Source organism: Nicotiana tabacum, chromosome 12 (genome assembly GCF_000715075.1).
Source record: "Nicotiana tabacum cultivar K326 chromosome 12, ASM71507v2, whole genome shotgun sequence".
In the NCBI taxonomy this organism is placed as follows: Eukaryota; Viridiplantae; Streptophyta; class Magnoliopsida; order Solanales; family Solanaceae; genus Nicotiana; species Nicotiana tabacum.
Window position 1 is genome coordinate 90,493,137 of NC_134091.1, and position 72,089 is coordinate 90,565,225.

General features: G+C 38.6%; 1 protein-coding gene across 2 annotated transcripts; it reads left to right on the plus strand.

Annotated features, from left to right (window-relative positions):
• The first annotated feature begins 18,073 nt into the window (after nt 1–18,073).
• Nucleotides 18,074–42,519, plus strand: LOC107808228 (AP-1 complex subunit gamma-2). Of its 2 annotated transcripts, none has more exons than XM_016632732.2 (18): nt 18,074–18,473; nt 21,394–21,696; nt 22,003–22,144; nt 23,617–23,790; nt 25,883–26,062; nt 26,826–26,980; nt 29,686–29,776; nt 30,051–30,214; nt 30,543–30,597; nt 32,359–32,481; nt 32,603–32,698; nt 35,809–35,936; nt 38,352–38,456; nt 38,551–38,810; nt 39,005–39,253; nt 39,337–39,512; nt 41,069–41,173; nt 41,903–42,519. In XM_016632732.2, exons 1-18 carry the CDS (start codon nt 18,442–18,444, stop codon nt 41,996–41,998), a joined length of 2,634 nt encoding a protein of 877 aa, XP_016488218.2. In that variant the 5' UTR covers nt 18,074–18,441; the 3' UTR covers nt 41,999–42,519. The 2 variants fall into 2 exon arrangements, with proteins under 2 accessions (XP_016488218.2, XP_016488217.2); XM_016632731.2 differs by having other exon boundaries at nt 18,092–18,473; nt 39,331–39,512.
• Nucleotides 42,520–72,089: the final 29,570 nt, after the last annotated feature.

Here is a 72,089-nt window from a genome sequence, read left to right on the forward strand (position 1 = left end):
GATTGCGTGGGTGTTGTCTGTGATCGCGAAGAAAGGCCAGGCAGAGCATCTCGGTCGCGTGAGAAGTAGACGCGATCATGTAGAAGAGATTTTGGCCCGAGCCATTATATGCATCGCGATAGCATGGTGTGGGCACGATCGAAAAGAGTAATCTCTTGTCATGGGTATAAGTTATCCAGAACTTCAGAACTTGCTCATTTTTTACTATTTTGAGTTTTGGAAAACGAGAGGAGGAGATTTTGAAGATGAATTTTACTATAATCTAGAGGGTAAATAATTTTTACTTGATTCTGATCATATATCTTTATTCTCATTGGATTTCTACACCTAACATGAAATTTTAAAGTGAAATTTGGGATTTTTGTTCATAACTAAATAGAGTATATTTTGGGGTTTTGAACACTAATTTGGACTTGGATTTGGAATCTAACTATATATTTGGACTCGTGGAGTTATGCGTCATCGAGATTTTTTATTCTACTTGGATTTTGACAATGTGGGTCCAAGTTAACTTTTATTGACTTTTTGGAATTTCTTCAAAGATCAAAGCTTTTTTGGTTGGAATTACTTCCTTTATTATTGTTTGACTTCCATGAATGATATTTGGCTAGGTTTTGGGAAATTGGAGTTCAAGAACAAAGGAAAGACGTGATTTGTGATCAAGACTAGCCTAGATATGGTAAATATCTTGCTTAACCTCGACTTGAGGAAACACTTTACTAAAATTGGAATTGTTTGCTACGCGATATATGCTTTGTCACAACCCAACTCAACTAATCGGCCGTGATGGCACCTAACCCACTTGCTGGGCAAGCCAAGCATAACAAAGACGAATCATTATAACAGATTTGACAAAAATAATTCAAGTCTAAAGCCTTCAACGTAACGTAGTAACGTCAATACATGATAAATCTCCCAGAACTGGTAAGTACAGAGTCATGAGCTCTAAAAAATAAATATAAGTCTGAAAAGCTAAATAGCAATACTGTCTGAAATAAAGACAACGGTATAAAAGAAATGAGACGCCAAGATTGCGATAGAAATGCTCCTTTGCTTCGTCTCTCGGATAGCTCAGCAAGCAAAACTCCGCTACTGGAGGCTCGGTCCAACACCTGGATCTGCACAATTAAGTGCAGAGTATAGTATGAGTGCAACCAATCCCATGACTCAACTAGTATCATAAATAACTCAGGCAACTAGTGCCTCAATCAAGTTTAGGTAAGATACTTAACTCAAGCAAGCCAAATCAGTACTATAAGAAGCCCTTCCCGCGTGAATCAACCTCCGGATGGCTCGAATCTAGCCAAAATAACTTAACATCATCAATAAAAGCCATAGGAAACTACTCAAAATGATAAAGCCAAGATCCTTAACCAAAATAAAAAGGTCAACCCTGGGTTCATACCCTAGAACCTGACCAAACTCACAAATTTCAAACACTCATTCCGATACGAGTCCAAATATATGTGTTACATCCAATTTCAATCTCAAATCATCAAATCTCACTCTCCAAAATCATAGTCAATATCACCAAATTTTACCTTAAATTCACATAAACTAGATAAAATAATTCATGGGTAATCAATATCTAACATCAAAATTGAATAAACTTCCCTTACCTCTTCAATTGTAGTAAAAAATCTCTTAAACATCGCCTCTAGCCGAACTCCACAACTCCCAAAATGAGAAAAAACAATCAAACCCTTCGACATATACCATTGCTAGTGATTCTGCATCTGCGGTCACTTAACTACATCTGCGGTGCCACTTTTGCGGTCAAACCATCGCATTTGCAACTTCCCTCCATTTATCGTCCTACTGCATCTGTGGTCAGTATTGCGCATCCGCATCTGCGGTCCTTCACTGCAGAAGCGCTTTCTCTTCTACACCCAACTAACCGCATTTGTGGTCCCTGCCTTCTCCAATCAAATCCGCACCTGCGCTCATGTGGCCGCAGCAGATGCGAAAACATCAGACTCAGCAAAACCAGCACTGCCAGCAGCTCCACCAATGATCCGAAATCCATCCAATACACACCCAAGGCCCCCAGGACCTCGTCTAATAACTCCAACCAATCCCAAAATATAACACGGACCTACTCCAGACCTCAAATCACACCAAACAATATCAAAACCATGAAAGCACCTCAATTTAAGACTAAGGAAACTAATGAACTTTCAACTTCCAAACCTCGTGCAGAACCATTTCAAATCAACTCGGAATGACCCCAAATGTTGCATGCAAGTCCTAAATGACATAATGGACCTATCCAACTCCTGGAACAAAAATTCGAACTCGATATCCATAATATTAACTCGCAGTCAAACTTATCAACCTTCAAAATCTTTAACTTTCCAACTTTCGCCAAAAAGCACCAAACCAACCTACGGACCTCCAAATCATAGTCCGAACATACGCTTAAGTCCAAAATCAACCTACAAAGCTATTGGAACCATCAAAACACTATTCTGAAGTTTTCTGCACAAAAGTTAATCTTGTCAACTCTTACAACTTAAGCATTCAACCTTGGGACTAAGTGTTCCCATTCACTCCGAAACTTCCCCAAAACCAAAGCAACCACCTCGGCACATGTAAAGCATCAAACAGGGGGAACGGGGCTAAAATACTCAAAATGACTGGTCGAGTCGTTACATTCTCCCCCTCTTAAATAAATGTTCATCCTCGGACGAGTCTACAATCATACCTGGAGTCTCAAAAAGGTGAGGATATCCGCTCCGCATCTGCTACTGGGCCTCCCAAGTTGCCTCCTTGGCTGGTTGACCTCTCCAGTGAACCTTAACCGATGCTATATTCTTCGACCTCAACTTTCAGACATACCAATCCAAAATGGCCATCGGTTCCACATCATAAATCAAGTCCCCATCTAAATGTACCGTGCTGAAGTCCCAAACATGTGACAGATCACCATAATACTTCTGGAGCATGGAAACATGAAATACTGGTGAACTCCCGATAAACTAGGTGGTAAGGCAAGTCTGTAGGCCACCTCTCTAACTCTCTTAAGTACCTCAAAAGGGCCAATATGCCTAGGGCTAAACTTTCCCTTCTTCCCGAACCTCATCACACCCTTCATGGGCGAAACTCTAAGTAGAACCTTCTCACCCACCATATATGCAACATCACGAGACTTCTTGTCAGCATAACTCTTCTGCTTGTACTATGCTATACGAAGTCACTCTTGAATCAACTTCACTTTCTCCAAAGCATCACAAACCAAATCAGTGCGCAATGACCTAGCCTGCCTAGGATCCAACCAACCAACCGGAGAACGATGTTGCCTCTTGTATAAGGCCTCATAAGGAGCCATCTGGATACTCGACTGATAGTTGTTATTATAAGCGAACTCTACTAACAGAAGAAACTGATCCCATGAACCTCCGACATCAATGACGCAGGAACTTAACATGTCCTCCAAAATTTGAATAGTGCGCTCGGACTGCCCGTCCGCCTGGGGATGAAATGTCGTGCTCAGCTCGACCTGTGTGCTCAGCTCTCGATGCACTGCTATCCAAAAATATGATGTGAAATGAGTGCTTCGATCCGAGATAATAGACACGGGCATACCATGAAGGCGAACAATCTCTCGAATATAAATCTGAGCCAGCTGCTCTGAAGAATAGGTAGTCAAGACTGGAATGAAGTTTGCAGACTTGGTCAGTTTGTCCATAATGACCCATACTACATCGAATCTCCTCAAGGTCCATGGAATCCCAACTACAAAATCCATAGTGATTCGCTCCCACTTCCACTCTGAAATATCAAACCTTTGATGGAAACCATCGGGTCATTGATGCTCGTACTTCACCTGCTGACAATTCAAACACCAAGCAACATACTCAATATCCTTCTTCATCCTCTGCCACCAATAGTGCTGCCTCAAATCATAGTACATCTTTGCACCCACCGGATGAATGGAATACCGCAAACTATGGGCCTCATCAAAAATCAACTCATGCAACCCGTCCACATTAGGCACACAAATACGGCCCTGAAGCCTCAATACCCCATCATCACCAATCATAACCTCCTTAGCATCACCATGCTACAACATGTCCTTAGGACAAGTAAGTGGGGATCATCATATTGACATGCCTTAATGCGCTCAACCAAAGATGATTGTGATAAAACACACGCAAGAACTCTGCTGGACTCCGAAATATCCAACCTCACAAACTGATTGGCCAAAGCCTATACATCCAATGCTAACAGTCTCTCCCTAACTGGTATATAAAAAAGACTCCCCATGCTCTCAGCCTTCCTACTCAAAGCATCGGCTACCACATTGGCTTTCCCGAGATGATAAACAATTATGATATCATAGTCCTTTAGTAGCTCTAACCACCTCCGTTGCCTCAAGTTCAAATCATTTTTCTTGCATAAATGTTGTAGACTCCTATGATCGGTGAACACCTCACAAGACATGTCGTAAAGATAATGCCTCCAAATCTTAAGCGCATGAATAATGGTTGCTAACTCCAAATCATGTACTGGGTAGTTCTTCTCATGGGGCTTCAATTGACGCGAAGCATAAGCAATCACTCTAACCTCAAGCATCAACACACATCCAATGCCAATCTTTGAAGCATCACAATAGACTGTATAAGAACTTGATCCCGAAGGTAAAACCAAAACTGGAGTTTTAGTCAAGGCAGTCTTGAGCTTTGGAAAGCTCTCCTCACACTCATCAGACCACCTGAACGGGGCACCCTTCTGCGTCAATCTAGTCAATGGGGTTGCAATAGATAAAAACTCCTCCATAAAACGGTGATAATACCCAGCTAAACCAAGGAAACTCCGGATCTTAGTAGCAGAAGATGGTCTGGGCTAACTCTGAACTGCCTCAATCGTCTTCGAATCCACCGTACTCCCCTCACTGGACACCACGTGGCCCAAGAATTCCACTGAATCAATCCAAACCCCGCACTTGGAGAATTTAGCATATAGCTTCTTCTCCCTCAATGTCTGGAGTACGATCCTCCGATGCTGCTCATGATCCTCCCGGTTACGAGAATACACCAATAAATCATCAATGAAAACTATGTCAAAGGAATCAAGATAGGGCTGGAATACGTTGTTCATCAAGTGCATAAAAGTTACTGGGGAATTGGTCAGCCTAAAAGACATCACCAGAAACTCAAAGTGACCATATTGGGTCTTGAAAGCCATCTTCGAAAAATTTGAAGCTCGGATCTTCAGCTAATGGTATCCCGATCTCAAACAAATCTTCAAGAATACCCTAGCACCCTAAAGTTGATCAAACAAATCATCAATACACGGTAGTGGGTACTTGTTCTTGACCGTAACCTTGTTCAACTGCCTGTAGTCAATACACATCCTCATAAATCTGTTTTTCTTCTTCAATAATAAAATTGGAGCACCCCAAGGCGAGACACTCGATATGCTGAAACCCTTATCAAGCAACTCATGAAGTTAATCCTTCAATTCCTTCAACTCCGTTGGTGCCATACGATATGGTGGAATAGAGATAGGCTGAGTGCCCGCACCAAGTAAATACCAAAATCAATATCCCTATCGGGTGGCATGCCCGATAGGTCTACTGGAAGTACATCTGGAAATTCTCTCACTACCGAAAATGACTCAACGGTAGGAGTATTAGCACTGACATCTCTCACAAAAGTTAAATATGCCAAAACCCCTTCTCAACCATCCGTTGTGCCTTCAGAAAGGACATTGCCCTACTAGGAACATGATCCAGGGAGCCTCTCTACTCCAACCTCGGCAACCCCACCATAGCCAACGTCATGGTCTTAGCGTAACAATCAAAAATAGTGTGCTATGGCGACAACCAATCCATGCTCAAAATCACGTCAAAATCTACCATACTGAGCAATAAGAGAACAACTCTCATCTCATATCCCCCAATGGTCACCACACACAACCGATATCACGGTCTAGCATAATAGAATCACCAATAGGTATAGATACACGGCCAGACATAACTAAAGAATCATGAGGCATATCTAAAAAATGAGAAAAGTATGATGAAACATATGAATAAGTGGACCCAGGGTCAAAAAACCTTCGAACCATCCATGTGGTACACTGAAACAATACTTGTGATCACGACGTCAGAAGCAACTGCTTCTGGCCTTGCGGGAAATGCATAACAACGAGCCTAACCACCGCTTGACCGACCTCCCCCTCTAAGGCAACCTCAAACTGACCGATCCCCACCTTTAGCTGGTTGTGCGGGTGGTGTAGTTGCTACTGCTTAAATCATGGGTTGTGAACTCTACTATGGAATCCTACTCAAAAGTCTGGTGCAATCCCTCTTGAGATGACTCAAGTCTCCACACTCAAAATAGCCCCTCCTCTGACGAAGCTGCTGACCCTGATAATTCGAATAACTGTTTGTGGAGCCCTGAGAAGATTGAGTACGGTAAGAACTTTGTGCCGTCAGCGCACTGAATGATGATTGAACTGGGCAAGCACTGTATGAACTATGGCTAACTGAGGAACGATGAGGAACATGATGAGCTACCGGTGCAGGCCTAAAACGAAGACATCTGATGTAATGTGACTGGCCTCCAGATGAGGCATTGCTAAAACCACTCAAACTACGAGGCCTCTTGGCCTCCCGCTCCTCATGCTCAAGCCTGCGAACCTGCTCCAAAGTCTAGCAATCTCAACCACTTGGTCAAACCTAGCATCTGTCTCGACCTCTCGAGCCAAATTGTAATATAAACCATAGTTGAGGCCATCAATGAACCTCCTGATCTTCTCCCTCTTTGTGGGAACCAACTATACTGCATGACGGGCTAAATAAGCAAATCTCATCTCGTACCAGGTCGCAGTCATATCCCCCTAGTGCAGCTGCTCAAACTCGCTACGCAACTTCTCTCTACGAGTCTATGGGACAAACTTATCTAAAAAAGAGAACCGAGAACTCATGCCATGTAAGTGGTGTTGTGCCAGCTAGCCTGGCTGGCTATAGGCTGCCCCTGTCAGTTGAAAAGTAATAAAAGCAACTCTAGTGATGTCCAAAATACCCACTGCATGAAGAATCTGATGGCATCGATCCAAAAAACCCCGAGTATCCTCTGACTCTCCTCTGCTGAACTCCGGAGGGTCAATCCTCTTAAATCGCTCCAACCTGTTCTGCTCCTCATCAATCATATGGGGACCAACCTCGGCCCAAGCAACAATAATTGGGTAAACTGGTAACACTCATGGTAACTAATAGCCTTGAGCTAGCTGCTTCGTCTGTATGGCGGCGAGAGTCTGGGCTCCTTCACCAGCCTGTGAGGTAGCTGGTGCAACTAGGTACCATACCTGCCTGAGCCAAGCTCGTGCATACGCTCAAGATCTGAGCCAAAGCCTCCTGAAGTCCAGGTATCGCAATAGGTACCACCGGTGTCTGAGTTGGTCCCACCGACTTAATAGTATCCGGAACCTGCTCCTCTACTAGAGCGGCTAGTGGCTCCACATGTGCTGCTCTAGCTATAGTGCGATACTAACCTCAGCCTCTACCTCAGGCACGACCTCTCGCGGCCCTGGCTGGTGGTACTTTTACATGTCTGCCTGAACGTGTCCTCACCATCTCTGAGAGAATAGAAGAGTAAATGTTCAAATTTCAGAAATAACAAATCCACACGACAAGAATGCAAGAAAGTGAAGTTTCCTAACAATTCGGTAGCTTCTCGAAGATAAGTACAGATGACTTTGTACCGATCTACAAGACTCTACTAAACTTGCTCATGGCCCGTAGAACCTATGAACTTAAGGCTCTGATACCAACTTGTCATGACCCAACTCTACTAACCGGCCGTGATGGCACCTAACCCACTTGCTAGGCAAGCCAAGCATAACAAAGACGAAGCGTAATAACAGATTTGACAAAAATAATACAAGTTTAAAGCCTTCAACGTAACATAGCAATGTCAATACATGATAAATCCCCTAGAACTGGTAAATATAGAGTCATAAGCTCTAAAATGAAAATACAAGTCTGAAGATCTAAATAGCAATATTGTCTGAAATAAAGACAACAGTACAAAAGAAAAAAGACGCCAAGACTGCAGTCGAAATGCAGCTCTACCGCGTCTCTAGGATAACTCAGCAAGCAAAACTTTGCTACTAGTGGCTCGGTCCAACACCTGGATCTGCACAATTAAGTGCAATGTGTAGTATGAGTACAACCGATCCCATGTATTCCGCAAGTATCATAACTAACCTCGATGAGATATTAGAAGCAAAAATTATAAAAGATACTTGCCAATCACCTGTACAGTTCATGGAGTTAACAAGTACAAAACAATAATACGATCAAGTCATAAATCTCAGCAAAAACCACCTTGGTGCACATAATCTCTTAACATACTTTGCTCAGTCAACAATCCAGCATATAAAGGAGATATGCAAATAAATCAGGTAAATAACCAAGGAAGTTGCAAGTAAAGATAAAATGCAATAACCAAATCAAACACTGGCCAACTTTTCAGCATATAATCTCTTAACATACTCTGCTCAGTCAACAATCTAGCATATAAAGGAGATATGCAAATAAATCAGATAAATAACCAAGGAAGTTGCAAGTAAAGATGAAATGCAATAACCAAATCAAATACTAGCCAACTTTTCCTTAGAATTTCCATAACCGTACCAAACCACTACTGATCAGTTTTCCTCAATAATCGCATGTACACTATCAAGAAGGAACATAACAGGGTGACCCTAGGGGGATGGATCCATATCTACACGCTGCAAGGACAACTCACGTGTTAATAATATCAATCGCATGGAAAACTCATGTGTTGCATGGACAACTCACGTGCCAATAATATCAATTTCTCGGATCTGCACGGACAACTAATGTGTTGCACGAACAACTCACATGCCAGTATCATAATCCGCCCCGCGTGGTCACAGGCTCAATATCACAATCTGCCCAGCATCTTCACAGGCTGCCAGTCCAATCCATATCACACCGAAAGCAGATATACAATAATACGTGTACATGATCAATGAACATCAAGTTCCATACTACTAGACTGGTATAAGTGACATGTTATGATGTAGGCATGTGCAAAGGGTTGCTATCATAGCTCAATCTGACAATTACATCACGAAAATAGTAATTTATCGGGTTCAATCAGGAGATTAACCTCTATGTAACCTCAAACATGGTGCAAATAACTCATAAAAAGGGGTACAAATAGGAGAAACATCACAGTATGAAGCTTAACAATCAACTCAAGTCATATCATAGCCTAAGCACTAGCCCGAGCATGAATAAATACCCCGCTGCATGCACATGGACTCAAATCCACACATGTGCGCCACCCATAGCACGTATCTATCACAAATAGCTCAGACAACTAGTGCCTCAACAAAGTTTAAGTAAGATACTTATCTCAAGCAAGCCAAATCAGTACTCTAATAAAACCTTCCAACGTGAATCAACCTCTGGATGGCTCGAATCTAGCCAAAATAACTTAACATCATCAATAAAAGCCATGGGAAACTATTTCAAATGATAAAGCTAAGATTTTTAATAAAAATCAAAAAGTCAACCTCGGGCCTACACCCTGGAATCCTACCAAACATACACATTCCGAACACCTATTCCAATACGGGTCCAAATATATGTGTTTCATCCAATTCCAACCTCAAATTGACCCTCAAATCATCAAATCTCACTTTCCAAAATCATAGTTAAAATCCCCAAATTTTACCTTAAATTCACATAAACTAGATAAAATAATCCATGAATAATCAATATCTAACATCAAAATTGAATAAACTTCACTTACCACTTCAATTGTAGTGAAAAGTCTCCCAAACATTGCCCCTAGCGGAGCTCCACAACTTCCAAAATGAGAAAAAAACAATCAAACCCTTCAACATATAACACTACAGTGATTCTGCATCTACGGTCACTTAATCGCATCTGTGGTGCCACTTCTGCAGTCAAACCATCACATCTGCAACTTCCCTCCAATTGCCGTCCTATTGCATCTATGGTCAACACTGTGCATCTGTGCATCCGCATCTGCGGTCCTTCACTGCAGATACGCTTCCGCTTCTGCGCCCAACAAACCACATCTGTGGTCCCTGCCTTCTCCAATCAAATCTGCACCTGCGCTCACCTGGCCGCTTCTACAACTCTGCATCTGCGGCCCTTTATCCGCAGATGCAAAAATATCAGACTCAGCAAAACCAGCACTGCTAACAAGTCCACCAATGATCCGAATTCTATCCGAAACACACCCGAGGCCCCCGGGACCCCATATAATCACTCCAACCAAACCCAAAATATAACACAAACCTATTCAAGGCCTTAAATCATACCAAACAACATCAAACCAGAATTGCACCTCAATTCAAGCTTAAGGAAACTAATGAACTTTCAACTTCCAAAACTCGTGTCGAACCATATTAAATCAACTCGGAATGACCCCAAATTTTGCATGCATGTCCCAAATGACACAACGGACCTATCCAAACTCCTGAAACCAAAATTTGAACCCGATATCGGCATAGTCAACTCCTGGTCAAATCTATCAACCTTCCAAACCTTCAACTTTCTAACTTTCGCCAAAAAGTACCAAACCATCCTACGGACCTCCAAATCTTAGTCTTGACATACGCCTAAGTAAAAAATCACCATATGAAGCTATTGGAACCATCAAAATACTATTCCGGAGTTGTCTACACAAAAGTCAAACTGCGATCAAATCTTACAACTTAAGCATCCAACCTTGGGACTAAGTGTCCCAATTCACTGCGAAACTTTTTCGAAACCAAAACAATCACCCCGGCAAGTGTCATAATCAGAAATGCACATATATAAAGCATCAAATAGGGGGAACGGGGCTAAAATACTCAAAATTACTGGCTTGGTCGTTAAAGCTTTGGGGTGATGTATATGCAAGGTGACGAGCGTGTAAGCGGATACTGATGTTATACCATATTTTGGATAGATTCTAGGCTTTTTTACTCCTTGATGGAATGTGTGTTCTTTGACTTATGCTCTCTTTGATTATTATGACTGCGTGGTATATTTATTCTTGCTAATGATAATGTTTGCACTTATGATATCTTATTTGAGCCTGATGGGATATTTTTTATATTTGTTAATATACTTGATCTGGTCATAGTCACACGTTATATTATGAACACATATCCATACTTGTTATTCTTGTGATTGTAACAATCCGGCCGGTCATTTTGAGTATTAGAGCCCCGTTCTACTATTTGATATTTCTCGTATGTTTGTTTGATATTTTGTGACTTTTGGGTATGGTTGGTTTGGTTTTGGAAAGGTTTGAGAGTTAATTGGAACACTTAGTTCCATTCTGGAAGTTTGAGTTATAAAAATTGACCAAGGTTTGACTTTTGAATAAACGACATCGGATTGGTAATTTGATGGTCCCAATAGTTTCGTATGGTTATTTTGGACTTTGACGTATGTTCGAATTTGGAGACGGAGGTTCCTAGAAAGTTTTGGCTATTGTTGAAAGTTGGCAATTTGAAGAATTGGAAGTTCATAAGTTTGACCGGTTGTTGACTTTCGGGCTATTAAGATTTGATCGTAGCTTTGAGACCTTGGATAGGTCCTAATGGTTGATATATATTTGTGTGCAAAGTTTGGTTATAATCCAGAATGTCTAAGTGTAATTCAGACGCATTCAGTAAAGTTGAAATATTTGAAAGTTAAGAGAGGAATTTGATCTTTGATTCTTAGTTTTGTTGTTATTTTTGATGTTTCAAGTTGTGGAAAAAGTTTTTAAAAGTATATGAACTTGTTGGAATGATAAGTCGGGGTCCCAGGGGCTCAGGTGTGTTTCGGGATGGTTTCAGACCATTTTAGTTGAGTTTTGCATTATTGGTTTTCTAGTGTAGGGCAATGCTTCGCAATCGCGGAGCTGCGTCTCGCGATCGTGAAGAAGAAGGCTGGCTGGCGAGGTTTTGCACTTTATGATCGAGGAAGGTTCTATGCGATTGCAAAGAAGGTTTTCTGGGCGCGACCAGTTGTGCATCACGTTCGCGAGCCAGATGACACGATCAGGTAGATGTGTGATGCATGTATCATGTTCGCGTGGGTGAGACTGCGTTTGCAAAGAGGAGGAGCCTGAAAGGGGAATTTGGCCTTCGCGTTGGCAAGGGAGGTCTACATTCGCGTAGGTTTACAGCAGGATTTAACGATCACGTGGGTGATGTCGTGATCGTATAAAAGGCTTTCGTGATCACAGAGCAGTGTCTCGCGATCGCGAAAGGCATAACTGAGTAGTATATCTAAGAGCTAAATTCAAGATTTTGCCTATTCTCTCATATTTTGAACTTTAGACTTAGATAAGGACTATTTTTTAAGGAGATTTTCGTACAAGGCAAGACGGTAAGTAGTTTCTACTCTTTGACATGGATTTTTAAACCCAGAATCAAGGATTTAAAATGTAAAATTTGGGGGTTTTGTTATGAACTTAAGATAGTGATTTTTGGGGTTTTGAACATGAACCTGATTTGAAATTTACTTATATATTTGGACTTGTGGGATTATGAATAGTCAAGATCTACCCCTAGACTCGGTTTTGACCACGTGGATCTATGTTGATTTTTGTTGACTTTTTGAGAATTGGTTAAAGATTAAAACATTATTATTTGGGATTGATTTCTATAGCATTACTTAACTCATTTGAGTAATATTTGACTAGATTCAAGTCGTTTGGAGATGGATTTGAAAGGAAAACCAATTTTGGAAGGTTAAAGTTATTACTGGGTGGAGGTAAATCTCTTGTCTATCCTTGTAGGAGAAAATTCTCCCCATAGATGATCTATTTGCTATTTGTTGCTTGATTTAGGAGGCACATATATGCGAGGTGACAAGCGTACATGCGTAGCTAGGTTATGACCATATCCGGTAGAGTTTGGCTTATGATTATGCCGTGTTTGGACTATGTGAATTTATTTTCCATGTTACATTGATTGTACGACTGTGTGATGTCTCATAAATTATAGATTAGAAGTATGCTTAAGGTTATCACTTGTTAAATTGAACATAAAGGATTATTTTGCCATGTTGAGATTTCTTATAAGCTGTAGTCATGCACTTAAATTATTTTGATACATGATTTTGGTGGTCACATGGCTTAATTTATTCATGTTAAATATTATGATTAGACCGGTAAATACTGAAATTACTTATTGAATTGTTATGATAAATTAACTTACATGATTAGCCATAGTCATCTTTTAGCCAAGTGAACTTTTATCTGCAATTCTATTGTTATGTTCCAGTGCCTCTTCTTCTATATCATTTCATATACATATGCATGAGATGGATAGTTGGACATTATGAAAAGTTTGAGGATTTTGGCACTAAGGGCACTCTGAATGTTATTTATTGGTAGTTGATCATTGATTATGAAATGAAATTATCAGCACTGGATATGGATCCGTCCCTCCGAAGTCATATAATTAACCATATTACTTTGGGCCCTTTAAGCGTAGGCACTCGAATTTTGTGCTTGGTTTGGACATGTGTCCTATGTCATGCGCATAGATTTGGGTTGTGAGGTATTGAGAAGGGATCCTGAGCATGCATATTTATGCATTTTAGACTCATGCAATGACTATTATATAAAGAATTTATGTATGCTATGATACATTTGTATGCTCTAAACTTTACTAAGTGAACAATGTATTCTCTATAAATGTCTTTGCTCATCCACTCACTTGGTCTCTTGTGTGAAAACATTAAAGTTGTCATCTGCTCGGGTTTAACCTTCCCCACTCTCCCTCCCTCCCCGTAAAAAAAGGAGTATAGTAAAGGGGTTAAAATTCCCCTAAACTATTGAAATTTGAATAAAATACCTTAAACTATTAGAATTCTGACAAAAATATCCTTTAGCAAATTAGCCCAACCTCTATTCTGTTAACGAACATTCAAGTCTATACATCCCCTTTAAAACTTTTTTTTTTTTTTTAGATGGACTCCATCTTAAAAAAAGGCTACCCCACTTATTTGGGCATTATGTATTGTGTTTTCTCCTTCAATAGAAAGATGTACCTTTTTTATTCTTAAACTTTCTTTTTTTATAGAAAGTCAAAGCATATATATGTGTCTCATAATTGTTACTTCTAATAAAGTGGGATAAAAATTCATAAAAAATTCGGATTTAAATCTCAACAGAGTAAGCAAAAAGGATGATTGCCTTCCATTGTTTTGTCTAATTTTTGCAGTACATAGTTATTTAATATCTGTACTAGTGGAAGATAGCACGTACTCATAAAATAATTGAGTTGCGTGTAAATCAGCACAAGCGCATACCAGTTCTATGAATTAATACGTCTGTTACTTGTGCAATTTTCATCTAGGCTATTCCAAAATGAAAACAAAATTGCTCGGAATATTTAATATGTTATAATGAGTAGAGTCCCAATTTCATTGATTCCAATTTTTTTTGAACGACATTGGCTAAGTTGTAGGGAATGAAGGACCAAAGTTTTCTATTTCAAATAGTTCAGGAACAAAAATAACCATATTTCAAACGGATATTACTGAGAGAGACATTTTTTTGGATAATAACAAGGATATTTTTAAGCTATTTGATAACAACAAGAATATTTTTGTGCAGAAAATAAAATGGAGGGCAAGGTTATCCCATCTCGAATAAGTTCAGAGGTTAAATTGGCCTTTTCCTTTTTTAAACTAGTTAATTGATCCGCGCTTCACGCGGTAAGATAATTCATTTTTTAAATTTAGTTGATATAAAATAGATAAAGAATTTATAGCACAAAAAATTTTCAAAAAAAAAAAAAAAGTTTAACCTTAGAAATAGAGCAAGAAAGTTGCTTGGCATTCTGGTAAAAAAACATTAGAACATGGAATTAAAAGATGAATATAAATAAACTCAACAATAACCGACCAAAACACCGTAAAAAAACTACAACATCGATAAATTATTCATGGAGACAGGCACAATTGCCGTGAATAAATTAAAATACCAATGAAATATATTGTATGATCTAGCTCTAAAAACAAAGCAAACTATAATAAAACTACTAACAAACAATCAAATTCTCATAGAGTATTTCTCCATCACAATATTTTATATATATCCCAAAACTAAGACAACTATCAAAGATAATGAAAACTTCAAAATTAGTAAATTAAAGCACTAAAATCTATAATATAAATTTCAACTTCATAAAGAAAATTACTAACCTCAAAGGAAAAATGGATTGTTGAAGAACTTTTAAAATCCTTTTTAGTAATCCGGGTTATTATTCACGCCAACTGGCATAAGAAAGCGGAATTATAAGCTAAAATGGATAACAAAGAGAGATGAAAATGACAAATCAATAACATATGGCTGGTCACCATGGCCGAAGAAGAAATTTGAAAGAAAGACTTGGTCAGTAAAGGATTTAACACGAGATGAGCAAAAAAGGAAGATGGGTCAAGGGTAAAAAGAAAATTCGGTAAGATGATAACTTATTTTATAACTGAAAATTTATGTATGGAATTTGAATAGAAAAACAAAATTAAATGGATTATGGAATTATAACTGAAATTTGTGCAAAAATTGCAAGAGAATTCAAGTTTAATCATAACATTGTATAATTGCAAATTGTAACCGAATTGTATGTCTGAAGTGTTGGAACGGTTACACATAAGGAAAAAATAGATGTTTAAAGTAGATAAATGAGAGAAAAAAGCAAAAAATTAACAAAAAGGATAAATGTCTTTCCAAGCCTAAAAGATGTGCCACATAGATATTCCTATTCCCTCTTATATATATATATATATATGAGAGAGAGATAGAACTTGATCACTACCACACATCAAAGATAGAACTTGATCACTACCACACATCAAAATTAAAATCGAAACTTAAAATACATAAAAGAGGGAGACACACATTGCCTAACTTCGAGGAAAGTTAATTGACCCAAAGGAGATACTACAGTGATTCTTCCTTCATCAAATTCTAAGATTTCTAAAAGTCAATCTTTGTAACCTTTTCTATTCGAGCTAATTAATTGAATGCCTTCACATTCAACAAATCAATGTTGGATGTTAATTATAATATTTACTCGAATGTAACTTTTCATCTGGTGATATTCTACTGCACGTCCATCTTTCCCTAATGGGTTCTCTTCTTTTCATTCCTCTTTTGCACCTTTCAGTTTGTTGCTTTGATTGGCATTTAGAATAATTTCCTGGAAAATTTACACCTAATAAGTTCAAAGTGAATAGTTATCAAATAGCTAACATTATGTTAGATGTCCGGAGGACCCGAGCAAACAGATCCATTTATCATATTTAGCTCCCGAATTGCGTCATCAAAAGTCTGCAAGGCGAGAATGGTCAGGATAAAATACCGACAGTTTTGTATCCATAATTCCTATAAAAACTAACAAAATAAACAATCTATTTGAATGACTAACCATACATATACAAAGAGGGGGAGAACAAACAAAAGATTGTGAACCTTTAATATAATCTCGACTTTGGTCGTCAGATGAGAATGCAAATTTAAATCCATTGCAACAATTTATTTTTTTGATTCTTATCATCATATCATAATTCATTTTATCGAATTCTGAAAAGTAAAAATTTAAATTAAAAAAAAGACCCAATCTCGGCCATATCGTCAGTGAATGAATGAAATTTGCTATCTCCTGCAAATTGTCATTTTCTTTCCTTCTCTTGATTTCCTTCGTTTCCTTATTTCTTTTCTCCTTATTTTTTTTTCCTCATTCCATTTCTTTCTCCTCTTTGCTTCTTTCCCTCCTTATAATTTGTAAGCAAAAGCTGAGAGCTTAATAATCTGCCTTCCTTCTTGCTGGCGATGTGATGCGAATATCGAGTGTTTGATCATGGTTTCACTTTTCCGTATGAATGAACATAAAATTTACATGTTGAGTAGAAAAAATAAACTTACAAATCGAAAAGGAAGTAATAGTGATGAAGAGATTTTCGAATGCGGAAAGCAGCCTTCAAATGGCAATATCTTGAAATTATTTCCCGACTTCCCTAAGAATTTGTGATTGTCACTTAATCTCCATAGCACATGAGTAATGTATGTTGCTAAAGATGAATGATTCACACAGAGGAAAGGCTGAGAGATCATGAGGATATGTAGGTTTTTCGTTCTTAAATAAAGTCATATTGAAAGATTGCAACGGTAGTATTAGGCATGAATGATTACCTGAATAGTTTTTCTCCATAAATAAAAAATTTGAAAGGTTGCAATGGTTATCGTAATTAAACATTAAAGTAAATTACCTTTTTAGCAGGAAAAATAAGGAAAAAATCTAAGAAAAAAAGATAAATAAGAATCCTAGTTTTCAAGAGGTGCCAACGCACATTTGCCCTCTCCCATATGTGAGTTAAAATCTAAAAAAAATAGATATAATTGTTCAAAAAGTCTGCTAATAAATGTAATTTATAATTCATTAAACAATTGGGGGTTATGAAGTTGAAAAGTTACAACCCTCAAGGAAGAGGTACGAGTTATTGATGTGAATTTTAAAATAAGATAAATGCTTTAAATGAAAGAAAAAAGTCAAAAAATTGAGGACAAAGATAAATAAGATTCTTACAGTATGTGAGGCACCACATCATCTTGTCAAGTCCCTCTTTTATATATTTATATAGATATAGATAGTATAAACCGGACAGTTATGGAATAATATGACTAGTTTATTAGATTAGATTTTCTAGTAACTATCCAAAATTAAAGTTGTCATTTACTTTGGTTAACCCCCAAATAAATACTTCATCTATTTTAATTTATTTAAACCTTTTCGGAATAGAGGATCAGATAATTTTTGGTATGAATTCAGATACAAAATCTTTATATTTTTTGAAATAAATTTAATATAAACAAGTAGAATAAGTTACAATATTTAATAACTCAAAATATTTAAAAATTATTTATAAAAAATATAATCAAAGAAAACCTTGTTTGACTTTCTAAATGGTAATAATAATAATTGGTTCTTTCGTTTTTGTGAGGGAGGGAGTAGAAGAAAAAGAAAAAAGGAAAACAAAAAGAAAAAAGAAAAAAGAAAAACTAAGACAGGAAGAGGCTTTGCATTTTGTTTGTACAGTATGTTTTTTTCTCTTCCTTTTTTTTCCATGTGATAAACAGGTTGTTCATTCATTTCAATTTGCAAAAGAGATCATCATCGACACTGCTTTTTCTCTTTACACACACACACGCACACACACACACACACTCTCCTTCTTCTTCATTTCCAGATCCAACGGACGAATCAGCAACTGATTCATTCCCAGATCGTTCAATTGCAACTTCCCCAGATCTCCAAATTCTCAGCTTCAGCTCTCATTTGTGGAGCGGACCACTAATCACACTTGCAAACAGTTAAAAGAAGTCAGCACTCCTGGATCTGATCGAGCTTTCCCATAGTTTCAAAACGGACCCAATCATGAATCCCTTCTCCTCCGGCACGCGTCTCAGGTTAGTACAATCCAAGCTCGTCAATTTTCTGCTATGTTTTTGTCATTGTGCTTTAATTTCATAACTTTGTCGAAATCACTAACGGCATTTCTGTCCTATTGTCGACAATGGTTTGGTCCGCATCCTTGGGCTAATGTGCTTAATGTCTCATTTGTTTAAGGGCTATATTCAAGTAATGTGTTTACTTGGTTGCAAGGGATATAAGCTTAATTCCGAATTATTTTATCACTTTTGGAAGTGAATGTAAACCTTTGTTTATTTGTTGAATTTCTTCTCTATTAAATTGTCCATGGGGTTTCTTGGTTTAGTGCTGTGCCGAAACCCAGAATCATTTCAAAAATGGTTGGAGTTGCATAGTTTAAGCTATGGAACTGTGTTGGTTCTTGAACTCAATTAAGTGGAAGAGGAGACGGTTGGAACTATGATCAAGCAGAATGAAAATACTCGTGGTTATTACCATAGTATTGTGCAAGTGTTATGTGATAGGATCCCTTGAATGCAGTATTTTAGTGATTAGTACCATTAGTGGCCCTTAATTCTTCTGATTGGATAGTTAGAATCTTAGTTTTATGTCTTTTACCACCACAAAGACTAACCCTTAAACTAAAGTTAATTGCTTCTTTTTCTCGGTCCTTTCTTTAATTCTCTTCATTGGATAGTTATAGTCTTAACACTTTGCAGTTTGGACTAATACACAAGAAATGAAGATCAGCAGCCTGTTTCTATTTTTGTATTTATATCAAGATATATATCAAATTCCCTTTGTTATTTTGTTAGCACAGGAAGCTTCTTAGTAATCCTAGATTGCCGAAAAATAAAGGCAGCCTGGTGTACAAAGCAGCCCGTGTTCATGCTAGATCCGGGGAAGGGCCTTTGGGGCCGTGATGTAGGTAGCCTAACCTTGCAAGTATCAGTGGCTGATTCCACGGCTCGAACAGAGACAACTTTACTATTGCTCCAAGGCTTCCCTTCACATTGCTTAAAAAATGAAACTTATAAATGGATCCCCTGATTTCCAGATTGTCCTGTAATGCCAGTCAGAGGGGAAAGACCAAATTGAAGGATATTCCCAATGTGCTATGTTGTCTGTTTCTTTTGAGCTTGTTGCTCCATATCATGTTTATATAGTAATCAAACCCTTTAGTGGTGGCTTCTGTAAGAGCTGGTTTCTGCTTTTCCTCGATGACAAGGCTTTAGAAGTGAGAATGTAGACATGGGCGTTTGTTAAGATGTTGGATTTGCCATTATCTTTGTATTTAGTATTTGGTGTTTTGAAGAAATTTTTGGTCGCTACTCTCTCATATGAGATACAACTAAGAAATATGAAAATAAGGTTCTCTGTATATGATATTTGAATCTAAGGTTATCCATCTATGATATTTGAAAATTAAGGTTATCTGTATATGCTATCTGCATATGATATTTGACTAGCTAGTATCTTTTTAATGTAACGGCCGAATGATCTTTCAGATGTAAGGATTTGCTTAATGTGATCTAGAGTTCCGACATTATGAAAAAATGTGTTTCTTCATGGGTCTATGATTGGTCCAAAATATTCTTCTTCTACACCAAAGCATGCTGCTAGTTCTTGGCTTCACGAGCTTGGCAGTGGTTGGAGTATCCAAACTAGCTTGAATGAATTGAGCAGTTGGGCATGAGCGCTTAATTCTTCTTTCAACTTCATTTTTATGCTTTTATATGCTCAATTTGGAATTTATTTTTTGTTGAGAACAGTAAAAATTTCAGCGAAATTACATTTTCACACTCCGTCTGAGATCTGATGCATTGTTGATTGAATGATTCATTGCATTTTCTGATTTCCCCTCCCCTTCTATATCATACTACCATAATATTTATATGAAATCTCTGAACTATTTCGTGCAATTGGAGGCTTGTACATTTTCAGAAACACCAGACCTTTTTTTTGTTTGTAATTTTTTGAGACCACATTGTACAGGTTGTTGGTTCATTTCTATTAGATCTGCCGTTGCCAGGAGTTCTTTTGGTTGGATAGAAAATGTATATAACCTCGGCTGTTAGAGAACCCCTAATTTGTCTTGGAAGAAAAATTATTGAGTACTGGAATAATGGAGCATAATGGATATTGATGATTCATTTAGCTGACTCGAGCTAGTTTGGGATTAAGTCGTAGTTGTTGTGATCTTTTTGTTGTCTACACATTACTCGGAAACTTATGGTTTCAGTTTTGTCCAAATTGGCAGTTGATAGCTTCTTTTTTGGACTCCCACTAGTTTACACAAGGGGTCAGCAATTGGCAGGTTACTTGTTTTAAATTAAACCAAACTAAACCAAAAGTGTTATGTTTCTACATATTCCAGATCACATGTAACACTTATATATATGGTTTCAGTTTTGTCTGAGTTGATGGTTTTACAGCTTTTTGACACCAACGTTATATAGTGCTGAGGATGAAGAAGATTATAAAATATTTATGGAAGAACTCTTAAAATAAAACCTAATTAGAGAAAGCAAAAGCCCTTATAATTGTGCGAGTTTTTGTAAGAAATTGGAGTGAAGACAAAAGAGGAGAAACAAGAATAGTCATAAATTATTAACCTCTTAATAAAAAGGTTATAGAGCATTATGGATAGACCCTAAGGAGCTGTAACTCATTAAGGATTATTTTATTTTCTCACAGAAAGCATTCAGGAAACAGGAATTACCTGCACTACAATTTTTATTCCTTAAAAAAGTTTTATCTTCAGCTGCTGATTGACTACCTCATTTTATTTGCCCCATTCTTGCATAACACATTCCCACAGGAAAAAAGAATATTTGTGTATGGATGCTGATGCAAAGTTTATCTTTCAGATTATGTTTAGTTAACCGAAGATGCTTAGTGCATGAGATAGCATAGGTGTGATAAAGACCATGATGTACCCTTATTGTTGCAATGCAGGGACATGATTAGGGCTATCCGTGCTTCCAAAACTGCAGCAGAAGAGCGTGCCGTAGTAAGAAAAGAGTGTGCTGCTATTAGAGCTTCAATCAGTGAAAATGATCCAGACTTTAGACATCGTAATCTTGCAAAACTCATGTTCATTCACATGCTTGGTTATCCAACACATTTTGGTCAAATGGAATGCTTGAAGTTAATCGCATCTCCGGGATTTCCGGAGAAACGAATAGGATATCTTGGTCTAATGTTGCTGCTTGATGAAAGACAAGAAGTTCTCATGTTGGTTACAAATTCTATAAAACAGTATCCATTTCAAACTTACTGCTTTTATAGTGGTCTCTCTTTAATTTATTATTCTACATTATTAGAAGGCACTTGAATAATTGAACCAAATTAAAATGTTTAAAGAAAGAATTTCTGGAAAAGAGGTTTTCAAATCTCTCTTTTGTTTCTTTTTCAAAAAACACCTAAAATTCATAAGATGATGCCAGTTGATTTATCCCCCAATAAAGAGAAAAAAAAAAATTTTAAAAAGAGAAAAATTTGATGCTGCTCAGTTCGTCTGGAAGATGAAATTATGATTTTCTTTGATATCTTAACTTTTAATAGAGATCTTAATCACACCAACCAATATATTGTTGGACTTGCACTTTGTGCCTTGGGGAACATTTGTTCTGCAGAAATGGCTCGTGATTTAGCACCTGAAGTTGAAAGGTTGCTGCAGTTTAGAGATCCTAATATTCGAAAGAAGGTACATCTTATATCTCTTGCTAAAAGATAAGAGTTTTTCATTTGAATTGTAATTAAGTTCCATTCCAAGATGTGAAATTCTGTTGGATTAAGTTTGCCTACACAAACTAGTTAAGTATTAATTTCTTAAGGAATTCATGGATGAATCAATTAAAGTTGAGGTTCATCAGTACAGAAGAGAGGGATGTGAGTTAGAAGGAAAAGATAAAATGTTTATGTTTAGCGTGTGTGTGAGAAACATTGATAGCTTAATAGGAATTTCGGTACTTTGTGTTAGAGAAAGTGAATTTGCTCAAATTTATTATGATGTCTGTGGGATCTGTGAGCCAATTCTGTGTGTGAAAAACAAGAAAAATTCTCAGGAATTTCAGGATTTGTTATTAGAAGATGTGGTATTTCCTTGACCAGCAGTAATATGGAGACTGTCCTTCAGATGAGAGATTGCTGGTTTAGTAAAATGTTGAGATGGGTGCTTCATAATGAAACCATTACACTTTGCAATCCCAGATGGTAAAATTTGTATTACTCCCTCTGTCCCAATTTATGTAACACTTTTTCCTTTTTAGTCGGTCCTACAAAGAATGACACCTTTCTATATTTAGTAACTATTCAACTTTAAATTTCCCGTTTTACCCTTAATGAAATGATTTTTAGCAACACAAATTTCTATAGTTTTTTGAGACCACAAGTTTCAAAAGTCTTCAGTTATTTCTTAAACTCTGTGCCTAATCAAACACCTTCACATAAATTGGGATGGAAGGTGTATCATTTTTGCAGAGCTGTCATCAATGTCCATTTAGGAATTGGGAACTAAATATGGATGGGAACTGATTATCCTTGGCGATTAAATGCTCTTGCTTGACGTTGATCACTGGATCACTGAACAGAAAATTGACTCCACAATCAAGTTAAATATAGGGAGAAAGCAGATACAGTTACTTTTGCTTAGAGTCACCAATGTAGACCATACATTGTTTTAGGAGTAGCTGTTACCATTAGCTCAGTAGGAATGTCTCATTAGATACTTTTGGAATCACATGCATTTATATGATTACTTTCCACAATCAACCATCAAAGTTTACTTTTTGACCCATCATCTTGGGCTCTGCTAAGGGAGGAATAGCCTAGTGGATAGGACGGTTGGAGGTATGAGTCACCAAGGAAGCAAAGAGGGAAAGGGCCACTATTAACTCCTGGATGGGAGAGCGGGGAGGGGGGTAGTTGGTTTTTGGTGGGCTTTTCCATATAAGAACGATCAATCATCTTGCGCTCCCATTCTAGTTGATCACTCTTCCTTTTTCTCTGTGGCCCCCTTTCAACAAAATTGATTTATGCATATCATTCAAGGTAATCCATTATCCTTTAAGTATTCTCATCTGTGTATTTTAGTACCAGTAATTTGATGTGTCTTTGTTCCTAAGCTTACATATGGTTATTGCCAACATTTACTCACTTTACTTCGGTCTATCGTAGGCAGCACTTTGCTCTATAAGAATTATAAAGAAGGTCCCAGATCTTGCCGAAAATTTTGTAAACCCTGTAGCTGCCTTGCTTAAAGAGAAGCACCATGGAGTTCTCATCACTGGTGTCCAGCTTTGTGCAGATCTATGTAAAGTTAGTACAGAGGCCCTTGAATATTTTAGAAAGGTAAGTTGAATATAGATAGGGTTATCTTTTCTACTTGTACATCTGTCACTAGGAAATCTGTTACTTTTGGTATTGCTCACTCTTTCTTCCTTTTTGTGGCATTCTGCTCTTAGATGCAGTGGTGAGAAACTATTGTTTAATAACAAACATATTTCTTCATTTTAACTGGTGTACAATTCTAAACACAGACAATAGTTACATAAAAAGCTAGCATTTTCTCTTTATGTAGCTCTTTCTAACTCCAATAGGGGGGTCTGACTTCATAAATTAAATGTGGGAACCTGGGCCCCAAAAGAAAAGGACATGATAATCAAAACTGATGGAGAATTTAAGTATAGCTGTAACCTAAGACCCCCACCCCCAGAAAAAAAGGGAAAATATAACAAAGGACGGGAGAAATTCTGAATGGTGTTAGGATTTTTGCCTCCATGACCTTATTCTATGTACTTGTTTGGAGCATGGTGTTTGTGATGATAACTCCAGATTTTACTCTCGTTTGTGTTAGGGTTTTGAATTTCATTGCCATGTGAAATACTGCTTTTGTAATTCAAGGCTTTGTCGAGATCATTCCTGCGCCTAGTACTTTTTTTCCCACTTTTGGTTCTAACAAGGATAAATCTTGTTTTTATAATTTTTTTTATTTGCTGATTTATTACTTGTTCAATTTTAGGAATCCTTTTCTTTTCTTGATAATATGGGGAAAATCCACGAATGAATCTTGTAACTAATGGTTTGTCTGGAAAGGTAAGAAAGAAACTAAGAAAGGCCAAGAAGAAGTTCTAGAAATTTCTGTCCTCTTGTTGGGTATGCAAAATAGAAACTATATTCATATTGGGCCCATAATGTTTTCTGCAATTTTTTTTCTCCCTTCCAATTTTCTCTTTCAGCCCAAGAAAAGAAAGTTAATACTTCTCTTCCCGTTTTCCCTCTTTTTATTTCTCTTCCTTTTTCTTGTGTCTCCAAAACAAGGGTAAGAATGTGAAGCTTTGGCATGCCAACCACCAGGTATATGTACAACCACAGAGGTAATAGGAAAAGTTTGGGGGGTGGGGGGGGGGTGGGGTGCTTTTTGATAAATTAAACAATCATTTTTTGATTTTTCAAGATGGCGCTAAAACTATAAGTTCATTCGACTATGTAGGCTACTATCATTCTCTACTAAGCCTACCCAACTACCTGAACTAGAAGGTATCCTTCTTTACGTAAAAAGTGGATAGGAAACAAGAAGAACACTTAAATCTCTTAAGCTCTTCCTCATCGCTTTGATACGTCCTCCCCATCTTTCCATTCCAAATACATCAAAAAGGCATAATGGACTAGATTTCCATGCTGCTTTCATAATTTCATTCCATGTACATGTTTTGGAGCAGAAATGCTTGGTCAGCATATTATCTTTTAGTTCTTGCTTGTTATACCTTTGAGTTTTGAGTGACCTGTTAAGTTAGATTTGATGATATACCTCTATTTTTACTGATCGAAGCACGTTATTAGGATCTCTACCGCGCTTTCAATTCCGGTTCTTCCTTTCTACACCTCAGACTTTCCTTTTTTGAAGTTCCAACTGAAAAGAATGACTAAACTTGCACAGGTAATATCTTAATTTCAATTGTGCCATGATTGGCTGGGGTGAAAAGACAAGAGTTGGTGGGATATGAAGTAAAAGAGGAGGCATAGTGTTTAGTTTCTTTCGCTAATAATGAGGTATAAGGGGAAAGGAGCTGTTATTTCCGTGTCATCTCTGAAATTGGATGGAAAGGACGACGTAAATTAAATTGTTTACTTGACTCCCTTAGACCAAAAAACTGGAGTTAAATGATGAATGCTGTACCTATAAGTAATCAATGAGGCCTGCTCTATTTTTTTATGCTTCACCTCGCCCTCCACTGTACTAAACCTCCGTGTTAAAATATATTAACTGCATAAACATGTTGGATTTTAATGCATAGCCCTTGTGTTAAATATTCTGCGCACAAGCTTTGAATTTAAATGCATATTGAATTATGCGATAGATAAGAATTAAAGGTTTATTTTCAGTTCTACAAGGCATTTACATTTTTCTTTTTCTTTTGTTTCTGTTCATCTGTGGTTATAGAAATGCACAGATGGTTTAGTGAAAGTTTTAAAGGATGTTGCCAACAGCCCGTATGCACCTGAGTATGACATTTCTGGCATTACAGACCCTTTTCTTCATATAAGATTGCTCAAGGTCTTGCGTGTTTTGGGCCAAGGCGATGCTGACGCTAGTGACTCCATGAATGACATTCTTGCTCAGGTCAGTTATAGCTCAATGGTCTGTTGAAGCATATGTGAATGTACTGGAGTTGTACAATTTTGAATTTTTTCGAATGCTTTCCTCATAGGCATGTTTTGTCATCGTTGTGGAAGTTCCACTTGCGGTATCTTGCACTAGAATGGCATATTTCCTCGGTTAGACTGTACAAGAGTTTTCTGTATGTCTATACATGATAGGACTGTAGTTGATAAATCATTGCTTATAGTCAAGGATAAAGATAGCAAGCGCATAAACTGTAGTTGATAAATGTGTGCTTATAGTCAAGGATAAAGAGCAGTGTGTGTAGTTGCTTTAAGTACATTGGGATGTTAGATCATGACTCTTTTGATTTTATTTTGTTCCTTTTGTTCTCATCAAATTCTTTATTGATATTCACAATCACCCTACTGGGCTAGCTCTCCTTATGTGGCAATTTTACCATGCGAACCCTTACTGAATGAAGCTCTACTAGTGAACGCTTGTGTTAAGCATATGCATCGCGATAAGTTTATTCACAGCTCAGAGACTCTGATTAACACAAACATCTAAGCAAATGCAACAATCTGAGCAATTGTGTTTTATTTTTTCTCCTGGCACTTTTTGACAACTAATTTGTGGCATGTTGGACTATTTACTATCATTGAAGCTACTACTAACAGTATGAGTAAGATGCAACAGAATTTGCTGAATATCAAGGAAGTTGTTCTGTTTAGGAAATAACATATTCTTATTCATTCTCTAACAATTTTGAATTACTTTTTAGGTGGCAACGAAAACGGAGTCGAACAAAAATGCAGGCAACGCTATTCTCTATGAATGTGTTGAAACTATCATGAGCATTGAAGATAATGGTGGTTTACGTGTGCTTGCTATTAATATTTTGGGAAGATTTTTGTCCAACCGTGACAATAATATCAGGTCAGCTTCATCCATCTAGTTTTATTTTCTTCCTAAAATTTGTTGGGGTATCTTCCAATGTGTTGTGACTCTCTTTTGTGTCCAAGGATTGCACCTTAAAATATTCGTGGGTTGAAACTGAATTAATCAACCTCTGATGGTAAGCAACCTCCACTTCCAACCAAGAGGTTGTGAGTTCGAGTCACCCCAAGAGCAAGGTGGGGAGTTCTTGGACGGAAGGATGCCGAGGGTCTATTGGAAACAGCCTCTCTACCTCATGGTAGGGGTAAGGTCTGCGTACACACTACCCTCCCTAGACCCACTAGTGGGATTATACTGGGTTGTTGTTGTTGTTGTAAACTGAATTAATCGTTCTCAAAGTTTGTGCACATTCAATATGTGACTTCTTCCTGAACACCCTCCAATTGGTTTTCCAGTTATTTTGGCAAATGAGTGGTATATTATATGTTTTCTTGTCACACACCTTGAATGTGCAAGGTCTTCTTGTCTTATGGTGCTATTGGTGTTACATCAGGAGCAGAACTAGAAAACTAACTTGCACCAAACCTATAATTAGAAATATAAGAAAATTTAATCTACTTTTTAGTGATTTTGATATTTGATATGCACAAACAATTGTAGGCACCTGTGGTTTTCTTTTTTTTAGCTGGTAAAAAAAAATAAAAAGTCTTGTTTCTTTGAGTTTATAAAATGGTAAGAAACACAAAATAATAAAGGAATAAAAAGTAAAACATGTAAAAACAAAATTAGAAAATTTGAAAAATTGTAACCAGATATCAACTACTCAATCTCAAAATTCACAAACATGATTAAAAAGTGCTTGTTAGCACCGGTGGACAAGAGCAATGATGGATTATCACCCAAGTGTAGTGACAAGGGAAGTTTATCTTTAGTTAGTGGAAGAATTTGAGGAATAGTGAATAAAAAGGTCATGCATTTGACACTTATCAAAAGTAGCATGACTTAGTATGTATTTTGGTGGTTTGCCCAATTAATTTGGGTTCGTGTAGAATGCTATTTAATTGTGGTTGTTCTATTCAGGTTTCTTAGTTAGTTGCATCTTTATGTATCAATTTTTTTGCTTCTGATGTTTCTCAAAAAAATTGTCACTTTTCTTTTAAAAACTAAAGAAAATCATTTCAAAGAGACAAGTAACAAGAAAGAAATCGTCCAAGTGGCTCGAAGTCTAGAGAGCTGGAATGAGGAACTTAGAGAAAATTAATGCTATACTCATTCAATACAAGTTTATATGATACTCTTTTCATTTTGTCATGTTCCAACATGTTTGACACGATTCCGTTTCTATAAATCTTTCACGATCCCTAAGAATACTGATTTATTGGACTACTCAAGATTTAAACTTTGATGTGATGTTTTCTTATAAAACTAACTTTTCAACTATTACTTTAATATTTTTATCACTATCACTAATATTATATTTAAATAAATTAAAATCTTGACTCAATGAGCAGTTGATACCGTCCTATAAAATGAATGGAGTGAGTATTCTCTTTTATGTGTTCCAGACATAAATGGAGTGAAAGCTATTCAAAGGGGAAAAGAGAACCCTTTGGTGACACATCTAGGGAGGGGGACAAGGCCCCTGCCAACTCCCACTTCTTCCACCCAAGTTCTACCTTAATTATCTGCAGTCGAAGTAAGACATGCTTTTGTGTCTCAAAACATCCCTGGTTTTGGTATGATGTGCATCTGACCGGGGCTGATCTATGTATAGAGGGGAGGTGTGCCACCCAGTCGCTCGGGTAAAATTTCATAAATGTACTGGTATTTCACGCAGAAACAAACTTATACTAAGGATTGACACCCAAAGTCGCGAACTGGTCGTAGGTGCCAACTTTCCACATTCTACACCCAGGATCAATAATCACTTCACTCACTAGCAAGCCATTTATACTTTTTCTCTTGGCCCTACTTGTTCCCTTTTTCCATTTTCTTTTCTTCTCTTTTTCTTAATTTCTTTGAGTTTTCTCATCTTTATATTTCCTCTCTTTGTACAACCCCATTTTATTGTTTATTATTTTCTTCTGTTTTCTTCTTCTAGATCTCAAAATTTTATTTGAATATGATTTTAATCATTTCTCTTTTTTATTCAACAACAAAACAACAACGTAGCCAGTGTAATCCCACAAAGTGGGGTCTGGGGGTATTATTTTTATTCATCTAATGTTATTTTTTCCTTGATTTCAAATAAAGGATTAAATATTTTCAGTTTGGTTATCACATATTTATTTATACACCAAAAATCTTATAAACGAACAAGTTAATTCAAAATTGATCGACCCGAGCCAAACCAAATTATTCAAAATAGAGTGAATCGACCAAATGCACACCCTAATTCAATCTCCTTAATTAGTGGCTATTTTGCATTAAATACAATGGCACATGTAGCCAATCAAATCGTGGATCCACCTCTGCATCTGACTGCAACCTGCATGGAAATCTGTACAGAAATCTTCATGCTGTCAGTTGGCTTACCATTATTGCCAGCTTCGGATGCTCCTGTCTGCGTACCACAACCCTGACAATAATATCTGTTTAATTTTCTTTGTTTCTCTTTCTTTTTCTTGTCGGGAAGTAGAGGGAAAAAGGGGTTTCCTTCTGTGTGTTGAAAGCCACGTTCTGCATACTTACTGCTATTTTTCTTGCAATCTGCTTTCCATTATATTGAGGTTCAGTTATTTCAGATATGTGGCGCTGAACATGCTGATGAAAGCTATAGCTGTAGATAGTCAAGCAGTACAGAGACATAGGGCAACAATTTTGGAATGCGTGAAGGTATGTTACCTTTATATTTTATTGCTTCTTCTCATAAAAAATAATAATTTGTTGCATCTCGTCTTTCCTTTTCTTCAATCCTCAGTGTTCTTTTCCTCTCATATGTGGAGTCCCTCCTAATACTTCTACAGAACATTGTTAATGGCATCTTTACATTTTGGTACTTCTGTCATTATATGGCTTCTTGAGTTGAAATGGGAATGTTTGACATCTTTTCCCAAAGTGTTCATTTTTATAGTTTCTGTTGCAATTTATGTGCTTATTTAATTTTCAGGACTCTGATCCATCAATTCGTAAAAGAGCCCTTGATCTAGTGTATCTATTAATAAACGACAGCAATGTGAAGCCATTGACCAAGGAGTTAACTGAACATCTGGAAGTAAGTGATCCAGAGTTTAAGGGAGATCTGACTGCCAAAATCTGTTCCATTGTGGAAAAGTAAGTCGGCACTGAACAATTGTCAAACTTGTCATCTCTTCTTTTTGTAATTCACAGAATACTCCTGCGTCTGAATATTCTGGGAATAGATCTTCTGATTATTGCTTTGCTATTTCCTGTTTTTGTTTCTGTTGATTTTTCTGATTGTGTCCCCTAGCCGATTTTTGTGTTGTAACATGATTACATAGCTTTGTTTCTGTTGACTTTTCTGGTTGTGTGCCCAAGGGGATTCTTGTGGTGTAATATGATTAGATAACTTTCCTGAACAAATGGATTGTTCGTTCTCTTCAAATGCATCTTGTACTTACAACTGCTTATGGTGCAATAGGTTCTCCCCTGAGAAAATTTGGTACATTGATCAGATGCTCAAGGTCCTCTCCGAGGTATGGATAAGCTGGTAGACTCATAAATTTAGATCTCTTCTTCTTGATAAAATTTTTTAGATACCTTCTTTATCTTTCAAATCAATACTCTATGGGGCTTCCGATGTTAGCATGCAGACTACAATATGATTTAGTTATGACCTGGTCTTTTTAACTTTTTGGCCATCTTGTCTTTCCCTTAAAGACACTTTTATGTTTTATTACCTGGATAGGTATGTGGTTAGCTATATTCTATGTGCCAAAGTTTGGTAGTGCAGAGGTCACACTCTTACTGAGTGTTTATTATGTGGTCATACCGGCCTTTTTCTTAATTGTAGAGTAAAATCTCTCTCAAATTTTTCTTACTCGTGAACTGCTTTACTGATTCTGACAAGTGTACAGCTTTTTCACAAATATATGTTAGTAACACGATTATGGCAGAATAACCATTATGGCGCAATCCCAAACTAGTTGGAGTTTGCTATATGAATCGTCTATATCAATTTCTATGAAGATTCATCATAAATTGGTTATATGCTAGCATCAACCTACAACCTACCTCCTTTATTGAACAAGGAACCAGCTATTGGAAGCTCACGTAGGTGAGCCCACATTGGTATAAGCTGGTTCTCCAACTTTGAAATTCTAGATTGGAGTAGTATTATTATCTGTGAATTGCTGTTCCAGGGCTTTGGTGTAGTTGTTAGAGCTCAGCGCGTGATGTATGGGTTAGACACACATCACGAGTTGGAACCCTACCGCTGACAAAAGAGTGGTATTTAAGTGGAGAAGAGTAGAGGGTCGGACCCATTTTTGATAGTAGTTACCTACCAAATCTTTGGCATTGGTAGACTTTGTTTGAGTTAAATTAAAAGCAAAAATTAATGTTTAAGAATACTCTTTACAAGGGCTCATCCACCTCCCTCAAGTTATGAATTTTTCGAGAGGGATTATAGGAAAAAAAGAACGCCTTTATCTGAAATTACTCATTGTGAAGTGATAATACGATATCCATTTTCAATGAGAAACAATTGCAGTTACAAATTGCAAACTATTAAAGTTTACGGCATATTGCCAAAGCTTTTAAAAAAAATAAATAAAGTAAGCAATTTTATTCGTAGAAAGTTCCAGCACAAAGACAGTGCTGAATGTTAGACTGCCAAAATATTAGCACAATAAAGCTCAGTTCTGCAATGAATCTACATTATCTAACAATTTCCCCTCATCATATGTATCCACCAAAATACATCATGTAGCTAAATAAGATAAGCATTTAAATTTCAACATTTGGATGGGAATTTTATTTCCCTCAAAGCGCATCAAGTTTCTCTCTCCAAATTGTTCAAAAAACGCAGCCAGTGATAGTCCTCCGCATGTTCTTCAGCTACTTGTTTCCTTGGAAATACATCCAGCTTACTCCCCAAGGTTTTTGTCTCACATAGGTTTTTGAATTGAGGATATTATCTTCTTAACGCTAATTATCATACATTCCTCTGATCAAACTTTTGTAGAACCAACCTCATAATCTCATACATGTAATGATACTTAGTCGCAAATGAATGTACTTATGCTGCTGGTTATAGATTTTTGACTCTACATGTTTGAAGCCCGTTGCTGGATACGTATGTGATCTATATCATAATTATTTCTCAATATCTGTCAAAGTGCCAGACCTTAACATCTGATTCATGTCAGCCTGTTTTGGTGGATCTGCTCGTTCTTCCTTTATTATTATTATTATTTGTGTCGGTAAACAGTACTAATATGTCGTCTGTGCTATAGGCTGGAAATTATGTGAAGGACGAGGTGTGGCATGCTCTGATTGTGGTGATTACAAATGCTTCCGACCTCCATGGATATGCTGTACGATCTTTTTATAGAGCCGTGCAAACAGCAGGGGAACAGGTACTTCGTGCTTTGCCTGTATCTTCTATCAGAATCCAAGTTCATGTAACCCATGAGCAGTTTTATTGTCCTGAATATCTCTGTATTTTTTACTGTAATCTGTTTGACATTTTTTTGTTAGGAAACTCTTGTTCGAGTTGCAGTTTGGTGCATTGGAGAGTATGGTGAAATGTTAGTCAGTAATGTCAGAAGGCTTGACATAGAAGAACACCTAACTGTGAGTTTATGCTGGACAGTTATTAGCAAATATTGTTTATGCATATTTTTCTCCCTATTAATCTTGCATCATATTCTTGACCAGCTTGTATTTCTTGTGTGATCCAGCATTCTCTGGATGAAGTTTCTCATTCATTATTATCATCCACTGGGAAACTCTCCATGGATGTGTTGACAATAACTATAACTGTTGCTTCCTGTTGTATTTATTGGAAGTTCACTAATATGCTCTGCTTGAATGTGGTAAAGACTGTAAGCTAGTTCCATGTGATTTCAAGTACTATAGAGAATTCAGATCTCCAAGAAATGCCATATTCCTAAGAAATACTAATAAAGTAGAAAAAGGGGAGAGTGAAAGAAAAGAACTATCAACAAACACTTATGTTTTACCCAATAAGCTGCTACTAGTTTATTTCATTTTTCAAGGCCAAATTTGGACGATATATTGTGTAACATTGTTGTTATTATGTGCATCTGCCATTTGGTAATGTACTCTAGTCAAATAAAAATGTTACTTATAAAAACAAAGGATGGATAGTCCAAACGATGGTCTATAAAGAATACTAAATATTTTGTATTTTATTTCAGTTAGATAGTTATGTAAATAACCATAATCCCACCTAGAATAGGAGCGGAATATGTATTGTATATAGTTATGAATAGAGCTATTGTAAACATTTAATATAAAACATCAATAATATATTTTTCTCCCATACTTTCTCACATGGTATCAGAGCATCGGTGAAAAATGATCGCTGTGCGTCATTCCAGCGACATCCGGGAAGAAAGAACTCAGTCACCGTGCAATTTTCCGGTGACCTAAGTGACTGATTTGCATCATCTCACGTTTGGTAAGTGTTGTGCACAAACCAACACCACCATTAGACTCAGAAAACTCCGGAGATCAAACCTCATTCAGATTCTCCGGAAACTGACGGCTCACGCGCTGGTAAGATTTGTGACTACACCGGCACGTCTGTCCCACGCGTCGGCGCGTGCGTGCTTCTCCGTCCATTTTTTGGTCAAGCTTCTTCAGGACAGCTTGTTCACAAGGCAATTCCGACCCTACCCAGCCAATTTACACCTAATTCCGACGACTTTTATTTTTCCTGCGATTTATTTGCAGTTTCCGGCGACTATTCCGGCGGCTGGTTCCTTTTTTCTAGCAAGCCACGATTTGTGGGAGTTACAGTGATGCTAGACCTCTCTTCAATCCAAACCATACAACTTAGTCTAGAATTTGAGAAATTGGTTGTAGCAAAATAGGATCCAATACTATGAATAGTTGGATGGTTTCTCTACCGGATTATATTGAGTTCCTTCAGTGCAAAGCATGTAAACATACATCTTCAGAGATAGTTTTCGTTGTTCAAAGCACGTGCTCCCAAATACACGGGGTGGAAGAGAGAACAAAGGTGAGTGGGAAAACAAGACAGAGAATGGAACTTGATTCTGGATAGTTGAAACCCAATCATACTTTACAGGTCCAGGTAATCACTTAGATATTTCTGAGGTGCTACCAATTCCATCTTTTGAAGATTCAGTCACTATCTCCCATTCATCTTCCTCTACAACTCCAGCTCCACCACATGCAATTCTAGTTCCAGCTCCACCACCTATAGCTCCAGTTCCACCACCTAGTCCAGTTCAAACCTTCTACAGCTCCACCACTCTTGACTTATCATCGTCGTCCACGCCCAGCATCAAGCCCAGCTGATTCACGTCCTGCACCTGGCCTTGTCTCCTTAGTCAACCGATTACACTACGGAGAGGTATACGGTCCACACTTAATCCTAATCCCCATTATGTCGGTTTAAGTTATCATCTTCTGTCATCACCCGTTATGCATTTGTATCATCTTTGTCCTCTATTTCCATCCCTAAGTCTACAGGTGAAGCACTGTCTCATCCAGGATGGCGACATGCTATGATTGACGAGATGTTTGCTTTACATACGAGTGGTACTTGGGAGCTTGTTCCTCTTCTTTCGGGTAAATCTACTGTTGGTTGTCGTTAGGTGTATGCAGTCAAAGTTGGTCCAGATGGGTAGGTTGATCGACTTAAGGCTCGTCTTGTTGCCAAAGGGTATACTAAGATATTTGGGCTCGATTACAATGATACCTTTTTTCCCGTGGCTAAAATAGCATCGGTCTGTCTTTTTCTATCCATGGTTGCTGTTTGCCATTGGCCTCTCTATCAGTTGGACATTAAGAACGCTTTTCTTCACGGTGACCTTGAGGATGAGGTTTATGTGGAGCAACCACCTGGTTTTGTTGTGGCCTTGTATGTCGGTTGCGCCGGTCCCTCTATGGTCTAAACCAGTCTCCTCGAGCCTGGTTTGGTAAGTTCAACACAGTTATTTAGGAGTTTGGCATGACTCGTAGTGAAGCTGATCACTCTGTGTTTTATTGGTATTTTGCTTCAAATCTCTGTATTTATCTGGTGGTTTATGTTGATGATATTGTTATTACCGGCAATGATCAGGATGGTATTACTAAGTTGAAACATCTCTTTCAACACTTTCAGACTAAGGATCTGGGTAGATTAAAGTATTTTCTGGGTATTGAGGTCGCTCAGTCTAGCTTAGGTATTGATCTCAAAACGAAAGTATGTCTTAGACATTCTTGAAGAGATAGGAATGACAGGCTGTAGACCTGTTGACACTTCTATGGATCCGAATTCTAAACTGTTGCCACAAACTTTGTGAAGTCGAATGATCAACTTGCAGATATTTTCGCCAAGTCTCTCACTGGTCCTCATATTAGTTACATAGGTAACAAGCTTGGTACATATGATTTGTATGCACCGGCTTGAGGGAGAGTGTTAGATAGTTATGTAAATAACCCTAATCCCACATAGAATAGGAGCAGAATATGTATTGTATAAATAGGGCTATTGTAGACATTTAATATAGAACATCAATAATATATTTTTCTCCCGTGCTTTCTCACGATTTCCATATCTCCTTAATAAAATAGATTAAGCTTTCTTCATCAAAAAGAGATTAAGCTTTTTGCCTTTTGAAGTTGGGTGCATGTTATTATCGTTTCAGCTTTTTCTGCATAATAGTTCTCTTCTTCTGGGGCATATATGATGAAGTTTTTTGGAGCAGGTGACAGAGTCGGATGCTGTGGATGTGGTGGAGACGTCCATCAAAAGCCATTCGTGTGATCTTACAACTCGGGCAATGTGTCTGATTGCTTTGTTAAAGCTGTCAAGTCGCTTTCCATCTTGTTCACAGTATGTATTCTTTTCCATTCAGTTGGATATCTGTTTTTCCTGTTCAGCTATAGTCTACAGTCTATCATGCTCTATTTTTATGTGAAACTCTTCTTTTTGGTATATAGTCTGCAGGATCAAATCTGCCTCTTGTGCTTTTACAATCTTCAGCCTCTCTCTGCTTCTCAAATATTCACAAGTTTCAAAACTTTATACATTAACTAGTTTAATTTAAACAATTATGTGATGCTCTTCCTAGCAATCAACCTTATTCAAGCATTATGAATAACTTAATGTTTCTTCCATCAATATTATGATTGGTTAATTGACTGACTCTTAAGTTTCTGAAAAGCCAAGAAACTTTTCCTTTTCCTTCAATAAGTTTTTGATGATTATGAAAACCTGATATAAGTTCCATCCTGGAATGCTGATATGTATTTAAAGATGGATTAGTTTCAGTCATTTAACACAATTCTGACCACCACTGCCTTTGATCTAGTTGAGCTATTTCTTGCTCCGTTTTCTAGTAACCAGAGGCTGTTTTTGTTTTACTTCTCCCTTGATATAGCCTTGCCATGTCCATCTCATTTTGCCATTAATTAGCTCATTTGCCTCGATTAATTTATGCTGAGGCAGCTTCTTTCCCCTTCTCGCTTTTGAGTTACTAATTACCTACCCCATGTTGATGAACTTCAAGACATTCCTTCTGCAATCGAGTAATTCTGTCAAAGGTGTAGATATTTCGGTGGTAATTCTTGGGTTATCTCTTTTAGAAAGGATGTTTGATCTCTATAGAGCTACTTGCCATCTTCTTTTCAACTCTATGCAGCTTCTTTTGGTTTCTCTGATACTCATCTTCTTGAAGAAGTGTACCTTCCTTTTTCTGCTGAGAAATAGAAGTGTACCTTCCTTTTAACCTTGATAAAGTCCCAGGTTGGGTAAGTGTATGAGCTGTAATCTCCTCATATTATCTGGGTTTCTTACCACTTGACCTAGCGGTTAAGTGTCCCACATTGGTTGAGGGAATAGGTTGTCTCCTTATTTGATTTTGGACAATCCTTAGGGGTTGAGTTAGAATAAAGGTCCATCATTTTTACATAGTATTAGAGTCAGATCCCTATTTTCTGTTTACCCAATGTTGGTCTCTTATATTATATTTTCCATGCTTTTGGGGTCCAGTCTAGGCGTGGTTTAAAAAGTCTTACATTGGTTGAAAGAATGGGTTATTGTCTTCTTATATGGTCTTAGACAATCCTCACCTCATGAGCTAGCTTTTGGGTTGGGTTAGACTGAAGGTTCATTTTCTTTGCACTAACATTCGGGTTGAATTAGGCCAAGGTCCGTTTCTTAACATGGAATCATAGCCAGATTTTTTTATGTTGGACTAACCAATGTTAATCGAGAAATCCCTGGGTTAGCTGGCCTAGCCCTAGTTGGTGCACAGGTCCAGGGATTTCCCCTCTACCTTCCTGCGGAGTTCAAACTTCTGATGTTAGTTACCACACATTGCGCTGTACTTCATTATCGAACCAAAGCCCTGGGGTATGTTGGCCTACCCAATGTTGAGCCATTCATGTTATGTTGCTCTATCTTCCAAATTGCACGCCGAGTGTTAGAACCCCACATCGGTTAAGTGTATATGCTAGAGTCTCCTTATTGGTTTAGTACAATTCTCACCATGTACGCTAACTTTTAGGTTTGAGTTAGGCCAATGTACGTTTTCTTAACATACCTATTCTTTTCATCAATGCTGAGAAGGAAGTTTGTATTTAATTTTGATTTTATCTGTTTGTTGTCTACATTACTCTCAGGCTGTATTATGTATAGTTCCTTGGGAATGTTCTCTCTACTTGCAATCGCACACTTTAATGAAACAATTTCCCAATCAACCGAGAGCAGAGGTCGTTTTTATTAATGAAAAGGAAATTAACATACAACTGAATACGAGATCGAAACTGAAAAGAGAACAACTGAAAAATGAAACAAGGGAAATTCAACAATCTTCAGCTCTACTCCTTACGCCATAGCTCAGCTTTACCTCTTCATGAATGGGAGATTGAATTAGGAACAAGAATTAGATGAAGGAAGCACTAAAAAAACGTGAAGGGGAGAGAATTTGAATTTACCAGAATTTGGCTAATAAATCAAAAACCTTCCTTTCCTTCCACATGTGCTATTTTATTTGCCAGGATTAAATAACAACCATTGAGCACATTTACTGAACTTTCAATCTCAGCCGTCCCCCTCATCTATGATTAACTAACTCCAGCTGTTTAACTACTAATCAAATTAACTAACCTCTGGGTCTTGACGCAGACTCGGTAATTGCATTTTTACCTTTTTAATATTCTTAACATGATGCTCAGTGCCTTTAAAAATAGTTGGTCTTATAATGCGTCTTAAGTGAGTAATCTGCAATGCTGTTGTTTGGTGCAGGCGGATAAATGATATCATTGGTCAGTACAAAGGAAGCTTTGTGCTTGAACTGCAACAGAGAGCTATTGAATTTAACTCGATTATCGAGAGGCATCAGAATATGAGGTTTGATTGATTTCTTGTGGAAAGTTGTTTCTAATGCCTTCTGTTGTCTTTTTAGTGTGCCTAAGCTAAGGAGTTGCTGGATGTATGTTTTCAGGTCTTCACTAGCAGAGAGAATGCCAGTTCTGGATGAAGCAATTTTCAGCGGAAGGAGAGCTGGTTCTGTGCCGGCAGCTGTGTCAACTTCAAAAGGAGTATCAGTTAATCTTCCAAATGGAGCTGCCAAACCCAGTATTGCTCCTGTTGCTGACTTACTCGATCTTAGTTTAGATGATGCTCCTGCACCTAGCTCTTCTGGTGGAGAGTTTCTTCAGGATCTTCTTGGTGTCAATCTGACGCCAGTGTCTTTGCAATCAGGTCACATTTGCTATGTATTGCATGAATCTTTCAGAATTCTTTTCCTAATTTTTAATTCTGATCATCCTCACATTTTTTCTTTTCCGCTTTACTGTAATTAAAATTTTAAATTGGCATCTTTTGGCCATTCCAAGCATAAATTGACATCTAACATAAACTTGACTTCATAGTTGATTTTTCTCTTTGAATTTCAGATACAAATCAGGGCCAAAAGAGTGGCACTGATGCTTTACTCGATCTTTTGTCGATTGGAACTCCTCCTGCTCAAAGCAGCTCTTCTACAGCTCAGGTGTTTTCCTCCAATACAGACAATAAAAGTCCATTGGATATATTAGATAGATTGTCCACACCTTCAGCTCCTTCAGCGCAAGTCTCATCTACAGGTGGAAATTCTTCTATGTTGGATTTATTGAATGGGCTTCCTTCCAGTCCACCAATGTCTGGTATAATCTCTATCGGCTCTTAAACCTTCTCGGCCAGTCTTATTTTGTTCTTGAAATGCTGAAACCATTTTTGTAAGTTACAGAAGGCAATGGTCCGGGACATTCATCTGTTACTGCATTTGAGAGCAGCTCCTTGAAATTAACATTCAATTTGTCAAAGCAGCCTGGAAACCCACAGACAACACTTATTGAAGGTAGTTTTACAAATAAGTCACAAGATGTTTTCACTGACTTCATCTTCCAGGCAGCAGTTCCAAAGGTAAGAAAAGGAACAATCATCCAATAGTTAGTTTGTTGTGTTATTATTTTCCTTTTTGTTATTTTCTTCTTGGAAGAATGACGGTTCATGTATTAGAGTGTCCCACATTAGTTGAGAGAAAGAACTATTGTCTCCTGTGGTTTGGGCAATCATCCTCTCATGTGCTGGCTTTTTGAGTTGAGTTAGACCCAAAATTTTCTTTACACGATATCATAGCCAATCCAACAACTTTTCGTTATAATCCCCAGCCCCATGTTGTCCATGGCCCAGATGTCCAACCCCGGGTGTGGACTGTCAGGGGCCCCGGGGGGGGGGTCAAGGGGCTTGTTTTAAGTGTCGATTTTCACTCTTGGGCTTGTGCCATTTTGGTAGTTACCGGATATACAACGACTAGCGTGCCTTAGTCTCAAACAAGTTGGGGTATGTTATATGAGTTCTCACTGAACATATTTCTCCATTTAAATTCATCTGAAGCCAACATCGTACAAAATAAAAATAAAAGGTACTAGAAGTTCTATATATTTGCTAATGGCGTAAAAACCACCGATAGGACTAAAGACTGTTAGAAAGCATAAGACCTAAAATGAACGTACGAACATAACTAAAATATATTCCCAACTAATTGGTATCACTCTTTTCTTCCTTCGTGCTCTATGTTTCGCTAAGTTTGCAGAGATTCCAAGAAATTATAGGTCTTCAAGACAACTTCCTTCCATGTGATTTTAGGTTTACCTCGTCCCCTTTTAACGTCTTCAGTTTCCATGGTTTCACAACTATAAACCAAAACATTTGGAAGTCGACACAGACATGAACAAATCCAAACCATCTCAAGCGACCTTTCATTTTATCCTCACTGTGTGCTACTTGCACCTTTTGGCGAATGTGGTGATTTCTAATCTTGTATGACGGTACATCCATCTTAACATCCGCATCTCTACTAGACTCATCTTGTGAATATGTTGGACTTTAAGGCTCATCATTCACTCTCATTGTAACAGTGCTAGTCTAACTATTCTATAAAACCTACCTTTCACTTTGTAGGCCAGGATTCATAATGAATTGGCTAGTTCTAAGCTAGCTGTCAGCCTCCGCAACCCTTCTCCTTTATCTGGGCTTGGGATCGGCAAGGCTCACATAGGTAGAGTTGGTAGTTATCTGGTATAAAGTCATTTAAGAGTATCAGTAAATCTTTTCTCCAGACAGGGCTGCATTGCCCTTGATGTGGATTTCATGCCTTCCAAATATCTCAACATGGTTGACTTTTCTGATCGGTTGAAATATCGGTGATAGCTTGGAGGCTGTTGTAAATGGGTCTCTTGTTCTAAAAGAAAATCTTTCAATACAATTTTTAGGTTCATCTTTTAAGTTCTGAAAGAGAATCTTCTTATACAATTTGCTGAAGGCTTAAATGAATTGGTAATTCTTGGTATACCTGTCCTTTGATTTATCACAATTGACTGTCAATTTAATACATATTGGATAGCCTAATTTTCAAATTCTCAGTACATGTACCATTAGTCATCTCTTGACTAAGTTTATTTGGCATGTCTATGCAGTTCCTTCAACTGCAATTGGATCCAGCTAGCGGTAATACCCTATCTGCAAGTGGTAATGGATCAATCACACAAAAGTTAAGAGTCACAAACAGCCAACATGGCAAGGTATGCGAATTGTTCATTTACTGTCTTGGATTACTTTTAATAGACTTTGACTGGGTAGAAATAAATGTATAGATTGTATGACTTAGAAACCTGTAGCCTTAGCCCCTATTTTGACTTACAGCACAAATATTTTCCAGTATTAGAAAGGAATTGACTCAAATAGAGTGAATGCATATAGACGATTCATATAAAAAATCATCCAGGCTCATTATCAACTTGATACTGATAATCTAACAAGCATGTTGCATGTCCAATCTTCTTTGAGTTTATTTACAGGATTACGAGTCAATACTAACTAACAGAATTTCATTAGTTCCATTTGCACATGAAGAGAAATTATTACTGAAATGTTTGTACGTCGTTGATCCACAAAATTATAATAGTGAAAATATGCTTTATGAGTTCTGGCTTTACCAATGGTACTTTCTTTGTGGATCCTGAGTAAATTGGATATGAGATGGGAGAGATTGGAAGCATTCGAAATTGTTGAAAAAATATTTTCCCTTGTAGAGGTTTGAAAAGATTGCTACAGCTGTAAGTTGTTCTTTTATGTAATGATCTTTGCTATAAGAAACTGAAACTAGTAATAGAAATTTGTTTATCAGCCAATTGAATTGAATGTATTTCAAAATTATGAAGTTCCTTTAAACCGTGAGATTGAGTGTACTTTTCACTTCACTAATGAATTTTTGAATCTTTAACGGCTATATCATTATCTTCATTTCCCAGAAATCCATTGTCATGCGTATACGGATAAGTTATAAGGTGAATAACAAAGATGTCTTGGAGGAAGGCCAAATCAACAATTTTCCTCGTGATTTGTGAGGTTGAATGGCTCTATAAGAGGATGCTTTGTAGCATTTCGTCTTTTTTTCACTACGAAGAAGCTTCCCCTCGTTGTTTGTACTCCCTCATGCAATTTATTCAATTGTTTTGAAGAAGTGGCAGTCTGGTTGAGCTTCAAGTGGTGGCTTTACTTGGGAATCACTCGGATGCCTGACATTGCTTACTTCTTTTTTACCTTCCAAGGTGGCATTGTACATTATGATGTGTACGCCATTGTCAAAGTCAATTTTTGCCTATGAGGAGCTCAAAGGAGGAGGTCATGTGTTGGACTAGATAAAAGTTCTGAGATGTGCATTGTGCTAGTATTATTTTGTTCTAAGATTTTGGGTGATCAGATTCAAAATGAAGAATTATAATACAGGTTTTCCAGTTGGATTGGCAATATTTTTATCACATGTGCCATCATAAGTGGGGATATATTCAGTTGTTATAACGGAGCGCTTCTCAATTGGTTATAATCGTGGGTTTGCCTATCGCTAATTCATATTCTTCATTCTTAGAAGTGTCCTCATTCCCAACAAGTTTCAATTTCTGTTTCCTTGTTCATGTTCTTCATTTTTATATTTCTTTTGAAGTTTTATAGTTATACTATTGTGATGTTAATAGAAGAAGTGGATATAATTATATAAAGTATTTGGCTGAACACATATTCAACTTCTTAAACTTGCCCATTTTTTCAATTTAGACACCTGAACTAAGGGTTGTACCTGTTGAACATCTTGAAACAGGCAGAGAATGTGCCAATTGAACACTTTTTTGCAGTCACCCAAAAACTGCAAACGCATGAGTTCCACGCATAAAGTCGTTAAACCACCTTTTGACATCTCATCCAACATTCCACCCATCCTAGAACAACCTACGCAACTCACCCACCCCACACCCCAAAAATTCGACTGGTTTTTGTTTGATGAAGAGTTATGAAGAATTTTTTGGCAAAATCGTCATTTGACTGGAAGTTCTAGAGAAAATTATTTGGTGGACGAAGAAGATAAATTGAAAGATTTATGTGGAGAAAAATGGGAGCTTTCTTACTTATCGACTTTTTTCGATCGTTGATATTCTTAAGTGCTCTCTATTTCGACTGGGACCGTGATTACTAGATTAAATACAATGCAAAGTGATTTACCATTATTTTTTTTTTAATTCGGGATGTATTTAATCCAGGTGGTTTGGGACCAACTTTAGTTTATTGCACAATTTGAGAATTAAGAAATTGATTCAAAATGATGGGTTTCAATTAATCACAAAATCAAGGAAGACGTTTGGATGCAGGTGTTGAAGCTGAATGTGAGTTATTTTCCTTACTCAATGTGTTCTTCAAATAATTAAGTGTGACTATATTGTATTTGATGTTAATCTGTTTTGTCACAATAGAAAAATATGCAAAGATTGTTTCAATTGCCATAGCTAGAATCAGATGATGTTAATTACAAGTAGGTCTCAAATATATCCCTCGAGTTTAGCAGTTTCAATCCTGTTTCTCAAAAATAATGAGAAAGGAAGTGCAATTGAACTTCATGGCCTAATGTCCTAATTATATTTGAAGACTAAAGGACTTGCAGTTGAATTGTACAGCACAAAGGTTTCCCACCTCATTACAATTTAGGACATACTTCTATCCTATATAAAAGGACGTGATTGGTCTTTCAAAATTCATTCACAATCAATCTAATATGGCTCTTCCTCGAAGTCTTTTCTTCATGCTATCTCTTTGCATATGTTTTTCTCTTTGCACTAGTCTTAATCGATACCAAAAAATTGTCAACCGATGAATTGATCCAAAAACTTCTTAATTTGAGGATCACAAAGCATGGAGTTTGGGAGGAAGAGAAGTATATATATATATATATATTCTCAACCTAATTGCTATTACTATCAACAACCTCGAACAGGGAGGGTATCAGCCACCTCCCACCGGGCGCCAGCAACCAATATTAATCAATATGATAGTTAGTTGTTCAAATAATTCAGCAAACTGGAGTTTTGGTTATTCAACCTGCTGCTGTGGATCCTGTGCTAATGCGGATCCTGTACTGTCATCAACAAACGTTCAGGTTAGTGCATAATAATGTTTTTGTTCAGGTTTTTGTAAGATACGGTCTAATTATTGTAAGGTTGAGTTGTACTAGTCATCATATTTGAACTACTATATTAGATTATCTGGTTTAATAAATATTAAGGGCTAAAGTTTAATTGATTAAAATTGGAGAGATCATTCTAAAATACGTGCTAAGCAGTTTTTCCTTACTGTGAAATACAAAGGGTCTTTTTATATAATGGAATCCTCTAACCATAAGAAGGATGCTTATGTTTATACTAAAAGAAAAGGATAAAAGAGAGAGGAAAAGACCGGAATTCTATTCTCCGGATGCACAATTCTTTGCTTTACTAAATTTAACAAAAACAATAGGAGAGAAAAAGGATTAAAGCATTCATGTTCAAGAGTTGAAGAAAAGTCTATGTTTGAAAATTAATAGATTTCTAGTTTTTATTCAGAGACCATAGTGGATTTTAAAATTCTGTGATGTTTCTGACTCTTATCCCTAAGATAACACAACCTGGTTGAGGCATATGTTTACTCGTAAAACGGTACAGTTGAATTTACTATAGACAAGCAAATCAATTTTATACCAAAATGATAAATAAATTAAATAAAATATAAGACTTAGCGTTGAAATCGAGATAAGACAACAAACAACTTGATTCCGGGAGTAAGGCTTCCGAAGATAGCAATAAGAATATCAATAGACTGAAAATAAGGTATTATTGAGTTTAGAATAATGTGTAGCATAAGTTTGTCACAATTTTCGTGTCTTACAATGGCTGTTGAAGTCACTATTTATAGCTACACCTAGGGAACAAGGTCCTAGGATCAAGTCCCTCTTAAATGACAATTATGGGGCCATTGATGAATATATAACGGTAGGCCATGAATGCCAAAATTCTCTGTAACGGATTATGTATTTAATACTGAGAAATATTCTTCGTTGAATGTCATCGGGTGGAAAATATTCATTAGCAATGTTCCCTTCGGGGTCTGCCCGGTGCCAACCGAAGCTGCTGTCCTCGGTCTTAGTTTCCACTTGCTTCGTCTTTCGTCTGTCTCCAGTTCCACGTGTCGCTCTATTATTCGAATATTTAATATGAAGCAATTTTACCCTATACAGATAGTCTCCCTGCTTTCCGGTGGCACATCTTTGTGTCATCGGGAAGTTGGTGCAGATTCCTTTCTTGGCGGAAAATTTTCTGATCCCTTCTGAAAAGTTTTTGACGCTTGATTAGACGCATGTCTCTCCACATTTAATGTACCGAACACGCGTTACTCCACAATTCAACAATATTTTTGCCGGTTCTCGAGATAATCATAGCCACTATTTTAGCCGCCTATTTCTTTACTTATACACCTTATTCTTCTTCTTTTACACTTCACAGTTCTTCAAACTCTCTCAACTTCTTAGCATTCTACTCTTTCTTGCTTCCACTCTTCTTTAATTTTCATCTTCAAAGAACTCTTATTTCCTTCTGCTGACCATGGCTTCCTCTTCCAAGAACTCAAGTTCTCTTAAAAACAAAGAAAACACCGTTGATGCTGACCCTCCTACGGTGAGCACCATCATTCCTAGAAGACTCAACATAGCCAAGGACTTCGAAGAGAAGTTTCCTTCTACAAGTTCTCGTACATGGGCTGTTGGCGTATACTCTTCTTCCATCCGCCCTTCTAGCATTCCTTCTATGAAAGAGGGTTGTGATTTCCATGATCTGAACATCATCTCTCCCGAACTGGTGGAGCGAGTAACCTTCCCTCAGAAGGGCTTTATGTACGTTTATACGCACCCATTTACTTTGGGTGTATTTTCTTTGAGAAGGGGAATCGACCCCGTAATTTTTGAGTTGTGCCATAAATACTAGATTTGTTTGGCACAGGTGGGCCCTTGGGTATGGAGAATGGTAGCCTGTCTACTGCGGTTGTGTCAGGAGACGAAGGAAGTGCTCACCTTGGCTTGCATGATGAACCTCTACTCCCCCTATAATGACCCGGTCGGTCGTTTCGAGAGTTGTAGCCCCGTTTCTCCCCCACCCTTTATGCTCATTTTGTGCTTTACTGTTGTTTTATGACTTATCAGGTTAGTTGGTTCGGGTCCAGAGAGATTGCGGAATGAATTAAGACACTTAGTCTCATAATAGAAAGCTTAAGTTGAAAAAGTTGACCGGATATTGACTTATGTAAGAACGACCCCGGATTTAAATTTTGATGGTTCCGTTAGCTCCGTTGGGTGATTTTGGATTTAGGAGCATGTCCGGATTGTAATTTTTAAGTCCGTAGTGGAATTAGGCTTGAAATGGCGAAAGTTGAATTTTTGAAAAATTTGTCCGGGAATGGAATTTTTGATATCGGGGTTGGATTCCGATTTCGGAAGTTAGAGTAGGTCCGTGGTGTCATTTGCGACTTGTGTGCAAAATTTGGGGTCAATTAGACGTGATTTGATAGGTTTCAGCATCGGTTATTGAATTTGGAAGTTTCAAAGTTCATTAGGCTTGAATCTATGTGCGATTTGTGCTTTTGATGTTGTTTGAGGTGATTTCATGGTTCGACTAAGTTTGTATGATGTTTTAGGACTTGTTGGTATATTTGGTCGAGGTCTCGGGGGGCCTCGGGTTGATTTCGGGTGGTTAACGGACCAAGGTTTGAAGTTGAAGAATTGCTGAAGTTGGCAGCTACTAGTGTAATCGCATCTGCGGAGTGGGCACTGCAGATGCGAGCTTGCAGGAGCGAGAAAGGAGCCACAGAAGCGGGCAAGAAGGAGGTGAGTAGAGGTCACAGGTGCAAGGTCATTTTCCGTACCTGTGTGGTCGCAGATGCGGTGTTAGGGGCGCAGGAGCAGAAGTCTCGCAGGTGCGATCGTGAATTTCGCACATGCGATTGCGCAGATGCGGGACAAGGGTTGTAGAAGTGGAGGCACGCTGGGTAAGTGAATTCCGTAAATACGGAGATTTCTCAGCAAAAGCGGGACCGTAGGAGCGGATTTTGGACCGTAGGTGTGGTTTGACTGGGCAGAACATATAAACATAAGGGTTCGCGATTTTCTTCATTTTCAAATATTTTGAGCTCGGACTACGGTGATTTTTGAGGGGGTTTTCGAGGAGATTCTTGAGGTAAGTCCCCTGTGCTTGTTTTTGATCAATAATCTTGTATCCCCACTGATTTTTCCACCTATTTTTGGTGTTTTTGAGGTGTAATTTAGGAGTTTGAGGCTAAAGATTTGGAGAGTTAATTTTGGGGATTTGGGTGACGGCTGGGTGTCAGATTTTGATAAAAATTGTATGGACTAGACTCGTGGTTGGATGGGCTTTCGGATTTTGTGAGTGTTGTTGGATTCCGAGACATGGGTCGGAGGCGGTTTTGAACCAATTTCAGATTTTGAGTTATAACTTAGTAATTTCTTGTAGAATTGATTCCTTTAGCTCGTATTGATTGTATTGTACTGTTTGTGGCTAGATTCGGGTCATTTGGTGGCCGATTTGCAAGGCAAAGGCGTATTGGAGTAGGGATTTGCTCGGATTGAGGTAAGTAACACTTCTAAACTTGGCTCTGAGGGTTCAAAACCCCGAAACATGTGTTATATGATTGGTGTTGAGGTGACGCACATGCCAACTGACGGGCATATGGGCGTGCACCGTGAGAATTGTGATCTGGTCGATTCCATGGCACTGTATAATGGACTTATCTTGTTGATGTCCGTGTTTTCATCATGTAATAAAGTAATTAAGCTGTTAATCATGCTAGAGATCATGTTTAGGCTATATGCCGGTACTGTTGGTACCCATAGTGGTCGTTTCTTGCTGTTGTCTTACTGATATCATTGATATTTCGTACTTAGTCATATTCATTCATTTCACATCGTATCTCAGTCTCTGTTGTTACTTATTGATGCATCGTATAATTGTTTTCGGGCTAGTTTCATTGACATGGTGAGCCCGTGAGAGAGACTGGAGAGATTGGTGACTGAGTGAGGCCGAGGGCCTGATTATGAGTGACATTTATGGGATCGGGCTGCACGCCGCAGCGGTTATACTGATTATAATAGCGCTTGGGCTGAAGGAGCCCCTCCTGAGTCTACACACACTCTCAGTGAGCGCAGTTGATTATATTGAGGGATGGATCTTCCCTAGACATGGATCTTGTCCGAAGCATTATATACCTGGGGATGGATCTTCCCCACAGGCTGGATTGACCCTACTCGGTACTGGATGACTGATGGTCAGTCGATGTATATATTCCGGGATGGATATTTTCTGGGTCGGATTGGCCATATATAGTACTGAGTGATTGAGCAATTGAGAGTATGAGCACATGAGGCTGTCAACATGGTGCATCACATACAACATATGCATTGGCATGTAATAGTAGAGAAGTTATATGCTTCTTATCATTCAGATTTGATCTATTTTACTGTTTTGAGTTTATCTGTTGAACTTGAAATCATGCCTACGTTTCTGCACTGTTATTTCTATATTGAACTGTGCCGGTTGAGTTCGTCACTACTTTCAGTCCAAAGTTTGGATTTGTTACTTATTGAGTTGGTTGTACTCACGCTACACCGTGCACCTCGTGTGCAGATCCAGGTGCTTCCAGTTACGGTGGCTGTTGAGTGTGGAGTCAGGATCACGGGAGACTATCGAGGTAGCTGCATGAAGTTCGCAGACCATGGCCCTCCTTTGTTATCTTTACGTGTATTTCAATTTTTACTCTTTAGACATTGTATTAGACTATCTTCCGTTGTAGATGCTCATGTACTCGGTGACACCCCAGTTTTGGGAGAGATTGTATTGGGTTGCGTATTTATTTATGTTTTTCAAAGGTTTCCTTAATTATTAAATGCTTCCGTAATTTTTCAAAGATTTTGGTTATGTTGAAATAGTTAAGTAATTGGTTTGCCTAGTTCCACGATAGGCACCATCACGACGATTGGTTTTGAGTCGTGACAAGTTGGTATCAGAGCCTAGGTTACATAGGTCTCACGAGCCATGAGCAGGTTTAGTAGAGTCTTGCGGATTGGTATGGAGACGTCCGTACCTATCTTCGAGAGGCTGCCGAACCCTTAGGAAATTTCACATTCTTGTCTTCTTGTCGTGCGAATTTGTTGATTCCGATAACTAAACTTCTGTTACTCTATTCTCTCATAGATGGTGAGGACACGTACTACTGGGCAGGATGGACAGCCACCAGTACCACCAGTTAGGGCCGCGAGAGGGCGAGGTCACGGTAGAGGCAGCGGTAGGGGCAGAGGTGCAACTCGTACAACAGCTAGGGCAGCACCTTCAGACCCACCAGTCGCTCCAGCTCAGGAGCAGGTACCCAATACAGTTGAGCCAGTGGGGCCAACTCAGGCACCAGCTGTGTCCATTGTGATTCCAGGACTTCAGGAGACTTTAGCCTAGATATTGACGGTTTGCACAGGCCTTGCACAGGTGGTATCGGCTCAAGCCGCGCCAGCCACTTCTCAGGCCGGGGGAGGCACTCATACCCCTATTGCTCGTACTCCAGAGTAGGTAGTGCAGGGACTTCAGATACCGGGGGTACCACCAGTCCAGCCGGTTGCAGCTGCTCAGGCCCAGGTGATCCCCGTTATGGATGATGATGAGCAGAGGAGACTTGAGAGATTTGGGAGGCTACGACCTCCATCATTTAGCGGTGCTGAGTCAGAGGATGCTCAGGCTTTCTGGATAAGTGCGAGCGGATACTTCAGAGAGCGGGTATTCTGGAGACTAGTGGGGTCTCATTCACTACTTTTCAGTTTTCTGGGGCTGCCTTTAGATGGTGGGAGGCTTATGAGAGGTGCAGGCCGGTCGGTGCAGCACAACTTACATGGCAGGAGTTCTTCGTTCTCTTCTTGGAGAAGTTCGTGCCGCAGTCTCACAGAGAGGAGCTGCGCAGACAGTTTGAGTAGCTTCGTCAGGATGGCATGTCTGTGATGCAGTACGAGATGAAGTTTTCTGAGTTGGCTCATCACACAGTTTAGTTGGTTCCCACTGATAGGGAGAGGATCAAGAGGTTCATTGATGGCCTCATATATCAGCTGCGGTTGCTTATGATTAGGGAGAGGGTATCTGGTGTAACTTTTGATGAGGTTGTCGATATTGCTCGGTAGATAGAGATGGTCCGCAGCTAGGAGCGGGTTGAGAGGGAGGCCAAGAGGCCTCGGGGTCAGGAGGTTTTAGTGGTGTTCCTTCTGGAGGTCAGTTCCACCACGGCCGGGGTCGTCCTTATAGGCATGCTCAGGCGACTCGTCCAGTTCACCTTGGTGCATTATCTGGCCATGGTTCATACGCTACACATCAGGGCCAGTCATCTCTCAGTGCCCTTCCAGCTCAGAGTTCATCCCATGCACCTTCAGTTCAGGGCTCATCGGCATCGGGTTCTTCTAGCAGGTATTCTGTTGCTCGGGGCTCCCTCCAGTCCCCACTGCGATTCGTAAGGAGGGGTTGTTTCGAGTGTGGAGATATGGGTCACATCAAGAGGTATTGTCCCCGCCTTACAGGAGGTCCAGCTCAATAGAGGAGTCAGCCTACGACTTCAGAACCCATTACTTCACTACCTACTCAACCAGCTTGGGGTGGAGCTCAGTCAGCTAGGGGTCGCCCTAGAGGGGGAGGCCGATCAGGTGGCGGTCAGGCTCGATTCTATACTATTCTTGCCATACTAGATGCTATTGCTTCAGATGCAGTGATCACAGGTATTGTCTCAGTTTGCCACAGGGAGGCTTCTGTATTATTTGACCCTGGTTCCACTTATTCATATATATCATCGTATTTTGCTCATCATTTGGATATGCCCCGTGAGTCCTTAGTTTCATTTGTTCATGTCTCTACGCCCGTGGGCGATACTATTATTGTGGACCGTGTATATCGGTCGTGTGTGGTGACTATTGGGGGGATTGGAGACTAGAGTTGATCTTATATTACTTAGTATGGTTGATTTCGACGTGATCTTGGGTATGGATTGGTTGTCTCCATGTCATGATGTTCTAGATTGTCACGCTAAGATCGTGACATTGGTGATGTCGGGGTTGCCGAGGATTGAGTGGAGAGGTTCTCTAGACTATGTTCCCAGTAGAGCGCATATTTTGCGGAGACATATTTACCACAAAAGGTGAAAAAAACAGCTACAAAAATGGTTCCACAAGAATAAAAATTTAGTTGGGTCACCACTGCTATTCACCTTTAGCGGCGACTACTATCGCTGCCAAAATATTATTTTCAGTGGTAAGATCATATCGCCACTATAAATGATTGTTAGTAGCGACTCGTGTCGCCACAAAATAATAAACCATGAAAGACACAATAACTTTCTGTAGAGACTAAAGTCACTGCAAAAGAAATAAACCAACAGTGGCAACTTTAACATTGCAACAACTACTAATATTTTGTGACAAAATAATGTCGCCACTAAAACTTATTTTCTCAAAAACTATAATGACCAAAATTATATACATTTCCAGCAGGAACGTAATTCTCTAAATTTTAATATCTGGATCTTCACATCAATTGACTACCAATATTAAAAGCAACCAATAATATTTAAAAAATACCAAAAGAATTTCTCAAATCGAATATTATAAATATTTTCATTACTAAAAAATCAATTCCATATATACTACACGACAATTCATTGTGCATTGTAATTGTACGCATATACATATCCCAAAAAAGATAAAATATTAAGTGCCTTGTAACTGCTCCCTGGTCGACACCATCCTTGAACAATACCATTGTTTAAGTACCTTGTCCCTGCTAAACAAATATAATATATATATATATATATATATATATATATATATATAATGAGAGAAATCTTGAAGTTTTACCTCCATAGAAAAACTTCAAGAATAACAGAAGAGGGTCTAAGTTTAAAGATGATGTGCTTCTTTTTATCTAAAAAGAGTTATTGGACTTTCATATCTAGGACAAACTTATGCTTCATTGGCATCTTGTCAACTCCCTCAATTCCATTTACATCCTTCTCAATTTTTCTAGCAGATCATATGGATAGTTTATTTGCAGCTAGTTGCAAATTGCAATCTATTAATTGCTCCATGTTCTGGTGTTAAAGTTTTCAAATCATCTTGAAGATAAATACAGAAAAAGGTACACACATAATATCAAGTCATGAAGCTAAGCTCATTTAAAGTGCCAAGGCATGTTTCTTTCTGCTTAGTTCTGGTAAATTTTCTAGTGCTGAAATATTTACTGGTCAGTTTAATAGTTAAAAAAAATTTAATTAGCTGAGAAAAGTATTGTGCTTGGTTACTTGTCTAATGCAGTCATTCTAATGCTATTGGTATATGTTGTATTGATAACATTTTGGATTGATAGGGTTAAAAGAGTTGAGGGCGAGATTAAGGTATTGTCTCATATCAAATAGGTTAATTGAAACACTCAAACAAATGCTTGAAACAAAAGACATTATGTACACGCCATAGGATACATTAATAGGTAACTAATAAAAGTAAATAACCAAATAATAAACACGAAGAGGTAATAAAACATGGGATCTTTCTACTTAAGTTAAATATAAGAGGGAATATTTGACCATCCAAAATGAAGTATTCAAATCTTTTTGATAGTTACTACCATAATATCATTCATTTCCTCTGGAAAAGAAATCTAAACTCATTATTGCCTTTGGCGAGACATGAATGAAATTTTTTATTCTACTTTGCTCCTTTGACTATTCAAAGCCATTCAGAGTTTTGTTACATTTGAGAAAAACAGAGAAGTTTTCTTTTTTTAGTAAGAAGAAAAGAAGGGGGGATGAACACAAGATTGAGATTTTGATGTGCAATTCCTTCGGGCACTTACAGAAGAGAGCAGAAGACACACTTGAAAATTTTTCTATTTTTTTGGTGCAATCGTTTTAAAATCAGTAAAGTAAATGAAATCTTTTTGTTCAATCATTTTCAAAATGCAATATGCATTACAACTGATGGACAGTGCTCTCCTTTTTGATGAAATTACTTTCTATACTATGTCATAGAATAGAAGTTATCTATTTATTTTTATGGTTTATATTTTGAGATCTAAAAACTCATCTTTTGGCAGATTGAGGGAGGTTCTAAACTTGGAACAAACATGTAGAGAAAATAGAGAAGCATCTACTATGCTCAAGACGCATCTAAATTTTCTGTTAATTAAGTCTACTTATTACCAAATGATATGCTGGATCTTTCCAGGAACACTTTAATGATATTGAGAAAGACTCACTTTAATGCACATGTTACCACTACAGATGATATGATGAATCTTTCTAGGAACAAGCATAGATTTAAACTTAGCGGGAAGTTCAGCAGCCCTATGCGGGATGTGAAGATCGCCCAATGCTAATACCAGCACCATCCTTCATTAAACCCGATCAACTACTCAAAAATTCAATATACGATCGACAATCTGAGATACCAGGACATCCCATCAAGGTTGCACACTGAATTTTCTTTAAGAATTTTCCATTTCGTCTCGCAATAATTTGTTTAAGTATTAATCACAGCCTTAAATATCGTATGCTTCTTTCCCAATGGCCAGAGCTTGCATGGGACTCCCCAAATTTCAGTTAACATATACTCTGTAATCAACCATATCATACAACACCTAGTAATTGACCATATCACACAAACACTTTTATAGTCATAGGTAGGAGTAAATCAGTAGAAACAGCAGCAACAACGCCTGAAGCAGATATCAGAGAATGATTGATCAAAATTCGTCCCTCCTCTCTCACTTTTTCCTCGTCCAGTTTCTTTCATTTCCTACAACATCACATAAAAAGAAAATGATTGATCAGACTAGAGAAAATATTAATTCAAATAGCAGAGAATTAAAATCAATTAATTGATGAAATATTGGAGTAAAGCACCAATTTTACTTCACCACTCATTCTATTATGAAATTAAAGCTTCAAACATTACCAATTAATTTCATTCAGTCTAATTAGGACAAAAATACAGAGAATTGTTCAAAATAAGATGTAGACATAAAGCTACAAGCATCAAGAACTAATTTTATTGTAAGTCTGATAAGGACAAACATACAGAGAACTTTTAAAAATAAAATATAGGCACAAAGCTTCAAGCATCAAGAACTAATTTCATTGTTAGTTTAATATGGACATGCTTGGATATCGGCCTCAGTGTTCTTTGGACTTCCATATGGACTTACCGCACTTAGGACATGCTTGGATATCGGCATAATCACGCCAATATAAAATACAATCATTCCGACATGCATCTATTTTGGTATACCCCAAGCCGAGGACACAGAGCTTTCTTTGCTTCATAGAAAGAATTTGGCACAAATGACCTCTTGGGAAAAACTTCTTTAAAGAAGCTCAGTAGTGCATCCATAGATTTGTTGCTCCAATGGTTAAGACATTTCAAGTGAAGTAGTTAACAACACAAGACAACATCGAGACTTTTTTACAACCAGAATAAAGTTCTGTTTCAGCATCTTCTAACAATTTGTAGAACTTTGTTTCATGTATATTTGGCTCTTCGTTGTCCTCTAAATTATTATTATTATCCTCCACATTCGTATATCCACAAGCATCGTGAATCATTTCACTAATATTATCCTCTTCAATGCTATCATCTTCTGCTTTATCATTACTAACTACAATAATAGAAGTTTTAACTCTAACTAACACTTCTCCATGCAAGTCCCACACTTTATGAGAATCCCAGAAACCCTTCCTCAATAAATCACCTCTTACACTAACCAGTAGCTTGAACACGATATTCTTTACAAGGACACCGAATCATAGTGCTCACAGTTGGTTGACCGAATGCCCAATTAAGAAAGTTGTCTACTCCATCTCTATACCTTTGGTCGACTCTATTCCTAATATTCAACCAACCTTTATCCATCCTTTCTATTTAAAAAAAAAGTTAATTAAATAAAAGTGCAGTGGTGATAATAGTCAAAATATATATAATAACTAACATATAAGAGAAATGAACAAAATCAATTCAGCTCTAAATAAAATGAGAAATATTGCAATAAGTTTCTACTCTTACACACCTTTTGGTTACAAGAAAATTAACCAGTTTCATAAAAACATAAATGTATACTGCCACATCTACAAACACCTTATTGATAAACAAATTTAACATCTCTTACCCAGCTAGACTCAAAAAGTATTAAATTGATAGGCTCTAAACTCCTTTTTTTAGATGATCAAGAAAGCATTTTACATTCAAATTATTGTTTAAGTAACCAAACACATGCATTTAATTCTAATGTAAAAAATGTGTAGAATGTGTCAAAAGAACATCAGTCGCAAAGAAGTATTATATTTTCTTATAACCTTACAGTAACATATATGCGCCTTATAAAATTTAAAAGTATCTATCTACTGATTTAGGCATATAGCCATAAAAGAAAAAAAAATAAGAATGGAATACCAACATGCAATAGGTCTCTCAACAAGAAGCTTTAAACTTACCCAAACTGAGATAGTCGAGTTCTGACAAGACTGAAAATCAACAATAACAACAACAACAACAACAACAACAAATAGGCTTCAAATGAGTCTTTCTGTGCCATTTATTTTGTATTCCTGTAGATTATCAAATGGTTCAGAGAAATTCGAGATGCAATCTAAGAATACAAATGTAAAATCACTGAAATAACAATAATCCCTAACTGCATGTTGAAAATTTTGCCTTAGAGTATCCTTATAAATAACCCCAAACATAAATTTATATATTAACTGGTATGGGTATAAACAAAAAGGAAAGTATTAGGGTCACTAGAAGGTATATGAGAGAAATCGGTTGTGCAGTTATTCCTCCACAAAATCGATATGGATTTGAACAACAGCTATATGAGATTTTTGTTCCAAAAAAAAAGGAAAAGATTAGGAATTTGAACACATACCTGATAAATGAGATTCACATTTTGATTAGAGAGATTTAGAGTTGGGTAAAATTTTAGCAGAGAAGTAATTTAGAGAGGGGGAGGGATTTCTAGAGAGGAGTGATTTCTAGTAGAGAAGTGTTTATGGCTTTGTGTGTCTCTGTTTCGTTTCTTTTAATTAGAATGAGATTTTTTAATTTTATTTTGTTATTTTAAATTAAAATATCTAGGGTATAATAGTGACCCAGTTGCTCCAAAATAACTTTAGTGGTGACAAATTAAAAGTTGCCACAAATAATATGGAGCCAAAATTTGATTCTTAGCGGGACCGAAAATTTTAGCCACATCAGAGGCGACCTCAGAAAAGTCGCTGCCAAATATTTATCTTCTGTAGCAACCTTTACAGTCGTTGCTAATAGTATACCTGTTATAGCAACCTATAGGGTCGCCGCTATATGTTGCCACGAAAAATTCAAATTTTTGTAGTGTAGATTCTACATTGGAGGTGCTACATAAGAGGAAGCAGACTATTGGGTGGATATTGGCGGATATTCGCGGGATAAGCCCCGCATTTTGCATGCATACGATCAACTTAGAGGAAGGCGCCAAACCATCTATTGAACATCAAAAGAGACTCAATGAGGCTATGCACGAAGTTGTCAAGAAGGAGATTATCAAGTGGTTGGTGCCGGGGTTGTCTACCCCATTTTCGATAGTTCGTGGACTTCTCCGGTTCAATGTGTCCCAAAGAAGGGGGCATGACGGTGGTCACCAATGACAAGAATGAGTTGATTCCTATAAGAACGTTGACCGGTTGGAGAGTATGTATGGATTATCGCAAGCTCAACAAAGTCAAAAGGAAGGATCGTTTTGCACTTCCCTTCCTAGACCAAATTCTTGATAGGTTGGCCGGTCGTGCTTTCTATTGCTTTCTTGATAGGTATTTGGGCTAGAACCAAATACTTATTTCTCCGGAGGATCAAGAAAAAACAACCTTTACATGTCCCTATGGTATTTTTGCTTTCAAGCGGATGCCATTAGATTTGTGTAATGCACCGGCGACTTTTCAAAGTTGTATGATGACTATCTTCACGGACATAGTGGAGGACTACCTTGAAGTTTTCATGGATGACTTCTCGGTAGTTGGAGATTCTTTTGATGATTGTCTTGTGAATTTAGATAAAGTGTTGGCAAGATGTGAAGAAATAAATTTTGTGCTCAACTGGGAGAAGTGTCATTTCATGGTCGAGGAAGGGATTGTCCTTGGCCATAAAATCTCAAAGAATGGAATTGAAATTGACAAGGCAAAGATTGAGGTGATTTCTAAACTTTCACCTCCAACTTCGATGAAGGGTGTGCGGAGTTTCTTAGGCCACGCGAGGTTTTACCAGCGTTTCATCAATGATTTCTCTAAGGTGGTGAACCCGTTGTGCAAAATCCTTGAGAAAGATGCTAAGTTTAACTTCAATGATGATTGCATGAGAGATTTTGAATTGTTAAAGTTCAAGTTGACAACTACTCCCATCATCACCGCTCCAAATTGGAGTGTCCCTTTTGAACTTATATGTGATGCAAGTGACGTAGCGGTTGGGGATGTTTTGGGGCAACGCATCAACAATATTTTTTACCCGGTCTAATATGCTAGTAAGACCATGAATAGTGCCCAAGTCAACTACACCGTTACGGAGAAAGAGCTCCTTGACATTGTATTTGCAATTGAGAAGTTCCGCTCGTACTTGATGGGTGCAAAAGTTATTGTCCACACAGATCATGTGGCACTTCATTATATTATGAGCAAGAAATATTCCAAAGCTCGGTTGATGAGATGGGTGCTTTTGTTGCAAGAGTTTGATATTTTCATCCAAGATAGAAAAGGGAGTGAAAATCAAGTGGCAGACCACTTATCTCGTTTGGAGGAGGAGGGGAGTCCGCATGATGGCCTTGAAGTCAATGACTCCTTTCCCGATGAGAAACTCTTGGACATTTCAATGAATGAGGTGCAAACTCTTGGTTCACGGATCTAGCAAATTTCCTTGTGTGTGGTAAATCTCGGATGAGTTCTCTTCAAACCAAAGGAAGAAGCTCAAACGGGATTATCAAGATTATTATTGGGATGAACCATACCTTTTCCGGATTTGTACAGATGGGGTGATTAGAAGATATGTACCGGAAGAAGAGCAATGTGAAATTCTTGGGGCTTGTCATTCTTCGCCATATGGTGGTCATCATGGTGGAGCAAGAACGGCGGCCAAAGTACTAAGTTGCAGTTTCTATTGGCCCACTCTTTACAAGGATGCAAGTGATTTAGTGAAAAGATGTGATGAATGTCAAATGGCCAGTGGAATCTCAAAGAAAAATAAAATACCCCTCACCACCATTTTGGAGATTGATATTTTTGATGTGTGGGTTATTGACTTCATGGGTCCTTTTATGAGTTCTTGTGGAAACACCTACATCTTGGTCGCTGTTGATTATGTGTCTAAATGGGTTGAGGCCATTGCTATACCCAACAATGAGGCGAGAAGTGTGGTGGCATTCTTGAAGAAGAATATTTTCACAAGGTTTGGTACTCTGCGGGCTATTATAAGCGATGGGGGGTCACATTTTTGCAACAAGGCTTTCGAAACTTTACTTAGCAAGTATGGTGTTACTCATAAAGTCATGACTCCCTATCATCCACAAGGGAGTGGTCAAGTGAAAGTCTCCAACTGGGAGATAAAGAGTATTTTATCCAAAACAATGAATGCTAACCGGATGGATTGGTCCAAGAAGCTTGATGATGCATTATGGGCTTATCGGGCGGCTTACAAAACACCTATCGTAATGTCGCCATACCGGTTGGTGTTTGGCAAAGCTTGTCATCTTCCGGTGGAACTAGAGTACAAGGCCATGTGGTCTATAAAGAGGTTGAGTCTTGATTGGGATGTAGTCGCTAACTTGAGGGTTGCACATTTGAATGAATTGGATGAGTTGCGGTACCGTGCTTATGCAAGTTCGTCCTTGTACAAAGAAAAGATGAAATATCTTCATGACAAATTGTAATGACCCGGCCAGTCGTTTCGATAATTATAGCCTCATTTTCCCCATTTCTACTTCTTTTTGTGTTATTCAGCTATATTATGTTATGTCGGGTTAGTTGGTTCGGGACCGGAGTGGTTTCAGAGTGAATTGAGACACTTAGTCTCTTAAGTAGAAACTTAAGTTGGAAAAGTCAACCGGATATTGACCTATGTGTAAACGATCTCGGATTTGAATTCTGATGGTTCTGTTAGCTCCGTTAGGTGATTTTGGACTTAGGAGTGCGTCCGGAATGTGATTTGGAGGTCCGTGGTGGAATTAGGCTTGAATTGGCGAAATTGGAAATTTGGCGATTTCGGTCGGCAGTGGAAATTTTGATATCGGGGTCGTAATGGAATTTCGGAAGTTGGAGTAGGTTCGTAGTGTCATTTGTGATGTGTGTGCAAAATATGAGGTCATTCGGATGTGGTTTGGTTGGTTTCGGCATCGGTTGCCGAATTTAGAAATTTAGAAGTTCTTAGGCTTGAATCCGAGGGTAATTTGATGATTGGATGTTGTTTTGAGTGATTTGAAGGTTCGAATAAGTTTGTATATTGATATATTACTTATTGGTATTTTTGGTTGAGGTCCCGAGGGCCTCGGGGAGATTCCGAGTGGTTAGCGGATTTGTCGAAGTTGGAATTTGCAGTTGGAGCTGCTGCTACTGCTATTTTCGCACCTGCGGAAGAAAGCCTCGCAGGTGCGAGGCCGCTGGTGCGCGTGGGGAGTGCGCAGGTGCGAGAAACACTGGGCCAAGGCTGGGAACGCAGGTGCGAAGAATTGGCCACATCTGCAAGCCCGCAGGTGCGAGGCCTTGAGCGCAGATGCGGAGATGAAAATTTTGGGCTGGTTTCGCAGATGCGCACCAGGGACCGCAGATGCAAGTCCGCAGGTGCGAGAAAGGTATCCGCAGGTGCGGAAGCTGGGGGATTAAGTGAGTTGCACATGTGAGGCTCCTTGGACCGCAGGTGCGAGAAAATGGCCGCAGGTGCGACAAACTTGGGCAGAAACCATAAATAGAACCCTTCGCGATTTTGGTGCATTCTTCACCATTTCTATTCGATTTTTGGAGCTTTTGGGAGAGATTTGAAGAGGGAATCAAGGGGGTTTCTTTAAGGTAAGTAACAGTCTTCTTTTCCAATATAGGGTCTCTACTCCCTAGTTGATTTTATTTCAGACATAGGGTCTCCACTCCCCAGTCACTATTCAAACATAGGGTTTTCACTCCCTAGTTTATTTTATTTTAGATATAGTGTGTGCGCGCTCTTGTTTGCTTTTCCAACATAGGGTATCCACTCCCTAGTTGCTCTAATTTTAGATATAGGGTTTCCACTCCCTAGTCTCTTTTCCAACGTTGGGTCTCCACTCCCTAGTTGATTTTATTTCAGACATAGGGTCTCCAATCCCTAGTTTATTATATTTCAGACATAGGGTCTCTACTCCCTAGTTTTCTTTTCTAACATAGGGTCTCTACTCCCTAGTTGATTTTATTTTAGACATCGGGTTTCCACTCCCTTGTCTTCTTTTCCAACATAGGGTCTCCACTCCCTAGTTGATGTTATTTTAGACATAGGGTCTCCACTCCCTGGTCTTCTTTTCTAACATAGGGTATCCACTCCCTAGTTGATTTTATTTTAGACATAGGGTCTCCACTCCCTAGTTTTCTTTTCCAACATAAGGTCTCCACTACCTAGTTGATGTTATTTTAGACATGGGGTATCCACACCCTAGTCTTCTTTTCTAACATAGGGTCTCCACTACCTAGTTGATTTTATTTTAGATATAGGGTCTCCACGCCCTAGTCTTCTTTTTCAACATAGGGTCTCCATTCCCTAATCCTTTTTTCCAACATAGTGTCTCCACTCCCCAGTTGACATTATTTCAGAAATAGGGTCTCCACTCCCTAGTCTCTTTTCCAACATAGGGTCTCCACTCTCTAGTTGATTATATTTTAGATAAAGGGTCTCCACTCCCTAGTTTTCTTTTCCAACATAGGGTCTCGACTCCCTAGTTGATTTTATTTTAGACATAGGGTCTGCGGTCCCTTGTCTTCTTTTCTAACATAGGGTCTCCACTCCGTAGTTGATGTTATTTTTGACATAGTGTCTCAACTCCCTAGTCTTCTTTTCCAACATAAGTTCTTCACTTCCTAGTTGATGTTATTTTAGACATATGTTCTCCAATCCCTAGTCTTCTTTTCAGTCATATGGTCTCCACTCCCAAGTTGACGTTATTTTTGACATAGGGTCTCCACTCCCTAGTCTTCTTTTCCAACATAGGGTCTCCACTCCCTAGTTGATGTTATTTTAAATATATGGTCTCCACTCTCTAGTTTTCTTTTTCAGTCATACAGTCTCCACTCCCTAGTTGACCTTATTTCAGACATAGGGTCTCCACTCCCTAGTCTCTTTTCCAACATACGGTCTCCACTCTCTAGTTGATTTTATTTTAGACATAGGGTCTCCACTCCCTAGTTTTCTTTTCCAACATAGGGTCTCCACTCCCTAGTTGATTTTATTTTATACATAGGGTTTCAACTCCCTTGTCTTCTTTTCCAACATAGGGTCTCCACTCACTAGTTGATTTTATTTTAGACATAGCGTCTCCACTCCCTGGTGTCTTTTCCAACATAGGGTCTCCACTCCATTGTTGAATTTATTTTAGACATAGGGTCTCCACTCCCTAGTCTCTTTTCCAACATAGGTTCTCCACTCCCTAGTTTATTTTATTTTAGACATAGGATCTCCACTCCATTGTCTTCTTTTCCAACATAGGATCTCCACTTCCTAGTTGATTTTATTTTAGACATACGGTTTCCACTCCCTTGTCTTTTTTTTCAACATAGGGTCTCCACTCCCTAATTCGTTTTTCCAACATAGTGTCTCCACTCCCTAGTTGACATTATTTCAGACATAGGGTCTCCACTCCCTAGTCTCTTTTCCAACATAGTGTCTCCACTCTCTAGTTGATTTTATTTTTGACACAGGGTCTCCGCTCCCTAGTTTTCTTTTCCAACATAGGGTCTCCACTCCCTAGTTGATTTTATTTTAGACATAGGGTCTCCACTCCCTACTCTTCTTTTCCAACATACGGGCTCCACTCCTAGTTGACGTTATTTCAGACATAGGGTCTCCACTCCCTAGTCTTTTTTCCAACATAGTTTCTTCACTCCCTAGTTGATTTTATTTTAGACATAGGGTCTCCACTCCCTAGTTTTCTTTTCCAACATAGGGTCTCCACTCCATAGTTGATGTTATTTTAGACATTGGAACTCCACTCCCTAGTCTTCATTTCTAACATAGGGTCTCCACTCCCTAGTTGATTTTATTTTAGATATAGGGTCTCCACTCCCTAGTCTTCTTTTTCAACATAGGGTCTCCACTACCTAGTTGATTTTATTTAGACATATGGTCTCCACTCCCTTGTCTTCTTTTCCATCATAGGTTCTCCACTCCTAGTTGACGTTATTTCAGACATAGGGTCTCCACTCCCTAGTCTCTTTTCCAACATAGGGTCTCCACTCTCTATTTGATTTTATTTTAGACATAGGGTCTGCAATCTCTAGTTTTCTTTTTCAACATAGGGTCTCCACTCCCTTGTTGATTTTACTTCAGAAAAAGGGTCTCCACTCCCTAGTCTTCTTTTCAAAAATAGGGTCTCCCCTCCCTAGTTGACGTTATTTGAGACATAGGGTCTCCACTCGCTAGTCTCTTTTCCAACATAGGGTCTCCAGTCCCTAGTTGATGTTATTTTAGACATAGGGTCTCCACTTCTTAGTCTTCTTTTCCAACATAGGGTCTCCACTACCTAGTTCATTTTATTTTAGACATAGGGTCTCCACTCCCTAGTCTTCTTTGCCAACATAGGGTCTCCACTCCCGAGTTAATTTTATTTTAGACATAGGGTCTCCACTCCCTAGTTTCCTTTCCAACATAGGGTCTCAACTACAAAGTTGATGTTATTTTAGACAAAGGGTATCCACTCCCTAGTCTTCTTTTCTAATATAGGGTCTCCTCTCCCTAGTTGATTTTGTTTTAGACATAGGGTCTCCACTCCCTGGTTATCTTTTTCAACATGGGGTCTCTACTCACTAGTTGATTTTATTTTAGACATAGGGTCTCCTTTCCCTTGTCTTCTTTTCCAACATAGGGTCTCCACTCCCTATTTGATGTTATTTCAGACATAGGATCTCCTTTCCCTAGTCTTGTTTTCCAACATAGGGTCTCCACTCCCTAGTGTATTTCATTTTAGACATAGGGTCTCCACTCCCTAGTCTTCTTTTCCAACATAGGGTCTCCACTCCCTAGGTTATTTTATTTTAGACATAGGGTCTCCACTTCCTAGTTTTCTTTTCCAACATATATTCTCCACTCCCTAATTGATTTTATTTTAGACATAGGGTCTCCACTCCCTAGTTTTCTTTTCCAACATAGGTTCTCCACTCCCTAGTTGATTTTATTTTAGACATAGGGTCTCCACTTCCTAATTGCTTTTCCAACATAGGGTCTCCACTCACTAGTTTATTTTATTTTAGACATGGGGTCTCCACTCCCTAGTCTCTTTTCCAACATAGGGTCTCCACTTTCTAGTTGATTTTATTTTTGACACAGTGTCTCCGCTCCCTAGTTTCTTTTCCAACATAGGGTCTCCACTCCCTAGTTTATTTTATTTTAGACATAGGTTCTCCACTCCCTTTTCTTCTTTTCCAACATAGGGTCTCCACTCCCAAGTTGACGTTATTTTTGACATAGGGTTTCCACTCCCTAGGCTTCTTTTCCAACATAGGGTCTCCACTCCATAGTTGATGTTATTTTAAACATATGGTCTCCACTCCCTAGTCTTCTTTTCAGTCATAAGGTCTCCACTCCTTAGTTGACATTATTCCAGACATAGGGTCTGCACTCCCTAGTCTCTTTTCCAACATAGGGTCTCCACTCTCTAGTTGATTTTATTTCCTACATATGGTCTCCACTCCCTAGTCTCTTTTCCAATATAGGATCTCCACTCTCTAGTTTATTTTATCTTAGACATAGGGTCTCCACTCCCTAGTTTTCTTTTCCAACATAGGGTCTCCACTCCCTAGTTGATTTTATTTTATACATAGGGTCTCCACTCCCTAGTTTCTTTCTTTCAACATAGGGTCTCCACTCCCTAGTTGATTTTATTTCAGATATAAGGTCTCCACTCCCTAGTCTTCTTTTCCAACATAAGGTCTCAACTCCCTAGTTGACGTTATTTCAGACATAGGGTCTCCACTCCCTAGTCTCTTTTCCAACATAGGGTCTCCATTCCTAGTTGACGTTATTTCAGACATAGGGTCTCCACTCCCTAATCTCTTTTCCAACATAGGGTCTCCACTCCCTAGTTGATTGTATTATAGACATAGGCTCTCCACTCCCTAGTTTGATTTTCCCTCATAGGGTATCCACTCTCTAGTTGATGTTATTTTAGACATAGGGACTCCACTCTCTAGTCTTCGTTTCCAAAATAGGGTCCCCACTCCATAGTTGAATTTATTTTAGATATAGGGTCTCCACTCCCTAGTCTTCTTTTTCAACATAGGGTCTCCACTCCCTAGTTGATTTTATTTCAGACATAGGGTCTCCACTTCCTAGTTGACGTTATTTCAGACATATGGTCTCCACTCCCTAGTCTCTTTTCAAACATAGGATCTCCACTCTCTAGTTGATTTTATTTTAGACATATGGTCTCCACTCCCTAGTTTTCTTTTCCAACATAGGGTCTCCGCTCCCTAGTTGATTTTATTTTAGACATAGGGTCTCCACTCCCTAGTCTTCTTTTCCAACATAGGGTCCCCACTCCCTAGTTGATTTTATTTTAGATATAGGGTCTCCACTCCCTCGTCTTCTTTTTCAACATAGGGTCTCCACTCCCTAGTTGATTTTATTTCAGATATAAGGTCCCCACTCCCTAGTCTTCTTTTCCAACATAAGGTGTCAACTCCCTAGTTGACGTTATTTCAGACATAGGGTCTCCACTCCCTAGTCTCTTTTCCAACATAGGGTCTCCACTCTCTAGTTGATTTTATTTTAGACATAAGGTCTGTACTCTCTAGTTTTCTTTCCAAACATAGGGTCTTCACTCCCTAGTTGATTTTATTTAGACATAGGGTCTCCACCCCCTTGTCTTCTATTCCAACATAGGGTCTCCACTCTTAGTTGACGTTATTTCAGACATAGGGTCTCCACTTCCTAGTCTCTTTTCCAAATAGGGTCTCCACTCTCTATTTGATTTTATTTTAGACATAGGGTCTCCACTCTCTTGTTTTATTTTTCAACATAGTGTCTCCACTCCCTAGTTGATTTTACTTAAGACATAGGGTCTCCACTCCATAGTCTTCTTTTCCAACATACGGGCTCCACTCCTAGTTGACATTATTTCAGATATAGGGTCTCCACTCCCTAGTCTTTTTTCCAACATAGTTTCTTCACTCCCTAGTTGATTGTATTATAGACATAGGCTCTCCACTCCCTAGTCTGCTTTTCCAACATAGAGTATCCACTCCCTAGTTGATGTTATTTTAGACATAGGGACTCCACTCTCTAGTATTCGTTTCCAACATAGGGTCCCCACTCCATAGTTGAATTTATTTTAGATATAGGGTCTCCACTCCCTAGTCTTCTTTTTCAATATAGGGTCTCAACTCCCTAGTTGATTTTATTTCAGACATAGGGTCTCCACTTCCTAGTTGACGTTATTTCAGACATATGGTCTCCACTCCCTAGTCTCTTTTCCAACATAGGATCTCCACTCTCTAGTTGATTTTATTTTAGACATAGGTTCTCCACTCCCTAGTTTTCTTTTCCAACATAGGGTCTCCACTCCCTATTTGATTTTATTTTAGACATAGGGTCTCCACTCCTTAGTCTTCTTTTCCAACATAGGGTCTCCACTCCCTAGTTGATTTTATTTTAGATATAGGGTCTCCACTCCCTTGTCTTCTTTTTCAACATAGGGTCTCCACTCCCTAGTTTATTTTATTTTAGATATAAGGTCCCCACTCCCTAGTCTTCTTTTCCCACATAAGGTCTTAACTCCCTAGTTGACGTTATTTAAGACATAGGGTCTCCACTCCCTAGTCTCTTTTCCAACATAGGGTCTCCACTCTCTAGTTGATTTTATTTTAGACATAAGGTCTCCACTCTCTAGTTTTCTTTCCCAACATAGGGTCTCCACTCCCTAGTTGATTTTACTTTAGACATAGGGTCTCCACTCCCTAGTCTTCTTTTCCAACATACGGGCTCCACTCCTAGTTAACGTTATTTCAGACATAGGGTCTCCACTCCCTAGTCTTTTTTCCAACATAGTTTCTTCACTCCCTAGTTGATTTTATTTTAGACATAGGGTCTCCACTCCCTAGTTTTCTTTTCCAACATAGGGTCTCCACTCCCTAGTTGATGTTATTTTAGACATAGGGTCTCCACTCCCTAGTCTTCTTTTCCAACATACGGGCTCCACTCCTAGTTAACGTTATTTCAGACATAGGGTCTCCACTCCCTAGTCTTTTTTCCAACATAGTTTCTTCACTCCCTAGTTGATTTTATTATAGACATGGGGTCTCCACTCCCTAGTTTTCTTTTCCAACATATGGTCTCCACTCCCTAGTTGATGTTATTTTAGACATAGGGTCTCCACTCCCTAGTTGATTTTATTTTAGACATAGGGTCTCCACTCCATAGTCACTTTTCCCACATAGGGTCTCCACTCCCTAGTCTCCTTTCCAACATAGGGTCTTCAACTCCCTAGTTTGCTTTTCCACCATAGGGTCTCCACTCCCTAGTTGATTTTATTTTAGATATAGGGTCTCTACTCCCTAGTCTTCTTTTTCAACATAGGGTCTCCACTGCCTAGTTGATTTTATTTAGACATATGGTCTCCACTCCCTTGTCTTCTTTTCCATCATAGGTTCTCCACTCCTAGTTGACGTTATTTCAGACATAGGGTCTCCACTCCCTAGTCTCTTTTCCAACATAGGGTCTCCACTCTCTATTTGATTTTATTTTAGACATAGGGTCTGCAATCTCTAGTTTTCTTTTTCAACATAGGGTCTCCACTCCCTTGTTGATTTTACTTCAGAAAAAGGGTCTCCACTCCCTAGTCTTCTTTTCAAAAATAGGGTCTCCCCTCCCTAGTTGACGTTATTTGAGACATAAGGTCTCCACTCGCTAGTTTCTTTTCCAACATAGGGTCTCCAGTCCCTAGTTGATGTTATTTTAGACATAGGGTCTCCACACCTTAGTCTTCTTTTTCAACATAGGGTCTCCACTACCTAGTTGATTTTATTTTAGACATAGGGTCTCCACTCCCTAGTCTTCTTTTCCAATATAGGGTCTCCACTCCCGAGTTAATTTTATTTTAGACATAGGGTCTCCACTCCCTAGTTTTCCTTTCCAACATAGGGTCTCAACTACCATGTTGATGTTATTTTAGACAAGGGGTACCCACTCCCTAGTCTTCTTTTCTAATATAGGGTCTCCTCTCCCTAGTTGATTTTGTTGTAGATATAGGGTCTCCACTCCCTGGTTATCATTTCCAGCATGGGGTCTCTATTCACTAGTTGATTTTATTTTAGACATAGGGTCTCCTTTCCCTTGTCTTCTTTTCCAACATAGGGTCTCCACTCCCTATTTGATGTTATTTCAGACATAGGATCTCCTTTCCCTAGTCTTGTTTTCCAACATAGGGTCTCCACTCCCTAGTGTATTTCATTTTAGACATAGGGTCTCCACTCCCTAGTCTTCTTTTCCAACATAGGGTCTCCACTACCTGGGTTATTTTACTTGAGACATAGGGTCTCCACTCCCTAGTTTTCTTTTCCAACATAGGTTCTCCACTCCCTAATTGATTTTATTTTAGACATAGGGTCTCCACTCCCTAGTTTTCTTTTCCAACATAGGGTCTCCACTCCCTAGTTGATTTTATTTTAGACATAGGGTCTCCACTCCCTAGTGTATTTCATTTTAGACATAGGGTCTCCACTCCCTAGTCTTCTTTTCCAACATAGGGTCTCCACTCCCTAGGTTATTTTATTTGAGACATAGGGTCTCCACTCCCTAGTTTTCTTTTCCAACATAGGTTCTCCACTCCCTAATTGATTTTATTTTAGACATAGGGTCTCCACTCCCTAGTTTTCTTTTCCAACATAGGGTCTCCACTCCCTAGTTGATTTTATTTTAGACATAGGGTCTCCACTCCCTAATTGCTTTTCCAACATAGGGTCTCCACTTACTAGTTTATTTTATTTTAGACATGGGGTCTCCACTCCCTAGTCTCTTTTCCATTATAGGGTCTCCACTCCCTAGTCTCTTTTCCAACATAAGGTCTCCACTTCCTAGTTGACCTTATTCTAGACATAGGGTCTCCACTCCCTAGTCTCTTTCCAACATAGGGTCTCAACTCTCTAGTTGATTTTATTTCAGACATATGGTCTCCACTCCCTAGTCTCTTTTCCAACATAGGATCTCCACTCTCTAGTTTATTTTATCTTAGACATAGGGTCTCCACTCCCTAGTTTTCTTTTCCAACATAGGGTCTCCACTCCCTAGTTGATTTTATTTTATACATAGGGTCTCCACTCCCTAGTTTCTTTTTCAACATAGGGTCTCCACTCCCTAGTTGATTTTATTTTAGATATAAGGTCTCCACTCCCTAGTCTTCTTTTCCAACATAAGGTCTCAACTCCCTAGTTGACGTTATTTCAGACACAGGGTCTCCACTCCCTAGTCTCTTTTCCAACATAGGGTCTCCATTCCTAGTTGACGTTATTTCAGACATAGGGTCTCCACTCCCTAATCTCTTTTCCAACATAGGGTCTCCACTCCCTAGTTGATTGTATTATAGACATAGGCTCTCCACTCCCTAGTTTGATTTTCCCTCATAGGGTATCCACTCCCTAGTTGATGTTATTTTAGACATAGGGACTCCACTCTCTAGTCTTCGTTTCCAACATAGGGTCCCCACTCCATAGTTGAATTTATTTTAGATATAGGGTCTCCACTCCCTAGTCTTCTTTTTCAATATAGGGTCTCCACTCCCTAGTTGATTTTATTTCAGACATAGGGTCTCCACTTCCTAGTTGACGTTATATCAGACATATGGTCTCCACTCCCTAGTCTCTTTTCAAACATAGGATCTCCACTCTCTAGTTAATTTTATTTTAGACATAGGGTCTCCACTCCCTAGTTTTCTTTTCCATCATAGGGTCTCCACTCCCTAGTTGATTTTATTTTAGATATAGGATCTCCTCTCCCTAGTCTTCTTTTCCAACATAGGGTCTCCACTCCCTAGTTGATTTTATTTTAGATATAGGGTCTCCACTCCTCGTCTTCTTTTTCAACATAGGGTCTCCACTCCCTAGTTGATTTTATTTCAGATATAAGGTCCCCACTCCCTAGTCTTCTTTTCCAACATAAGGTGTCAACTCCCTAGTTGACGTTATTTCAGGCATAGGGTCTCCACTCCCTAGTTTCTTTTCCAACATAGGGTCTCCACTCTCTAGTTGATTTTAGTTTAGACATAAGGTCTCCACTCTCTAGTTTTCTTTCCCAACATAGGGTCTCCACTCCCTAGTTGATTTTATTTAGACATAGGGTCACCACTCCCTTGTCTTCTTTTCCAACATAGAGTCTCCACTCCTAGTTGACGTTATTTCAGATATAGGGTCTCCACTCCCTAGTCTCTTTTCCAAAATAGGGTCTCCACTCTCTATTTTATTTTATTTTAGACATAGGGTCTCCACTCTCTAGTTTTATTTTTCAACATAGTGTCTCCACTCCCTAGTTGATTTTACTTAAGCCATAGGGTCTCCACTCCGTAGTCTTCTTTTCCAACATACGGGCTCCACTCCTAGTTGACGTTATTTCAGACATAGGGTCTCCACTCCCTAGTCTTTTTTCCAACCTAGTTTCTTCACTCCCTAGTTGATTTTATTTTAGACATAGGGTCTCCACTCCCTAGTTTTCTTTTCCAACATAGGGTCTCCACTCCCTAGTTGATGTTATTTTAGACATAGAGCATCCACTCCATAGTTGATGTTATTTTAGACATAGGGTCTCTACTCCCTAGTCTTCTTTTCCAACATAGGGTCTCCACTCTCTAGTTGATTTCTTTTTAGACATAGGGTCTCCACTCCCTAGTTTGCTTTTCCACCATAGGGTCTCCACTCCCTAGTTGATTTTATTTTAGATATAGGGTCTCTACTCCCTAGTCTTCTTTTTCAACATAGGGTCTCCACTGCCTAGTTGATTTTATTTAGACATATGGTCTCCACTCCCTTGTCTTCTTTTCCATCATAGGATCTCCACTCCTAGTTGACGTTATTTCAGACATAGGGTCTCCACTCCCTAGTCTCTTTTCCAACATAGGGTCTCCAGTCCCTAGTTGATTTTATTTTAGACATATGGTCTCCAATCTCTACTTTTCTTTTTCAACATAGGGTCTCCACTCCCTTGTTGATTTTACTTCAGAAATAGGGTCTCCACTCCCTAGTCTTCTTTTCAAAAATAGGGTCTCCCCTCCCTAGTTAACGTTATTTGAGATATAGGGTCTCTACTCGCTAGTCTCTTTTCCAACATAGGGTCTCCAGTGCCTAGTTGATGTTATTTTAGACATAGGGTCTCCACTCCTTAGTCTTCTTTTCCAACATAGGGTCTCCACTACCTAGTTGATTTTATTTTAGACATAGGGTCTCCACTCTCTAGTCTTCTTTTCCAACATAGGGTCTCCAATCCCGAGTTGATTTTATTTTAGGCATAGGCTCTCCACTCCCTAGTTTTCCTTTCCAACATAGGGTCTCAACTATCAAGTTGATGTTATTTTAGACAAAGGGTATCCACTCCCTAGTCTTCTTTTCCAATATAGGGTCTCCTCTCCCTAGTTGATTTTGTTTTAGACATAGGGTCTCCACTCCTTGGTTATCTTTTCCAACATGGGGTCTCTACTCACTAGTTGATTTTATTTTAGACATAGGGTCTCCTTTCCCTTGTCTTCTTTTCCAACATAGATTCTCCACTCCCTATTTGATGTTATTTCAGACATAGGATCTCCTTTCGCTAGTCTTGTTTTCCAACATAGGGTCTCCACTCCCTAGTGTATTTCATTTTAGACATAGGGTCTCCACTCCCTAGTCTTCTTTTCCAACATAGGGTTTCCACTCCATAGGTTATTTTATTTTAGACATAGGGTCTCCACTACCTAGATTTCTTTTTCCAACATAGGTTCTCTACTCCCTAGTTGATTTTATTTTAGACATAGGGTCTCCACTCCCTAGTTGATTTTCCAACATAGGGTCTCCACTCACTTGTTTATTTTATTTTAGACATAGGGTCTCCACTCCCTAGTCTCTTTTCCAACATAGGGTCTACACTTTCTAGTTGATTTTTTTTTGACATAGGGTCTCCACTCCCTAGTTTATTTTATTTTAGACATAGGTTCTCCACTCCCTTTTCTTCTTTTCCAACATAGGGTCTCCAGTCCCTAGTTGATGTTATTTTAGACAAAAGGTCTCCACTCCTTAGTCTTTTTGGATCTCCAGTCCCTAGTTGATGTTATTTTAGACATAAGGTCTCCACTCCTTAGTCTTCTTTTCCAACATAGGGTCTCCACTCCCGAGTTGATTTTATTTTAGACATAGGTTCTCCACTCCCTTTTCTTCATTTCCAACATAGGGTCTCCATTCCGTAGTTGATGTTATTTTAGACATAGGGTCTCCACTCGCTAGTCTTCTTTTCCAACATAGGGCCTCCACTCCCTAGTTGATGTTATTTCAGACATAGGGTCTCCACTCCATAGTCTTCTTTTCCAACATAGGGTCTCCACTCCCAAGTTGGCGTTATTTCATACATAGGGTCTCTACTCCCTAGTCTTCTTTTCACACATAGGGTCTCCACTCCCTAGTTTTCTTTTCCAACATAGGTTCTCCACTCCCTAATTGATTTTATTTTAGACATAGGGTCTCCACTCCCTAGTTTTCTTTTCCAACATAGGGTCTCCACTCCCTAGTTGATTTTATTTTAGACATAGGGTCTCCACTCCCTAATTGCTTTACCAACATAGGGTCTCCACTCACTAGTTTATTTTATTTTAGACA

Coding starts and splice junctions, on each gene's coding strand:
- LOC107808228 (XM_016632731.2), top strand. CDS start 18,442: ATGAATCCCTTCTCCTCCGGCACGCGTCTCAG. Junction 22,145..23,616: donor ATCCTAATATTCGAAAGAAG/GTACATCTTATA, acceptor GGTCTATCGTAG/GCAGCACTTTGCTCTATAAG. Junction 41,174..41,902: donor CAAACAGCCAACATGGCAAG/GTATGCGAATTG, acceptor TTCATTTCCCAG/AAATCCATTGTCATGCGTAT.